The sequence below is a fragment of the Acipenser ruthenus genome, chromosome 7, assembly GCF_902713425.1.
Source record: "Acipenser ruthenus chromosome 7, fAciRut3.2 maternal haplotype, whole genome shotgun sequence".
Taxonomy (NCBI): Eukaryota; Metazoa; Chordata; class Actinopteri; order Acipenseriformes; family Acipenseridae; genus Acipenser; species Acipenser ruthenus.
In genome coordinates, this window is record NC_081195.1 from 69,908,371 (window position 1) to 69,979,158 (window position 70,788).

The 70,788-nt window shown below is 52.1% G+C and overlaps 5 protein-coding genes across 20 annotated transcripts in view; all 5 read right to left on the minus strand.

Annotated features, from left to right (window-relative positions):
* LOC117414715 (mitogen-activated protein kinase 11) overlaps positions 1 to 1,748 on the minus strand; it is a 24,900-nt gene extending 23,152 nt beyond the window's left edge. The window contains exon 1 of the mRNA XM_059027795.1: positions 1,361 to 1,748. Within this exon, the coding sequence (XP_058883778.1) occupies positions 1,361 to 1,473 (113 nt within the window). The 5' untranslated portion in view covers positions 1,474 to 1,748. The remainder of the gene's footprint in view (positions 1 to 1,360) is intronic.
* Positions 1,749 to 6,055: 4,307 nt separating this feature from the next.
* Positions 6,056 to 18,343, minus strand: LOC131737565 (angiopoietin-related protein 5-like). 7 transcript variants are annotated; one of them, XM_059027798.1, is made up of 7 exons: positions 18,324 to 18,343; positions 15,027 to 15,105; positions 14,686 to 14,701; positions 14,459 to 14,550; positions 10,671 to 10,791; positions 9,610 to 9,795; positions 6,056 to 6,644 (listed from the first exon to the last, which is right to left on the minus strand). In XM_059027798.1, exons 2-7 carry the CDS (start codon positions 15,096 to 15,098, stop codon positions 6,343 to 6,345), a joined length of 789 nt encoding a protein of 262 aa, XP_058883781.1. In that variant the 5' UTR covers positions 15,099 to 15,105; positions 18,324 to 18,343; the 3' UTR covers positions 6,056 to 6,342. The 7 variants fall into 7 exon arrangements, with proteins under 7 accessions (XP_058883781.1, XP_058883782.1, XP_058883780.1 ...); XM_059027799.1 differs by lacking the exon at positions 18,324 to 18,343 and adding an exon at positions 17,163 to 17,302 and having other exon boundaries at positions 14,459 to 14,544; XM_059027797.1 differs by lacking the exon at positions 18,324 to 18,343 and adding an exon at positions 17,163 to 17,302.
* Positions 18,344 to 29,599: 11,256 nt separating this feature from the next.
* Positions 29,600 to 41,889, minus strand: LOC131737566 (traB domain-containing protein-like). Of its 9 annotated transcripts, none has more exons than XM_059027807.1 (10): positions 41,761 to 41,889; positions 39,461 to 39,588; positions 38,206 to 38,284; positions 37,375 to 37,541; positions 35,818 to 35,958; positions 34,993 to 35,103; positions 33,980 to 34,119; positions 33,497 to 33,669; positions 31,838 to 31,934; positions 29,600 to 30,302 (listed from the first exon to the last, which is right to left on the minus strand). In XM_059027807.1, exons 2-10 carry the CDS (start codon positions 39,560 to 39,562, stop codon positions 30,131 to 30,133), a joined length of 1,182 nt encoding a protein of 393 aa, XP_058883790.1. In that variant the 5' UTR covers positions 39,563 to 39,588; positions 41,761 to 41,889; the 3' UTR covers positions 29,600 to 30,130. The 9 variants fall into 9 exon arrangements, with proteins under 9 accessions (XP_058883790.1, XP_058883792.1, XP_058883794.1 ...); XM_059027809.1 differs by lacking the exon at positions 41,761 to 41,889 and adding an exon at positions 41,580 to 41,730; XM_059027811.1 differs by lacking the exons at positions 39,461 to 39,588; positions 41,761 to 41,889 and adding an exon at positions 39,305 to 39,454.
* Positions 41,890 to 48,719: 6,830 nt separating this feature from the next.
* On the minus strand, positions 48,720 to 49,950 carry LOC131737654 (tetraspanin-7-like). Its single transcript, XM_059027900.1, has one exon. It carries the CDS (start codon positions 49,940 to 49,942, stop codon positions 48,866 to 48,868), a length of 1,077 nt encoding a protein of 358 aa, XP_058883883.1. The 5' UTR covers positions 49,943 to 49,950; the 3' UTR covers positions 48,720 to 48,865.
* A 5,090-nt stretch (positions 49,951 to 55,040) lies between these two features.
* Positions 55,041 to 70,788, minus strand: part of LOC117415381 (pannexin-2) — a 21,815-nt gene continuing 6,067 nt past the window's right edge. For both annotated transcript variants that reach the window (XM_059027813.1, XM_034025652.3), the window contains 3 exons: positions 66,516 to 67,763; positions 65,401 to 65,574; positions 55,041 to 61,968 (listed from right to left, as the gene is read on the minus strand). In XM_059027813.1, the coding sequence (XP_058883796.1) occupies positions 61,718 to 61,968; positions 65,401 to 65,574; positions 66,516 to 67,763 (1,673 nt within the window). In that variant the 3' untranslated portion in view covers positions 55,041 to 61,717. The remainder of the gene's footprint in view (positions 61,969 to 65,400; positions 65,575 to 66,515; positions 67,764 to 70,788) is intronic.

Here is a 70,788-nt window from a genome sequence, read left to right on the forward strand (position 1 = left end):
TGCATGATTCACAGTGCAGATGAACTGGGAGCTCTGCTCAGGGTTTGGGTCCCTGGTTCAGTTCATCTTTGTGCTGTGCATGATTCACAGTGCAGATGACCTGGGAGCTCTGCTCAGGGTTTGGGTCCCTGGTTCAGTTCATCTTTGTGCTGTGCATGATTCACAGTGCAGATGAACTGGGAGCTCTGCTCAGGGTTTGGGTCCCTGGTTCAGTTCATCTTTGTGCTGTGCATGATTCACAGTGCAGATGAACTGGGAGCTCTGCTCAGGGTTTGGGTCCCTGGTTCAGTTCATCTTTGTGCTGTGCATGATTCACAGTGCAGATGAACTGGGAGCTCTGCTCAGGGTTTGGGTCCCTGGTTCAGTTCATCTTTGTGCTGTGCATGATTCACAGTGCAGATGAACTGGGAGCTCTGTTCAGGGTTTGGGTCCCTGGTTCAGTTCATCTTTGTGCTGTGCATGATTCACAGTGCAGATGAACTGGGAGCTCTGTTCAGGGTTTGGGTCCCTGGTTCAGTTCATCTTTGTGCTGTGCATGATTCACAGTGCAGATGAACTGGGAGCTCTGTTCAGGGTTTGGGTCCCTGGTTCAGTTCATCTTTGTGCTGTGCATGATTCACAGTGCAGATGAACTGGGAGCTCTGTTCAGGGTTTGGGTCCCTGGTTCAGTTCATCTTTGTGCTGTGCATGATTCACAGTGCAGATGAACTGGGAGCTCGGCTCAGGGTTTGGGTCCCTGGTTCAGTTCATCTTTGTGCTGTGCATGATTCACAGTGCAGGCCTGACTCAGTGCTTAGATTGGGGAGGGGAGACCCAACCCTGACAACAACACAGGAGCCTCTTGGGACTTTACCCTCCTTTTAATATCAGCAAGAACATAATAATAATAATAACAATAATAACAATAATAACAATAACAATAATAATAATAATAATAATAATAATAATAATAATAATAATAATAATAAATAATATTACTTGATTAGATTTTTGAACTCTTTTTGTTGCTATGCCCCATTCTATTGTTATCGGTTTGATGAATGCATGGCACCGGTATTCATTCAGATTAGTGCTGCACACACGGTATTATAACACTGCTGTAGCGCTCCCGCAGCAGATCTGATGCAGCATCTCGCTTCCTCGGGACTAATCGCTGTGTAAAGATCTGCGATGTTGAACACATTCACCGGGTCGTCATCAGTATGGTTATATTTTATAAATACGCTTTCTCGTGTTAACGCCGGCAGACAGAGAAGACGTCACTGATCCCCATTATTATGGTATTAAAGCCGTCTTTCTGTGTGCACCCACTCCCTCACTCCCAAACACAGCACACCTGCCTGTCTGTCTTCTCACTCACCAGACCGAGCCATAGGCCCCCGACCCGACCGGGGTGAGGTTCTGGTACCGCTCGGGAACCTCCCACACCGTCTTGTTCAGCTCTTGCCGGTAGAAGCCGGCTCTGGCCGTCATGGTCTCTCAATCCTCGGCGGTCCCACAGCGTGGCTCTACGAGGGCTGCAAACTGCGTGTCCCGGTTCTGAAAGCACCGGCCGGTTCTGCTGTCCGGCGGGATAGCGGTGACGATGCTCCGGTTAGGGGAGGAAGCTCGTTGTTGATTCGGGACTTCCAGACACGGAGCAGAGAGAGAGAGGGGGGCAGGGCTTGTATAGTCAGTGTGAGAGAGATAAAGCTAGAAGGAGTGGTCTCCTGATTAGCATTACGATGAATGAAACCGCTACCGTGCCCCGCTGGTGTACAGCTTTCAGATTGTTGCACCGGATGCAGAATGCGGCGGCGACAGCATTTAAACGTGCTGGTACGAACCTGGTGTTGTCTGAATTAACCCGCGTGTTGTTTTGTGAACAATCTTTGGTTGGAATGCTGTGGTGGACATTGTTTTGTTTTGTCTCACAGAAGCGTACACATACATGCGATATTTAAAAAGCAAAAGCAAAGGGGAGTTCTAATTCAGAAAAAATCAATTCTGTTTTCAGACAAAAAAATAAAATAGTCAGAAACCAAGTTATGATGGGCATGTAAAAGTAAATAAATAAAGAACACAAAAGTGTATTGTCTGAAAGCAGTATTTGAATAATGAGTGTTAAAATGCCCACGCCTATTTCATGCGTCTAGAGGTGGCGTTGTCCCAATTCACTGGGGATACTGAGGGTACTGATCCTGCAGCACCCAGCACACTGTCCCAGCACACTGTCCCATCACTGCACAGCACCCAGCACACTGTCCCATCACTGCACAGCACCCAGCACACTGTCCCAGCACTGCACAGCACCCAGCACACTGTCCCAGCACTGCACAGCACCCAGCACACTGTCCCAGCACTGCACAGCACCCAGCACACTGTCCCAGCACTGCACAGCACCCAGCACACTGTCCCAGCACTGCACAGCACCCAGCACACTGTCCCAGCACTGCACATCACCCAGCACACTGTCCCAGCACTGCACAGCACCCAGCACACTGTCCCAGCACTGCACCCTGTATTGCTCCTATTAATATATGGAGATATTTATACATGTGTATAACCCATACAAATAAGCAAAGAATACAACAGCTCTAAGAAACCCTTGAGATAAATAATGAAAAAAGACTGAATATAGCGCGCCTGGTCTGGAACAACAGGTGTGAATAATGAGGTGAAGGGAACCTGTATCAACAGGTGTGAATAATGAGGTGAAGGGAACCTGTATCAACAGGTGTGAATAATGAGGTGAAGGGAACCTGTATCAACAGGTGTGAATAATGAGGTGAAGGGAACCTGTATCAACAGGTGTGAATAATGAGGTGAAGGGAACCTGTATCAACAGGTCTGAATAATGAGGTGAAGGGAACCTGTATCAACAGGTGTGAATAATGAGGTGAAGGGAACCTGTATCAACAGGTGTGAATAATGAGGTGAAGGGAACCTGTATCAACAGGTGTGAATAATGAGGTGAAGGGAACCTGTATCAACAGGCCTGAATAATGAGGTGAAGGGAACCTGTATCAACAGGTCTGAATAATGAGGTGAAGGGAACCTGTATCAACAGGTGTGAATAATGAGGTGAAGGGAACCTGTATCAACAGGTGTGAATAATGAGGTGAAGGGAACCTGTATCAACAGGTCTGAATAATGAGGTGAAGGGAACCTGTATCAACAGGTCTGAATAATGAGGTGAAGGGAACCTGTATCAACGCTGTGCTGAGGTGTCAGCGTTTTACAATTAGATGTAATAATTGAAACAGTTCTTATTTTTAGACCCATACATCAGAAATCAGAATTGTGTTCAGTTCTGGTCACCTCGTTACAAAAAGGATATTGCTACTCTAGAAAGAGTGCAAAGAAGAGCAACCAGAATTATCCCGGGTTTAAAAGGCATGTCGTATGCAGACAGGCTAAAAGAATTGAATCTATTCAGTCTTGAACAAAGAAGACTACGCGGCGATCTGATTCAAACATTCAAAATCCTAAAAGGTATAGACAATGTCAACCCAGGGGACTTCTTTGACCTGAAAAAAGAAACAAGGACCAGGAGTCACAAATGGAGATTAGATAAAGGGGCATTCAGAACAGAAAATAGGAGGCACTTTTTTACACAGAGAATTGTGAGGGTCTGGAACCAACTCCCCAGTAATGTTATTGAAGCTGACACCCTGGGATCCTTCAAGAAGCTGCTTGATGAGATTCTGGGATCAATAAGCTACTAACAACCAAACAAGCAAGATGGGCTGAATGGCCTCCTCTCGTTTGTAAACTATCTTATGTTCTTCTTAGATAAAATAAGCTAAACATTTCTTTAAAAGATAAAACTCAATCACAACAAGCAAATAAAGGGTACCTGTGGCCACCTTACACAAATCGTATTGCAAACAGATGCACCTTACACAAATCTTATTGCAAACAGATGCACCTTACACAAATCTTATTGCAAACAGATGCACCTTACACAAATCGTATTGCAAACAGATGCACCTTACACAAATCTTATTGCAAACAGATGCACCTTACACAAATCTTATTGCAAACAGATGCACCTTACACAAATCTTATTGCAAACAGAAGCACCTTACACAAATCTTATTGCAAACAGATGCACCTTACACAAATCTTATTGCAAACAGAAGCACCTTACACAAATCTTATTGCAAACAGATGCACCTTACACAAATCTTATTGCAAACAGATGCACCTTACACAAATCTTATTGCAAACAGATGCACCTTACACAAATCTTATTGCAAACAGATGCACCTTACACAAATCTTATTGCAAACAGAAGCACCTTACACAAATCTTATTGCAAACAGATGCACCTTACACAAATCTTATTGCAAACAGATGCACCTTACACAAATCTTATTGCAAACAGATGCACCTTACACAAATCTTATTGCAAACAGATGCACCTTACACAAATCGTATTGCAAACAGAAGCACCTTACACAAATCTTATTGCAAACAGATGCACCTTACACAAATCTTATTGCAAACAGAAGCACCTTACACAAATCGTATTGCAAACAGAAGCACCTTACACAAATCTTATTGCAAACAGATGCACCTTACACAAATCGTATTGCAAACAGATGCACCTTACACAAATCTTATTGCAAACAGAAGCACCTTACACAAATCGTATTGCAAACAGATGCACCTTACACAAATCTTATTGCAAACAGATGCACCTTACACAAATCTTATTGCAAACAGATGCACCTTACACAAATCTTATTGCAAACAGAAGCACCTTACACAAATCTCATTGCAAACAGAAGCACCTTACACAAATCTTATTGCAAACAGATGCACCTTACACAAATCTTATTGCAAACAGAAGCACCTTACACAAATCTTATTGCAAACAGATGCACCTTACACAAATCTTATTGCAAACAGAAGCACCTTACACAAATCTTATTGCAAACAGATGCACCTTACACAAATCTTATTGCAAACAGATGCACCTTACACAAATCTTATTGCAAACAGATGCACTTGTGTTTCAAACCCTCAGTCTCATTCGCTCTTTAGCGGCGGCAGTAGGACAGGAAGACGAGCGGATTCTGGACCAAACCATTCAATACACAAGAAGGGAGGGGAAACTGTTACACATAGGATTCATAATAATGACTGTGTTATAATCATGTGTATCAGTGTATGAAACTGGCTATGAAAATATGTATTTATTTATGTATAATATAAATAGCTGCAAGACGAGTGCCTGTATATACTACTGCTTCACAATAATACCTCAATACCTGATTGTCTGTATTTAATGAACTGGCACACTGGTTAACCCTTTCAAACATGCTAACTACTGTAGAGTGATAAACTGCGGCTCTGTTGAGCGCTGGGGAAACGCGGGAGGCAGGAGGCGTGGTAGGGTGCAGATAACAGCAACCCCTCACTTCTACATACAGCACTACAACACTGGAAATAATACAGCGTTTCTGCAATGGGAACTGACAAGACTAGCAGCACCGCACACACAATGTCACCAGACCCGGTTCACACATTCCCTATCTATCTAGAGCAGGTAGGCGGAGGTCAACCATTCTGCCAATACCATCTCCTGCAGGCTCCCTGTCAGCAGCAGCATGGAGCAGATCCCAGGGGTTCAGAGAGACTCTGGCGATACAGCGAAGCACACGCAAGGAACTTGGAGACTGAACTGTGAATTCAGCTCACGCCACGCCCCCAAAGCATTGATTAGAGGTTTCCAGTTTCAGCTGCCCTGTGTACACAGCCCGGGGAAGGGTGCCCTGTGTACACAGCCCGGGGAAGGGTGCCCTGTGTACACAGCCAGGGGAAGGGTGTGGGCACTGCACCATCTGTTCACTGTTTGTGAAACTTTTTTCACAATAAAATGCTCAACCAAAGCTGCCTGGGTGTGGACCCACATTTCTGTCTTTCAGTCCTGTATTGAGATTCTTGAACTCCTGAGAGGATGCGAGCTCAGCTCTGCTCTGTCTGTGGCCGGGCTGCAAGGCTGTGAGCCCCACAGTCTGCTTGAGGATCAGCTGCTCCTTGAAATCAAAAATCAGGAAACACTCGCCATGGTGTGGAGAAACTTTAATTACAGAGTGGAAGCAAAGCCCTTTTACAAGAGTACAGATTATTTTCAGTATTTAACAAACACAGCAGATTTAACAGTCAAACAAAAAACAGGATGTACCAAACTCCACTTCATGTCCCTAAAAAAAAAAATGAAAGAATCGCAGTAAATCTCTCACTTCTGGAATCTAATGAACTTGAGTGACGTGACTTCTCACTTGTGAGAGACGGATTCCATTAAAGCGACGCAGCTCCGAGGGAGAGGGCTGGTCGGGGGCTGAGCTCGAGTCAGAGCGCCTTCACCTTCATCACGCTGGCCCTGAGGGAGTAGGGGGCGGGCCCCTTCCAGCTCTTCCAGTACACCCCCGAGCTCCAGCCGATGTTGTCTCCTCTGGGGTGCCAGTCTCCATTGAGATTGGCAGAGCCGCAGCGACTGAACCACCACCCTGAGCCGCCCTGGAGTTCACTGCAGCTCATCATGGCGATGTCCCCGAAGACGCAGGGGTTGCAGCCGTCATTGTCCCTGTCCCGGGTGCTGAAGGCACTGCCGTTCTGGTCTATCCCCGGGTACGTGCCTTGGAAAGCATCTCCTAAAACAGGGGAGGGGAGAACAGTCTGAACGCAACACTACACACTGTCTGAACGCAACACTACACACTGTCTGAGCTCAACACTAAACACTGTCTGAGCTCCGAACACAACACTACACACTGTCTGAACGCAACACTACACACTGTCTGAACGCAACACTACACACTGTCTGAACGCAACACTACACACTGTCTGAACGCAACACTACACACTGTCTGAACACAACACTACTGTCTGAGCTCCGAACACAACACTACACACAGTCTGAACGCAACACTACACACTGTCTGAACGCAACACTACACACTGTCTGAACGCAACACTACACACTGTCTGAACGCAACACTACACACTGTCTGAGCGCAACACTACACACTGTCTGAGCTCAACACTACACACTGTCTGAACGCAACACTACACACTGTCTGAACGCAACACTACACACTGTCTGAGCGCAACACTACACACTGTCTGAGCTCAACACTAAACACTGTCTGAGCTCCGAACACAACACTACACACTGTCTGAACGCAACACTACACACTGTCTGAACGCAACACTACACACTGTCTGAACGCAACACTACACACTGTCTGAACGCAACACTACACACTGTCTGAACGCAACACTACACACTGTCTGAACACAACACTACTGTCTGAGCTCCGAACACAACACTACACACAGTCTGAACGCAACACTACACACTGTCTGAACGCAACACTACACACTGTCTGAACGCAACACTACACACTGTCTGAGCGCAACACTACACACTGTCTGAGCTCAACACTACACACTGTCTGAACGCAACACTACACACTGTCTGAACGCAACACTACACACTGTCTGAACGCAACACTACACTGTCTGAACGCAACACTAAACACTGTCTGAGCTCCGAACACAACACTACACACAGTCTGAACGCAACACTACACACAGTCTGAACGCAACACTACACACTGTCTGAACACACTACACACTGTCTGAATGCAACACTACACAGTCTGAGCGCAACACTACACACAGTCTGAGCGCAACACTACACAGTCTGAGCGCAACACTACACACAGTCTGAGCGCAACACTACACACTGTCTGAACGCAACACTACACACTGTCTGAACGCAACACTACACACTGTCTGAACGCAACACTACACACTGTCTGAGCGCAACACTACACACTGTCTGAGCTCCGAACACAACACTACACACAGTCTGAACGCAACACTACACACAGTCTGAACACAACACTACACACAGTCTGAACACAACACTACACACTGTCTGAACGCAACACTACACAGTCTGAACGCAACACTAAACACTGTCTGAGCTCCGAACACAACACTACACACAGTCTGAACGCAACACTACACACAGTCTGAACGCAACACTACACACTGTCTGAACACACTACACACTGTCTGAATGCAACACTACACACTGTCTGAACGCAACACTACACACTGTCTGAACGCAACACTACACACTGTCTGAGCGCAACACTACACACTGTCTGAGCTCAACACTACACACTGTCTGAACGCAACACTACACACTGTCTGAACGCAACACTACACAGTCTGAACGCAACACTAAACACTGTCTGAGCTCCGAACACAACACTACACAGTCTGAGCGCAACACTACACACAGTCTGAACGCAACACTACACACAGTCTGAACGCAACACTACACACTGTCTGAACGCAACACTACACACTGTCTGAGCTCAACACTACACACTGTCTGAACGCAACACTACACACTGTCTGAACGCAACACTACACACTGTCTGAGCTCCGAACACAACACTACACACAGTCTGAACGCAACACTACACACAGTCTGAACACAACACTACACACTGTCTGAACACAACACTACACACTGTCTGAACGCAACACTAAACACTGTCTGAGCTCCGAACACAACACTACACACAGTCTGAACGCAACACTACACACAGTCTGAACGCAACACTACACACTGTCTGAACACACTACACACTGTCTGAATGCAACACTACACAGTCTGAGCGCAACACTACACACAGTCTGAACACAACACTACACAGTCTGAGCGCAACACTACACACAGTCTGAGCGCAACACTACACACAGTCTGAGCGCAACACTACACACAGTCTGAGCTCCGAACACAACATTACACACAGTCTGAACGCAACACTACACACAGTCTGAGCGCAACACTACACACAGTCTGAGCTCCGAACGCAACACTACACACTGTCTGAGCTCCGAACGCACTGACTATAGGGGTCCCCTTCCAGCTCCGAGTCCGCCCCCCACCTCTGCAGTTGAGCTTGCTGGCTTTGGGGGGTCAGAGTCCCTGCAGATTAGCAGCACCACAGTGTCTGATATCACCTGGAGGGTCTGCAGCCAAGAAGAGCAGCTCCTGGATAAGCAGGGATGGGAATAAGACTCCCATTGCAGAGCAGTGTGGTCCTGGTTTCACTAGGAGTTTAATACGACACACCTGAGCTAGTTACCTACACACCGTGGCTAATGAAGCGCATAGTAAAACCTGGACTGGCTGAACCTGCTCTGCAACAGGAGTCAAATCCACAGCACTGTTCACTGTCCTTGTTGTTCTCCTGCTTCTGTTTTGATTGTGGATTTGCATCAACAGTACAGATCAAACGGGAACACTGCAGAGAGGTCAAACGAGACCCCAGATCATATTCGCAACTGCACTGACACAACAGATTGATTTCCTGCAGACGTAACAATTATATAGCTGAAGCTTGTATTACTAGGCTGATAATTTAAGTGTGCAAGGCTTTGGAGGGATGACAAGCACACACACACACACACAGAGTCAGTCACACACACAGAGTCAGTCACACACACACAGTCTCAGTCACACACACACACACACACACACACAGAGTCAGTCTCACAGACTCTCACACACACACAGTCTCAGCGCGGTACCTGCATTGCCAGAGTGAGCCCCGACGTGCAGCCTGTAGGACTCCCTCTCGCTGCCGAGACGGAAGGTGGAGTAGTCAGCGAAGGCAGAGCTCCCCTCGAAGTCCTGCAGCTCCACACGCAGGCGGAACCTGCCCCCCTGGCTTCCAGTCAGAGACCACATCTTCTCCAGACCCAGCCAGTGATCACCTGGGACACAGAGAGAGATCCGAGAGGACAGGACACACAGGCATCAGAGCGCACAGGACTCATGTACACAGTACATAACCCTATATCCATTTTTAAAATTTGACTGATTTTTGTAGAGTTTTATTTAAATGATTTTTCAGGTGTTTTGCCTTAATAAATAAATAAATTTAATTAAGTTAGACATGTAAAACAGACCATCCCCACTGCGAGTGAAAGATCACCGTCACTGCACTGCGAGTGAAAGATCGCCGTCACTGCACTGCAAGTGAAAGATCGCCGTCACTGCACTGCAAGTGAAAGATCGCCGTCACTGCACTGCGAGTGAAAGATCGCCGTCACTGCACTGCGGGTGAAAGATCGCCGTCACTGCACTGCGGGTGAAAGATCGCCGTCACTGCACTGCGGGTGAAAGATCACCGTCACTGCACTGCGGGTGAAAGATCGCCGTCACTGCACTGCGAGTGAAAGATCGCCGTCACTGCACTGCGAGTGAAAGATCGCCGTCACTGCGCTGCGGGTGAAAGATCGCCGTCACTGCGCTGCGGGTGAAAGATCGCCGTCACTGCGCTGCGGGTGAAAGATCGCCGTCACTGCACTGCGGGTGAAACATCGCCGTCACTGCACTGTGGGTGAAACATCGCCGTCACTGCACTGCGGGTGAAACATCGCCGTCACTGCACTGCGGGTGAAACATCGCCGTCACTGCACTGCAAGTGAAAGACCACCGTCACTGGTGAAAGACTCTGTGCTTCTGTGAGGCGCATCATTAGTAATGATACAGTATATAGGACAGGATGGGAGAGGTGCAATTGAGCCCCAGTGCCTGTGTGAGGAGAATCCCTGAGCACTGGAAGCCTGTGGAAGAGAAGCCTCACCGTGGAGTTTCCCAAAGCCGTTCCTGTACTGCGCCCAGCCCCTGCGGAAGGACAGGTTCTCTGTGCCGCTGCGCCTCTGCAGAACCGTCCAGCCCCCCTCCGCAGCCATGTCACAGAACACCTGCCACGCACAGGGAGCATACAGGGACAGTCAGTACAGAACAGGAGCCACACACCACACACACAGGGAGCATACAGGGACAGTCAGTACAGAACAGGAGCCACACACCACACACACACACACAGGGAGCATACAGGGACAGTCAGTACAGAACAGGAGCCACACACACACACACAGGGAGCATACAGGGACAGTCAGTACAGAACAGGAGCCACACACACACACACACAGGGAGCATACAGGGACAGTCAGTACAGAACAGGAGCCACACACACACACACACAGGGAGCATACAGGGACAGTCAGTACAGAACAGGAGCCACACACACACACACACAGGGAGCATACAGGGACAGTCAGTACAGAACAGGAGCCACACACACACACACACAGGGAGCATACAGGGACAGTCAGTACAGAACAGGAGCCACACACCACACACACACAGGGAGCATACAAGAACAGTCAGTACAGAACAGGAGCCACACACACACACACACACAGGGAGCATACAGGGACAGTCAGTACAGAACAGGAGCCACACACACACACACACACAGGGAGCATACAGGGACAGTCAGTACAGAACAGGAGCCACACACACACACACACAGGGAGCATACAGGGACAGTCAGTACAGAACAGGAGCCACACACACACACACACAGGGAGCATACAGGGACAGTCAGTACAGAACAGGAGCCACACACCACACACACAGGGAGCATACAAGAACAGTCAGTACAGAACAGGAGCCACACACACACACAGGGAGCATACAGGGACAGTCAGTACAGAACAGGAGCCACACACCACACACACACAGGGAGCATACAAGAACAGTCAGTACAGAACAGGAGCCACACACACACACACACAGGGAGCATACAGGGACAGTCAGTACAGAACAGGAGCCACACACACACACACACACAGGGAGCATACAGGGACAGTCAGTACAGAACAGGAGCCACACACACACACACACACACAGGGAGCATACAAGAACAGTCAGTACAGAACAGGAGCCACACACACACACACACAGGGAGCATACAGGGACAGTCAGTACAGAACAGGAGCCACACACCACACACACACAGGGAGCATACAAGAACAGTCAGTACAGAACAGGAGCCACACACACACACACACAGGGAGCATACAGGGACAGTCAGTACAGAACAGGAGCCACACACACACACACACACAGGGAGCATACAGGGACAGTCAGTACAGAACAGGAGCCACACACACACACACACAGGGAGCATACAAGAACAGTCAGTACAGAACAGGAGCCACACACACACACACACACACAGGGAGCATACAGGGACAGTCAGTACAGAACAGGAGCCACACACCACACACACAGGGAGCATACAAGAACAGTCAGTACAGAACAGGAGCCACACACACACACACACAGGGAGCATACAGGGACAGTCAGTACAGAAAAGGAGCCACACACACACACACAGGGAGCATACAAGAACAGTCAGTACAGAACAGGAGCCACACACACACACACACAGGGAGCATACAAGAACAGTCAGTACAGAACAGGAGCCACACACACAAGTCAGTACAGAACAAGTGCTCTGTGTTTAATACAGTCCTGCAGTGTCAGTGCTCTGTGTGTAATACAGTCCAGCAGTGTCAGTGCTCTGTGTGTAATACAGTCCAGCAGTGTCAGTGCTCTGTGTTTAATACAGTCCAGCAGTGCTCTGTGTTTAATACAGTCCAGCAGTGTCAGTGCTCTGTGTTTAATACAGTCCTGCAGTGTCAGTGCTCTGTGTGTAATACAGTCCTGCAGTGTCAGTGCTCTGTGTTTAATACAGTCCAGCAGTGTCAGTGCTCTGTGTTTAATACAGTCCAGCAGTGTCAGTGCTCTGTGTGTAATACAGTCCAGCAGTGTCAGTGCTCTGTGTTTAATACAGTCCTGCAGTGTCAGTGCTCTGTGTGTAATACAGTCCAGCAGTGTCAGTGCTCTGTGTGTAATACAGTCCAGCAGTGTCAGTGCTCTGTGTTTAATACAGTCCTGCAGTGTCAGTGCTCTGTGTGTAATACAGTCCAGCAGTGTCAGTGCTCTGTGTGTAATACAGTCCAGCAGTGTCAGTGCTCTGTGTGTAATACAGTCGAATGTTTTTCTGCTCAGGAGACTCCAGACCAGCACTCAGAGAGACACGATCACAGTGTGCCGCAGTCTCCCTCTGGTGGCAACAGCAGTCACTGCCGCACAATGCACAAGATGAAAACAAATAAATACATCCATACATTCAGGCTGCAAACCTAATGAGAGAGAGGAGTCTGTTTTATGCTAAGCAATAAGAAACATAAATAGTTTAAAATCAATGCATTTGGTTAAATATCCATTACAAACTGACTAGAAGTCTCTCAGTGTATTCAATGTAAAAATATACATGTTTTGTTTCTTTTAGCATTTCTAAATGACACGATTGAGTGTTTAATAGTTCTGAATGCTGGTTACAATGTGAGCAGAATCACATGGAGCAGCTCCACTAGAACCCCCGACAGCACTGAGAGAAGATGACCTCAGAGCAGCTCCACTAGAACCCCTGACAGCGCTGAGAGGAGATGACCTCAGAGCAGCTCCACTAGAACCCCTGACAGCGCTGAGAGGAGATGACCTCAGAGCAGCTCCACTAGAACCTCTGACAGCGCTGAGAGGAGATGACCTCAGAGCAGCTCCACTAGAACCCCTGACAGCGCTGAGAGGAGATGACCTCAGAGCAGCTCCACTAGAACCCCCGACAGCGCTGAGAGGAGATGACCTCAGAGCAGCTCCACTAGAACCCCCGACAGCGCTGAGAGGAGATGACCTCAGAGCAGCTCCACTAGAACCCCCGACAGCGCTGAGAGGAGATGACCTCAGAGCAGCTCCACTAGAACCCCCGACAGCGCTGAGAGGAGATGACCTCAGAGCAGCTCCACTAGAACCCCCGACAGCACTGAGAGGAGATGACCTCAGAGCAGCTCCACTAGAACCCCCGACAGTGCTGAGAGGAGATGACCTCAGGAGCAGCTCCACTAGAACCCCTGACAGCGCTGAGAGGAGATGACCTCAGAGCAGCTCCACTAGAACCCCTGACAGCGCTGAGAGGAGATGACCTCAGAGCAGCTCCACTAGAACCCCTGACAGCGCTGAGAGGAGATGACCTCAGAGCAGCTCCACTAGAACCTCTGACAGCGCTGAGAGGAGATGACCTCAGAGCAGCTCCACTAGAACCCCTGACAGTGCTGAGAGGAGATGACCTCAGAGCAGCTCCAGTAGAACCCCTGACAGCGCTGAGAGATGACCTCAGAGCAGCTCCACTAGAACCCCTGACAGCGCGGAGAGGAGATGACCTCAGAGCAGCTCTACTAGAACCCCTGACAGTGCTGAGAGGAGATGACCTCAGAGCAGCTCCACTAGAACCTCTGACAGCGCTGAGAGGAGATTACCTCAGAGAAGCTCCAGTAGAACCCCTGACAGCGCTGAGAGATGACCTCAGAGCAGCTCCACTAGAACCCCTGACAGCGCTGAGAGGAGATTACCTCAGAGAAGCTCCACTAGAACCCCTGACAGTGCTGAGAGATGACCTCAGAGCAGCTCCACTAGAACCTCTGACAGCGCTGAGAGGAGATGACCTCAGAGACTCACCTGGAAGGGGAGGCTGGCTCCAGCTGGCTGGATCAGGTAGACTCCGCTGACGGCCCGTGGGTTCAGTGCTTTGATCCGAGTGCAGTCTGTGCCTGAGGAGACAGACAGCTCTCAGAGGGAGGGAGGAATGAACCAGAGCCTGTCTGAAGGGAGGGGCTCATTCCGGTCTTACAAGGATGAAGACATGCATTGCACGCACAGAAATACATCAATAAATATATAATTACCTTGTGCTGGTTGATTCTGTCAAACAAAAAAAAAAAAGAGAAAAAAATGAATGTTCATTATCTTGTAGTGATCACCACCCTGAGAGCCCCCTGCATGACCCCTCCCCCTCTCTGTGTGTTCTCACCTGGGTGCTGGCAGTGATCGAGAGGCACAGAGCCCCCTGCATGACCCCCCCCCCCCTCTCTGTGTGTTCTCACCTGGGTGCTGGCAGTGATCGAGAGGCACAGAGCCCCCTGCATGACCCCCCCCCCCTCTCTGGGTGTTCTCACCTGGGTGCTGGCAGTGATAGACAGGCACAGAGCCCCCTGCATGACCCCTCCCCCTCTCTGTGTGTTCTCACCTGGGTGCTGGCAGTGATAGACAGGCACAGCAGCAGTGCTACTCTGCAGGTCAGGTGAGAGGCTCCTCCCATCTCGCTCCTGTGTGAGAAGCACAGAGACGTCACAATAACACAGACCCAGCTGCAACATAAACCACAGGGAGCCAAACAGCTTGTACATCAAACACTGGGCTTGCTGCACTGCTCTGGCATCCTGCTGCCAAATCAATCAGTAAGGATTGGAGGGTCGACTGCAGCGCACCAGCGATACAGTCACATCCAGAGGACTGAAATACGGACGAGGAAACCCTGCAGATTAATCCGACTGCAGCGACCAAACACATGATCCCGGGAACTGGGTTAAACTTTAACCGACAGGAGCAAGTTAGACCGAGAATGGGGACTAAACCACCTATATTAGCGCTTTGTAGTTTTCCATAGAAAAAAAATCAATAAAAGAATTTCATCAGGTAAGGCAAGGGAACACGGAGTGGACAATACAATATTAAATGTGTTTGTTTTCCTGTAAACTTAAAACCTTCCCACTATCTGTCCAAACAACTCTCTCTCACGAGCGTCTTCCTCAATATCGCGTTAAACTGAAAATGGTATAAAAATGAGACAGAGACAGAGAAAGAGGGGAGAGAGGGAGAGAACGAGAGAGAGAGACAGAGAGGGGAGGAGAGAGACAGAGAGACACGGAGGGGGAGAGAGAGAGAGAGAGACGGAGGGGGAGAGAGAGAGAGAGACACGGAGGGAGAGAGAGATAGGGAGACACGGAGGGGGAGAGAGAGAGAGAGAGGGGAGAGAGAGAGACACACAGAAGGCGTAGGAGACAGAGAGGACGAGTGTGGACACAGAGAGGACGAGTGTGTGGACACACAGAATACTAGAGTAGGGAGGAGTTAGGGGAATTCCACGCGCTCGTTGGTCTACAGTAGTCGTGGGTATTGCCTGAAGGAAGTATGCACGGTCGCCTTGGGAACAACCACTTCCCATGAAATCAAAACATGACATGTATCGCGGATTACACCTTACTGAACGACTCCACACACGACGTACACAGTTACACCAGAGTAATATCATTATTTAAAGCGAAAACACGAACAAAACAAAAAGAACATGCAGACTGACATGCGTGCTTGTGCTAGAATTATACATTAATGGCGGTTTATCAAATAATTTATAACACGATTAAAAATAAATCATGGAAACCATGGTTATCGTGTTTAAAATAATATATAAAACAACACCAGGTAGGTGATGATGTCACATTTAATACAGCCCTGATTGGCCAGGTACATTTATCGTATAGTTATAGCACGTTCTCGTTGCGGTGTGACCACCTCCATTCATTTGCAGAGGAACGATTTTTAAACACCGCTATCGTTCCGGGTGTGAGCGGGACTTTACCCTTCACAGTACTAAATGAATCCACTTGAACAGGATCACCCCGCATCGGGTTTGCTGCGCCTCTGCATCCAGATCTTCATCATTCAGCAAATGATCCGCCTGGGATGATTCACTTCTGGTACGCTGCAATCAGGATTTGAAGGTGTACTCATCCGAGTCCAGTCAAGAGCACTACAACTGCTTAAATCACTAGCTCGACACATCAATGGCTGGTTTCACAGACCCCTGATCAGTACAAGTCCTGGACTACCCCATGTTCATTTAGTACAGCACACCCAGATCAATGCTAGTCTGGGACTGTGAATCCACACTACCATTGTTATCATGTGTTCAGGTTTAACACGACTCGATATTGAAGCAGTGAGAAGTGCTTGCTGCTGCACGTGTGCTCTGCTGAAGAAAGCTGCACTTTGTAAGGGCACAGCCTGCGTGTTAAATAACACATGCGGTGCAGAACAATACAATCGACCTGCTGCAGGACTGTCTGCCACACAACCCAAAAACAACAAACAAAACAGCATCGGACCCGCTCTACAAATCAACGCACTACACACGACTTTGGTGAAGGTGCCTTTTCAGAAACTTTTCAATGAAGCATGCCTGTAAACGCAGCGAACCAAATAAGATACATGTAGTGAACTGTCTCGTCCAAACAAAAATATCTAGAGAAACAACACTAAAAACCCCCAGTGGGCCCTAAACACAGCTCTACCCCGCACTGCGCCGTTTTCATGAGATACTCACAATGTTCTGTGCTTATAACCGGTTTGATCGCTGATTCAGCTCCCGTGAAGTGCACGTCCTCCCGGACAGCCCTGTTTATATCGGACCTTACCGATCCCTGGCGAGGGGAGGGGCAACGGAGGGAGGGCGGCGGCGGCTCGGCACAGCCCGTCCACGCGTTTCTATTGGACACTCACTGCTTGACGGGAATTCTGAAACAGTGCTGCCATTGTGGGCTCTGCAGCGTCCTAATGTGCCTCCCCCGAGAGCTGGACAGAACAGATAATACGGGTCATATTCAGGGTTACCAGATTCCTACAGTGTTTATAGCCCAAAGTCACTTCAAAACTAGCCTAATTTGTTGTTGTTTTTTTTTACTGAAACCAAGCTTATTGCTATTAACATGTAGCCCTACGCATAAAACAACAATCACAAGTTTCCGTAAGAAGACATCTAGTGTAGATGTGATAAAAATGACAAGCCCCAGCACGGCTCATCCAGACGTCATTAAAAAACAATCGGAAACTCTGAAGGCACAGTCAACATTCATACCAGCAGCCGCATTGCAGCGTGATTCCTTGTGACAGAAATACAATGAGCCTTGGTTGTAAATCTCCCTCCCGACCTGTGAGGGTACGAAGCGAGGACAGAGTTTTTTTCACGGGCTGGCTTGACAGTTCTTTCCACGGTCGGGAAGTCGGTCAGTCTGGAAACAATGGAGCAGCCGCAGATTGTAAAGGCAGCTGCATTCGTTTACCAAAAGGCCATGCGTGACAGCATATCAGGTGGACGGAGAATCGTAATCGGTTCCTTCGCATTGGATTTTAATGTGTTGAAGCCAGAAGGACAGTACAAGTGTGTTGTTGTTAAAAACCGTGAGTGTTGTGTTTTTGTTTGTTGGTAATTGTCTCGTCTTGTCTTTCAGTCAACACAGCGCCGGAGGTGTCGCCACGAGCCAGCACGAAAGCGGACGACACGGCACCTTTGTCACAAATAGAACTGGATTTGCACCACTAGCACGAATTCACGCGCGGACGGATTTGTGTATGTGTTTCGTGTGGGTGTAGAGGATTGTAAAGGGAGTGTAATACACGCCGCTGTATTACTCGCCTCCATTGCCTCCTGCTTGTTTTGCCATCAGGCACTGAACTTAACAAAATAAATAAAGCAAACCCTTTTCACCTGGATTACAATGGCCTGTCTGTTTTGCGATCACCTGCACCTGCATCCTTTAATGCTGCTATAGAAAACAGTTCAATCTTTTAAAGTTATGCCACCAATCTAATTAGATGATCACATCAATTAAATCAATTAAACAGCCACATCAATTAAATTCACCTTAACAAACTGCAAAAACAGTGAATTGAAAGTATGCCCCGTGCATTGAAATATAACACATAAAAACATTCTGAACTTCTTACCTTCAAACTCCTCATGCAAGGGTCAGCTGTTATCATCATGCAGGTGAGAGTCTGCAGAACCCCACTCCACACACAGAGTCTGCAGAACCCCACTCCACACTGAGAGTCTGCAGAACCCCACTCCACACTGAGTCTGCAGAACCCCACTCCACACTGAGAGTCTGCAGAACCCCACTCCACACTGAGAGTCTGCAGAACCCCACTCCACACTGCGAGTCTGCAGAACCCCACTCCACACTGCGAGTCTGCAGAACCCCACTCCACACTGCGAGTCTGCAGAACCCCACTCCACACTGTGAGTCTGCAGAACCCCACTCCACACTGTGAGTCTGCAGAACCCCACTCCACACTGTGAGTCTGCAGAACCCCTCTCCACACTGAGAGTCTGCAGAACCCCACTCCACACTGAGTCTGCAGAACCCCACTCCACACTGCGAGTCTGCAGAACCCCACTCCACACTGCGAGTCTGCAGAACCCCACTCCACACTGCGAGTCTGCAGAACCCCACTCCACACTGTGAGTCTGCAGAACCCCACTCCACACTGAGTCTGCAGAACCCCACTCCACACTGAGAGTCTGCAAAACCCCACTCCAAACTGAGAGTCTGCAGAACCCCACTCCAGACAGAGTCTGCAGAACCCCACTCCACACTGAGAGTCTGCAGAACCCCACTCCACACTGAGAGTCTGCAAAACCCCACTCCAAACTGAGAGTCTGCAGAACCCCACTCCAGACAGAGTCTGCAGAACCCCACTCCACACTGAGAGTCTGCAGAACCCCACTCCACACTGAGAGTCTGCAGAACCCCACTCCACACACAGAGTCTGCAGAACCCCACTCCACACACAGAGTCTGCAGAACCCCACTCCACACACAGAGTCTGCAGAACCCCACTCCACACTGAGAGTCTGCAGAACCCCACTCCACACTGAGTCTGCAGAACCCCACTCCACACTGTGAGTCTGCAGAACCCCACTCCACCCAGTTCTATGGAATGACTCAAAACCCAGAGATGGAATGTGCTTGTTAGGATCCCGCAGCCCATGTGAAGGTTACGCAGTGTAAAGAAAGTGCCACTGGCCAGGCAGCAAGGCTCTGTCACTGTTTTATATCAATAGGACCCTGCCTGCCGTTCTGCTCTGTGCACTGATGTCTCATGAGTGAACTGACCCTTAGTAAAAGCATAGCAAAGCGTAATACAGCACAGTGCCAGTATTGTGAAGCCCAGCGAGGTATGGTGAAGCATATTAAAAAAACAAAAACATGGCAAACCATAGTAAATGCATCGAACAAGCACAGGAAAAGTGCAAAAGTGCTGCGCAGATTGAGCCGTGATAAACTTCTGAGAGGTGAGGGCAGGTAAATGCAGGTACTGTATGTGCACAATGCTGCACTGTTTACAAAGGGAGAGGCAGGGACCCTGGGCTCTGTGGGAGAACTTGGCCAGTGCAGCTGTTTACCTCTGGAGCTGTTTCCAGTAATTGAATGAACTCCCTGCCAGTAAAGCTGGCTGGCTGTTCAGAGAGCTGTGATCAGGAACTGCCTGCATTTACCTGCCTCATCTCATCAACAAGCCCGGTCTGCTGGGAAGCTGCGTACAGGAGGACTGTGTTTCTTTGTGTTTCTATTGAGAAGGCAGCGTTCCTCGCCAGCTCCTGCTGGCTCCCCTGTTCACAATCACATCTCAAAGAGGCTCAAGCAGAAAAACAACTTGATCGGAAGAAGGAAACATTTTCACTTCCACTCAAAAAGAAACAGACCACGCCCCAAGAAATACAAAGATTTCATTTTAGTTTTAAACTTTTTATTTATTTAGTTTGTTTTTAAACTCCTGCTGGGAAAAAAATGTCCTGTTTCATAAATTGTTCTGTACAGCAACAAACACACTGAAAATCTTAAACTGTAGCCAATCCAGTTCATTATAAAAAATACCAAATAAATGTGAGCAACACTGACGGACACTAACATGCAACGACATTTCTAGCTGTGCAAGAACTCCTGTTATGAATATATACAGGATGCAAATGCTTTACTTGTGCGTTTAGTACATCCAGGGATGGAAATAAGCCTCCCATTGCAGAGCAGTTTCACCGATTCCAGGTTTTACTGGGAGTTTGATTAGCCACGGTGTGCAGGTGATGCTCTCGGGTGTGTCTTATCAAACTGCTGTGCAATGGGAGTCTTATTTGTATCCCTGAACATGTTTAGCACACTTCTCAGAGGGACTCTGCTGCTGCTTCATCCTCATCAGGCACAAACCGCTCGGCAGCACTCGAGTTGGTGTCTGCGCCCTCATTTAAAAGCAGGCTCCATCCAGGCAGTCAGAGCTGTGACCCAGTGCTAGCGGCCGTGTCACACTTCACCTCCACAGCACCATTTGGAAGAACTTTTATATAATAAACTACCTTTAACAAAGTTGGGTTTCCAGCTGTGACTGCCCTCGCTGGCCAGCCTGTTTCCTCCAGAGGAGGGGAGCCCCGGCCAGGCGTTTACGATGATCAGGTGACAGCCAGCTCGCTAGCCCAGGCGGGGGGCTTGCTGTCGTAGGGCAAGCAGCTTCGGGGGGCCGACGCAGAGTCCGCACTGCTCTCCTATTCAGAAGAGCCAGCCTGGTGCACTGAGCCTGGGCGATGCAGCCCAGCCTGGATTAGGATCTTTTGGTAGCCTCATTAGCCTGCTATCATTTCATGTGGACTGGCCCCTATTTTGGCCAAAATTATTGAAATGGTTTGAGGCCAATTATTTCCTTTCTGTTTTCCTTGTTTCCTTGCATCAGCATCTTCCCTTGTTCAGGTGTGTTACTGCACTGCTCTCAGGGGTCCTGCACCCAGTCCTTGTTTAGTTCCCTTGTTCAGGTGTGTTACTGCACTGCTCTCAGGGGTCCTGCACCCAGTCCTTGTTTAGTTCCCTTGTTCAGGTGTGTTACTGCACTGCTCTCAGGGGCCCTGCACCCAGTCCTTGTTTAGAAGTTCCCTTGCTCAGATGTGTTACTGAGATGACCAGGTGCCAGGAGTTTGAGCAGTCAAGTCTCTGAGCTGCCCACACGCGTCACAGCATGAATAAGACATATGAGTCTGCAGCGTTACTGTTAGGGTTGTCCATGCATCTGAAAGGGAGGAACAATGAAGATGCTGATGCTAACTGTGGCCTCCTGCCCTTCCTGTTGCAGTGATCGTGCTGTGGGGGGGAGACCCGGCTTCACGCTGTCGCTCAGGGGGACTCGTGGAGAAGGATCCTGGGATTCCTGCAGCAACACCTCCGGCAGGACCAGCCTGTGCACTCTAGAGATTAGTCTGAACCCTGATGCTGCTTCCTGTCTAATCCACTGAGACAGACAGCATCCCACAGCACTGTAACATCTTTTATAAATGTGACTAATAAAGATGAAAAGAACATTCATATCGAAATAGCATCAATCAGTACATTAAGTTTCAGCAAGTAACAGTACTCAGATAGTATCTCAGCTTCTGTGTAAATAGCAATCACACGGACAAGAATGCATTGATCACGTGTCTCTATAGAAAGTAGGAATACTCAAGTCAGTCAGCAAATGATGGGACCGAGGAAGCAGAATTCATGTTTGGGTAAATCTGAGTCTGTAAATATCAAAATACGAATCTCAGTGCAATCTAATTAAAGTGTTACAAAATCATAATTCATGCGTTATCAATCTGTTGTTAAATGATATTAGAATTCACAGCACACAAAGTTAACACCCATTTCATTGGTTCTTATTTATTCCTGCACCTCTTACTTAATTTCTTAGATTGCAAAGTTATTCTCACTCCGTATAACTTGATTCGAGGCAACTACCGAACCCTAACCCAGCACTCCCACCGACCGACCCGGCGCTCCCACCGACCGACCCGGCGCTCCCACCGACCGACCCGGCGCTCCCACCGACCGACCCGGCGCTCCCGCCGACCGACCCGGCGCTCGCAATGACCGACCCGGCGCTCCCGCCGACCGACCCGGCGCTCCCACCGACCGACCCGGCGCTCGCGATGACCGACCCGACTCTCCCACCGACCGACCCGGCGCTCCCACCGACCGACCCAGCACTCCCACCGACCGACCCGGCGCTCCCACCGACCGACCCGGCGCTCGCAATGACCGACCCGGCGCTCCCGCCGACCGACCCGGCGCTCCCGCCGACCGACCCGGCGCTCCCGCCGACCGACCCGGCGCTCCCACCGACCGACCCGGCGCTCGCGATGACCGACCCGGCGCACGCGATGACCGACCCGGCGCACGCGATGACCGACCCGGCGCTCCCACCGACCGACCCGGCGCTCGCGATGACCGACCCGGCTCTCCCGCCGACCGACCCGGCGCTCCCACCGACCGACCCGGCGCTCGCGATGACCGACCCGGCTCTCCCGCCGACCGACCCGGCGCTCCCACCGACCGACCCGGCGCACGCGATGACCGACCCGGCGCTCCCACCGACCGACCCGGCGCTCGCGATGACCGACCCGACGCTCCCACCGACTGACCCGGCGCTCCCACCGACCGACCCGGCGCTCCCACAGACCGACCCGGCGCTCGCGATGACCGACCCGGCGCTCCCACCGACCGACCCGGCGCTCGCGATGACCGACCCGGCGCTCCCGCCGACCGACCCGGCGCTCCCGCCGACCGACCCGGCGCTCCCACCGACCGACCCGGCGCTCGCGATGACCGACCCGACTCTCCCACCGACCGACCCGGCGCTCCCACCGACCGACCCAGCACTCCCACCGACCGACCCGGCGCTCCCACCGACCGACCCGGCGCTCGCAATGACCGACCCGGCGCTCCCGCCGACCGACCCGGCGCTCCCGCCGACCGACCCGGCGCTCGCGATGACCGACCCGGCGCACGCGATGACCGACCCGGCGCACGCGATGACCGACCCGGCGCTCCCACCGACCGACCCGGCGCTCGCGATGACCGACCCGGCTCTCCCGCCGACCGACCCGGCGCTCCCACCGACCGACCCGGCGCACGCGATGACCGACCCGGCTCTCCCGCCGACCGACCCGGCGCTCCCACCGACCGACCCGGCGCTCGCGATGACCGACCCGGCTCTCCCGCCGACCGACCCGGCGCTCCCACCGACCGACCCGGCGCACGCGATGACCGACCCGGCGCTCCCACCGACCGACCCGGCGCACGCGATGACCGACCCGGCGCTCCCACCGACCGACCCGGCGCTCGCGATGACCGACCCGACGCTCCCACCGACCGACCCGGCGCTCCCACCGACCGACCCGGCGCTCCCACAGACCGACCCGGCGCTCGCGATGACCGACCCGGCGCTCCCACCGACCGACCTGGCGCTCCCACCGACCGACCCGGCTCTCGCGATGACCGACCCGGCGCTCGCGATGACCGACCCGGCGCTCCCACCGACCGAACCCTAACCCGGCGCTCCCGTCGACCGACCCGGCGCTCCCGCCGACAGACCCGGCGCTCCCGCCGACCGACCCGGCGCTCGCGATGACCGACCCGGCGCTCCCACGGACCGACCCGGCGCTCGCGATGACCGACCCGGCGCACGCGATGACCGACCCGGCGCTCCCGCCGACCGACCCGGCGCTCGCGATGACCGACCCGGCGCTCGCGATGACCGACCCAGCGCTCCCACCGACTGACCCGGCGCTCGCACCGACCAAACGAGCAAGATGGGCTGAATGGCCTCCTCTCGTTTGTAAACTTTCTTATGTTCTTCTTATGCTCTAACCCAGCGCTGGCACTGCTGTGGAATGGAAGGCACAGACTCGCATGTTGAATTCAGCTCTGCAGTAGTCAGTGACTGGGGGGACAGGGACATTTATTTAGCTGACAAAGTGCAGACAGGCCAGTACCATGTAGAGGGACAAGCCTGTAGACCACATGGTGCTACAAGAGAGCAGAGACAAACACAATAACCACAGGGCTGCTTTTAAAGGATTTAAATACACACCATCTTTTCATTTAAAAGTTGGTTTTGCTTTATTTAATACAGATACAGCTCCCGTGAAAAAGGGCAAAGCAAATGAAACAGAAAGAGAGGACCCCTCCCACAGCGCCCCCTAGTGTACCGGCTCCCACACTGCCAGGTCTCCTGCACACCTACAGTCCAGCACACTGCTCTTCAGCACAAGCACGGCCCTTCTACTGCCAGGTCTCCTGCACACCTACAGTCCAGCACACTGCTCTTCAGCACAAGCACGGCCCTTCTCAGTCAGGTCTGAATTGCAGATAGGGGGCGCTCTGGATTTGCAATGGCTATTATAGTATAAAACGTCCTGCTGACTCATTTGCTTCTATATTGTATGTATGATGTATGCACTATATCAGTCACAGTCCTGTCAAAAGAATCAGCACCAGCCAGAGGCCTCTGGCTGCTCAGACCCGCCTGCAGACTCGCCTGCACAGACCTGCCTGCACAGACCTGCCTGCACAGACCTGCCTGCACAGACCTGCCTGCACAGAGCCGCTGCACAGACCTGCCTGCACAGACCTGCCTGCACAGACCTGCCTGCACAGACCCGCCTGCAGACTCGCCTGCACAGAGCCGCTGCACAGACCCGCCTGCACAGACCCGCCTGCACAGACCCACCTGCACAGAGCCTCCTGCAGACTCGCCTGCACAGACCCGCCTGCACAGAGCCTCCTGCAGACTCGCCTGCACAGACCCGCCTGCAGACTCGCCTGCACAGACCCACCTGCACAGAGCCGCTGCACAGACCCACCTGCACAGAGCCGCTGCACAGACCCGCCTGCACAGAGCCGCTGCACAGAGCCGCCTGCAGACTCGCCTACACAGACCCACCTGCACAGAGCCGCTGCACAGACCCGCCTGCACAGAGCCGCTGCACAGACCTGCCTGCACAGAGCCGCTGCACAGACCCGCCTGCACAGAGCCGCCTGCACAGACCTGCCTGCACAGAGCTGCCTGCACAGAGCCGCTGCACAGACCTGCCTGCACAGAGCCACTGCACAGACCGGCCTGCACAGAGCCGCTGCACAGACCCGCCTGCACAGACCCGCCTGCACAGAGCCGCTGCACAGACCTGCCTGCACAGAGCCACTGCACAGACCTGCCTGCACAGAGCCACTGCACAGACCCGCCTGCACAGAGCCGCTGCACAGACCCGCCTGCACAGAGCCGCTGCACAGACCCGTCTGCACAGAGCCGCTGCACAGACCCGCCTGCACAGAGCCGCTGCACAGACCTGCCTGCACAGAGCCGCTGCACAGACCTGCCTGCACAGAGCCACTGCACAGACCGGCCTGCACAGAGCCGCTGCACAGACCTGCCTGCACAGAGCCGCTGCACAGACCTGCCTGCACAGAGCCGCTGCACAGACCTGCCTGCACAGACCTGCCTGCACAGAGCCGCTGCACAGACCTGCCTGCACAGAGCCGCTGCACAGACCTGCCTGCACAGAGCCGCTGCACAGACCTGCCTGCACAGAGCCGCTGCACAGACCCGTCTGCACAGACCCGCCTGCACAGAGCCGCTGCACAGACCCGTCTGCACAGAGCCGCTGCACAGACCTGCCTGCACAGAGCCGCTGCACAGACCTGCCTGCACAGAGCCGCTGCACAGACCTGCCTGCACAGACCCGCCTGCACAGAGCCGCTGCACAGACCCGTCTGCACAGAGCCGCTGCACAGACCTGCCTGCACAGAGCCGCTGCACAGACCTGCCTGCACAGAGCCGCTGCACAGACCCGTCTGCACAGAGCCGCTGCACAGCAGCTGTACAGACAGGTCTTGCCGCGCCAGTGAGAGACGGAGCCATGCGTTCAGTTTTGGTGAAGGTGAATAGTGATGGGCTCTGCACGGCTTCAGTGCAGGGGCTCCCCTAGTGGACAGGAGGGGCAGTGCATCAACGCACGGGGTGCGTGGTGGGAAGGAATGCACCATAATGGAAAAAGGGAGGCGAGGGAGAGTGGAGGGAGGCTGAACGTGGGGACAGTGATTCACAACACCTGACTGCACTTGAAACAGACTGCAGGTTACCTGGAATGCATAAAAAAGAAAGAGACAGACTCCTTCAGAGGACACCTCTCAACCTCTGAGAGACAGACAGGAACTCCATCTACACAGCTTTCTGATTGGCTTGGGGAGCAGTCTGAAACCAAGAGAAACAAACCTGCTCCAAAACTGAAACCACGATGAGCGACGAACAACAGCAGCGACACCCGCGGCCCTTCGCTGGACCTTCTCTTCTCAATTTCTCATTATTTCACTGTTTCGATTCACAGTAGGGAGTCTGCAGTGCAGAGCTGTGCTGCAGGGCTATTGTGAAGCAGACAGACAGAGACACACACACAGGCTGATGATAGTTTAAAGGCAGCAGTGATACCAGAGTAAGGCTTAAAGAAAACCCAACCCTCCCCTAACCCCCCTCTCCCACCCCACCACTCTGGGACCCCCTAAACCAGAGGTGAAAGTAAGCCGGTACAGACCGGTACGGAGTACCGGAAAACATTTAGCCAGGGCATTTTACAGCTGGACTTGTTTTGGCTGCAGAATTCAGCCTTTGTATTTAAGCCTCAGATCCCGGTCACGTGACAGGATGACAGCGCGTGTGATCGCCATGGTAACCGTCACAGGGCCGATCGTTGACATTTAGCTGTTCGGAGCAGGAAGAAGAATTCCTGAAAAACGAAAAGAAATAAACTATTCCTCGCAGTGGAAACTCTTGTAAACTGAATACCTACATAAGACAAGGGCATACAGCTATTCCTCTGTATTACTTGGTAGAATGACAGACTGTGATACGCGGCTCCGTATAATTGCTTTTAAAAAGGAACAATATAAACAGAAAAACAACCATGAGCTGCTTCGCAAAGAGAATGAACTCTGCAGGGAGCGGCACAGGAAGTGAACATTTCACCCGCAGTGTGGGTCATATTCTGAGGAAACAAGTAGAGCACAAACAGCCTTCGTTTCTCGTCCCGTCAGAAACAGTGAAATTGTTAAATCGTTCCTGTTTTGCGATTGTATCGCCTTTTGTTTAAGTTACAAACTGCATCGGTGTGCTCAGCGAGATAACAGCAGAGTAACTGTTTAGTGTTAGCGCCATTCAAAAATAAAAACAATCTGATGGACAATTTGTTTGATCATTCTGATTTTGTATTTATCACGTTTAAATGCAAATACTAATAGCTGATCTATATTTAAATCAGGATGGGGGGGTGTGACTGAACACTGATACAGTACCGGTAAGAAATTAAAGTTACTTTCACCTCTGCCCTAAACATCCCCCGAAACCAACTGTGTCCTCCCCAAACATCCCCCTATACCAACTGTGTCCTCCCCAAACATCCCCCTATACCAACTGTGTCCTCCCCAAACATCCCCCTATACCAACTGTGTCCTCCCCAAACATCCCTCGAAACCAACTGTGTCCTCCCCAAACATCCCCCAATACCAACTGTGTCCTCCCCAAACATCCCCCTATACCAACTGTGTCCTCCCCAAACATCCCTCGAAACCAACTGTGTCCTCCCCAAACATCCCCCAATACCAACTGTGTCCTCCCCAAACATCCCCCTATACCAACTGTGTCCTCCCCAAACATCCCTCGAAACCAACTGTGTCCTCCCCAAACATCCCCCTATACCAACTGTGTCCTCCCCAAACATCCCCCTATACCAACTGTGTCCTCCCCAAACATCCCCCTATACCAACTGTGTCCTCCCCAAACATCCCCCTATACCAACTGTGTCCTCCCCAAACATCCCCCGAAACCAACTGTGTCCTCCCCAAACATCCCCCTATACCAACTGTGTCCTCCCCAAACATCCCCCTATACCAACTGTGTCCTCCCCAAACATCCCCCTATACCAACTGTGTCCTCCCCAAACATCCCCCTATACCAACTGTGTCCTCCCCAAACATCCCCCTATACCAACTGTGTCCTCCCCAAACATCCCCCTATACCAACTGTGTCCTCCCCAAACATCCCCCTATACCAACTGTGTCCTCCCCAAACATCCCCCTATACCAACTGTGTCCTCCCCAAACATCCCCCTATACCAACTGTGTCCTCCCCAAACATCCCCCTATACCAACTGTGTCCTCCCCAAACATCCCCCTATACCAACTGTGTCCTCCCCAAACATCCCCCTATACCAACTGTGTCCTCCCCAAACATCCCCCGATACCAACTGTGTCCTCCCCAAACATCCCCCGATACCACATCGAGGCTCAGCGATACAGAGTAAGACTTGGACCCACCTCCCCTCCACTCAAGGGCTACAGGTCCTGGGCTGAGACTCGTCCCAGTGTCTCTGAAATTCAATCACCAACGCTGTTTAAAATCTTAGAAAATGTGGAACTTAGAACTCTTAGAAAACATTACAGTCCATGTAAAAAAAAAATCTGATTCAAGATGGAGTTTACAGGGGCCCCTAACCCTGCCCCTCCTAGACACGGCTCAATGACCCCCCTGCCCCCCTTCCTCTCAGACACACGGCTCAATGACCCCCCTGCCCCCCTTCCTCTCAGACACACGGCTCAATGACCCCCCCTGCCCCCCTTCCTCTCAGACACACGGCTCAATGACCCCCCTGCCCCCCTTCCTCTCAGACACAGGGCTCAATGACCCCCCCTGCCCCCCTTCCTCTCAGACACAGGGCTCAATGACCCCCCTGCCCCCCTTCCTCTCAGACACAGGGCTCAATGACCCCCCCTGCCCCCCTTCCTCTCACACACACGGCTCAATGACCCCCCCTGCCCCCCTTCCTCTCAGACACACGGCTCAATGACCCCCCTGCCCCACTTCCTCTCAGACACACGGCTCAATGACCCCCCCTGCCCCCCTTCCTCTCAGACACATGGGGGGGGGGGGGGGGGATTTGAACCACGTATGGTTAGTCTGGAATGTTCTTTCTGAAAAACTGAAATTGTGAAAATAAATGTGTGTCCACAGCGGTAAACTGTGCTTTCCGATGAATACAGTGTTCTTTGACTCTGAGCTGGAAACCCTTGGAGATCTCTCTCCCTGCAGATAACTGAGTGTGCAGAGCGAGGAGAGGGAACGCAGCCCAACACAAGGTCTGCGGAGGACTTTAATGCAACACATGCTTCTGTGTATCAAGACATTTTCCATCGTGTTTCAGTTCAATTCCAGTGATTTGATTATATTTTGAAGTGCATTGCTTCCAGAGGGCGTCCACTGGGGGGGCAGCGAGCGCTCTACAGGGAAGCAGATTGGCTGAGACGGCCCGTGAGGTTTAGAATCTCCAAAGGGTTCAGCTCTGCAGCATTAAGGGAAAGGAAACTTTCTGGATGTACTACTATAGAAAATAAACACATTAAAATATTGTGCAGGTGTTCAAACTGTAACCTACACCCGGACAAATTTTGGCACAAGAGGCAGTTTAGAAAAGGGGCGTGTCCACACAGAGAAGGGGGCGTGTCCTGGTAAACCCCTCCTCTTCCTGAGACAGAGGCGCTCCCTGCAGGTAATTAAGGGACCTACAGCCAGTAGGATTAAGGCAAACAGTTATTATTCATAACCCAGTAAACTACAAGAATAAAAGAGTCTCTGCTCCTGCGCCCGTTAGTGCTGTCCGGTCCGGTCAGGGCCCACTGGGCACGAAGCGTCTCATGAAGGTCTGGACCACCGGCACTGACAGCAGAACTCGACCCACGCCAGAGCCGGCCCGGTAACACGCGTATCCCAGAATCCCCAGAACCGAGCCCTTCAGAACCGTCTTCACCACAGTGCTGGAGAGGGAGGGGGGCGCGACACTGAGATACACAAAGACAGAGAGAGAGAGGAATTAGAACAGCGAGAGAGAGGAGGGAGCCACACTGAGATACACAGAGACACAGAGAGAGGAGGGAGCCACGCTGAGATACACAGAGACACAGAGAGAGGAGGGAGCCACGCTGAGATACACAGAGACACAGAGAGAGAGGAGGGAGCCACGCTGAGATACACAGAGACACAGAGAGAGAGGAGGGAGCCACGCTGAGATACACAGAGACACAGAGAGAGAGGAGGGAGCCACGCTGAGATACACAGAGACACAGAGACACAGAGAGAGGAGGGAGCCACACTGAGATACACAGAGACACAGAGAGAGGAGGGAGCCACGCTGAGATACACAGAGACACAGAGAGAGGAGGGAACCACACTGAGATACACAGAGACACAGAGAGAGGAGGGAGCCACGCTGAGATACACAGAGACACAGAGAGAGGAGGGAGCCACGCTGAGATACACAGAGACACAGAGAGAGGAGGGAGCCACGCTGAGATACACAGAGACACAGAGAGAGAGGAGGGAGCCACGCTGAGATACACAGAGACACAGAGAGAGAGGAGGGAGCCACGCTGAGATACACAGAGACACAGAGAGAGAGGAGGGAGCCACGCTGAGATACAGAGAGACACAGAGAGAGGAGGGAGCCACGCTGAGATACACAGAGACACAGAGAGAGAGGAGGGAGCCACGCTGAGATACACAGAGACACAGAGACACAGAGAGAGGAGGGAGCCACACTGAGATACACAGAGACACAGAGAGAGGAGGGAGCCACGCTGAGATACACAGAGACACAGAGAGAGGAGGGAACCACACTGAGATACACAGAGACACAGAGAGAGGAGGGAACCACACTGAGATACACAGAGACACAGAGAGAGGAGGGAGCCACGCTGAGATACACAGAGACACAGAGAGAGGAGGGAGCCACGCTGAGATACACAGAGACACAGAGAGAGAGGAGGGAGCCACACTGAGATACACAGAGACACAGAGAGAGGAGGGAGCCACGCTGAGATACACAGAGACACAGAGAGAGAGGAGGGAGCCACGCTGAGATACAGAGAGACACAGAGAGAGGAGGGAGCCACGCTGAGATACACAGAGACACAGAGAGAGGAGGGAGCCACACTGAGATACACAGAGACACAGAGAGAGAGGAGGGAGCCACACTGAGATACACAGAGAGAGGAGGGAGCCACACTGAGAGACACAGAGACACAGAGAGAGAGGAGGGAGCCACACTGAGATACACAGAGAGGCCTGAACAAACACACACTGAGAGAGAGAGAGAGACACACACACACACACACACACACACACTGAGAGAAAGAGACACACACATACACTGAGAGACAAAGACACATACACACACACACACGCACAGAGCCAGAGACACACACACACGAGAGACACACACACACGAGAGACACACACACACGAGAGACACACACAGTGCTCAATTTGTTATGAAATGAACGTGTTGTTCTTTTTATTGCTAACAGTGCAGTCTCACCTCATGATCTCCTGGATGTTGAGTGGTGTATCCCAGTTTCTCTCAATCCCAGGAACGTGACCCATCCCGACCACGCCCACCACCACTGCCGGGACCTCTGGGGAGAGCCAGAGACACGGGGGGGGTCAGTCAACACCCCCTGAACCTGACCTGACCTGACCCACCCCCCCCACACACACACACACTGAGACACACACAGGGAGAGGCAGGTACACACACACACACACACACACACTGAGACACACACAGGGAGAGGCAGGTACACACACACACACACACACACACTGAGACACACACAGGGAGAGGCAGGTACACACACACACACACACACACACTGAGACACACACAGGGAGAGGCAGATACACACACACACACACACACTGAGACACACACAGGGAGAGGCAGGTACACACACACACACACACACTGAGACACACACAGGGAGAGGCAGATACACACACACACACACAATGAGACACACACAGGGAGAGGCAGATACACACACACACACACACAATGAGACACACACAGGGAGAGGCAGATACACACACACACACACACACAGACACACACAGGGAGAGGCAGGTACATACATACACACACATACACACTGAGACACACACAGGGAGAGGCAGATACACACACACACACACACACTGAGACACACACAGGGAGAGGCAGGTACACACACACACACACACACTGAGACACACACAGGGAGAGGCAGATACACACACACACACACACAATGAGACACACACAGGGAGAGGCAGATACACACACACACACACACAGGGAGAGGCAGGTACATACATACACACACATACACACACACACACACACAGGGAGAGGCAGGTACATACATACACACACATACACACACAGGGAGAGGCAGGTACATACATACACACACACACAGGGAGAGGCAGGTACATACATACACACACACACACACACACACACTGAGACACACACAGGGAGAGGCAGGTACACACACACACACACACACTGAGACACACACAGGGAGAGGCAGGTACACACACACACACACACACACACTGAGACACACACAGGGAGAGGCAGATACACACACACACACACACTGAGACACACACAGGGAGAGGCAGGTACACACACACACACACACACTGAGACACACACAGGGAGAGGCAGATACACACACACACACACAATGAGACACACACAGGGAGAGGCAGATACACACACACACACACACAATGAGACACACACAGGGAGAGGCAGATACACACACACACACACACAGACACACACAGGGAGAGGCAGGTACATACATACACACACATACACACACACACACACACAGGGAGAGGCAGGTACATACATACACACACATACACACACAGGGAGAGGCAGGTACATACATACACACACACACAGGGAGAGGCAGGTACATACATACACACACACACACACACACACACTGAGACACACACAGGGAGAGGCAGGTACACACACACACACACACACACTGAGACACACAGGGAGAGGCAGGTACACACACACACACACACACACTGAGACACACACAGGGAGAGGCAGGTACACACACACTGAGACACACACAGGGAGAGGCAGGTACACACACACACACACACTGAGACACACACACACACTCACTCTCTTGCAGTGCAGGGAGCTCCACTCTCTGGGCTGCCTGTTTCAGCATGTAGGTGAGGTAGATGTCTCTCTCAGCCACGATGGTGCGGTGCAGGTCAGGGAACTCCCCGATCATCTCTGACATGGTCTGCTCCAGCAAGTCCTTCTGCTTACACTTCTCAACATCCTCCTTACTGAGGGAGACACAGAGAGACCGTCACAATTCCAGAGGACAGACCCGCTGTCCTCCCCTCGCGGTCCCGGCTTTGCAATGTCTTCTTGAACAGTAAACCAGCATGCAAATGAGAAGACGACAATTCGCAGGGTTTCTTTGGGTTGTATGTGGAAATGGAGAGGTGTGTCATGATCTCACTACTGTAAAAGCAGGGATTAAGAGACAGGCAGCAACGTCAGCTCCCCACTGCCTGTCCACACAGGGCTTCAACCTGTCACAGTGCTGGGACTGTCTGTCTGTCTGTCTGTAGAGGAGTGTCTGTCTCTCACCTGATGGGGTCGGAGAGGAAGCACAGCCCCCAGGCCAGCTTCATTTTCTGCCACAGGGACAGCGCTGCGATGGCTCTCTTGAAGGTGACAGGAATGGGCCGGTCCCCCAGGTGGAACTTACAGAAGGGCACCTTGCCAGCCTGCCAGGCAGAGAGGAACAGCACTCACAGTGAGCTAATTACAATGACCCCCCCTCCTCCCTCTCCCCCCACCCTTTCCCTCCCCCCTCCTCTCCCCTCCCCCCACCCTTTCCCTCCCCCTCCCCTCTCCTCTCCCCCCACCCTTTCCCTCCCCTCCCCCTCCCCTCTCCTCTCCCCCCACCCTTTCCCTCCTCCCTCTCCTCTCCCCCCACCCTTTCCCTCCCCCTACCCTCTCCTCTCCCCCCACCCTTTCCCTCCCCCTCCCCTCTCCTCTCCCCCCACCCTTTCCCTCCTCCCTCTCCTCTCCCCCCACCCTTTCCCTCCCCCTCCCCTCTCCTCTCCCCCCACCCTTTCCCTCCCCCTCCCCCCTCCCCCCACCCTTTCCCTCCCCCCCCCCCCACCCTTTCCCTCCCCCTCCCCACTCCTCTCCCCCCACCCTTTCCCTCCCCCTCCCCTCTCCTCTCCCCCACCCTTTCCCTCCCCCTCCCCCTCCCCTCTCCTCCCACCCTTTCCCTCCTCCCTCTCCTCTCCCCCCACCCTTTCCCTCCCCCTCCCCTCTCCTCTCCCCCCACCCTTTCCCTCCCCCTCCCCTCTCCCCCCACCCTTTCCCTCCCCCTCTCCTCTCCCCCACCCTTTCCCTCCCCCTCCCCTCCCCCACCCTTTCCCTCTCCCCTCCTCTCCCCCCACCCTTTCCCTCCCCCTCCCCTCTCCTCTCCCCCCACCCTTTCCCTCCCCCTCCCCCCACCCTTTCCCTCCCCCTCCCCTCTCCCCCCACCCTTTCCCTCTCCCCTCCTCTCCCCCCACCCTTTCCCTCCCCTCTCCCCCACCCTTTCCCTCCTCCCTCCCCCAACCCCCTCCCTCCAGTCCCCTCACCTCTCTGAAGGCCTCCCTGAACTCCCCCCCTGGCGCCATGCCCAGCTGCTCTGTGATGTGAGCCGACACCTTGAGAAGCAGGATCTGCATCAGCCCTGACATCACTCCATTCTGAGAGAGAGAGAGAAAGAAGAGGGAGGAGAGAGGAGATGAGAGACAGAGAGGGGAGATGAGAGACAGAGAGGGAAGAGGGGAGATGAGAGACAGAGAGGGAAGATGAGAGACAGAGAGGGGAAGGGGAGATGAGAGACAGAGAGGGAAGATGAGAGACAGAGACAGAGAGGGAAGATGAGAGACAGAGAGGGGAAGGGGAGATGAGAGACAGAGAGGGAAGATGAGAGAGAGAGACGGAGAGGGGAGATGAGACACAGAGAGGGGAGATGAGAGACAGAGAGGGGAGAGGGGAGATGAGAGACAGAGAGGGGAGATGAGAGACAGAGAGGGGAGATGAGAGACAGAGGGGAGATGAGAGACAGAGAGGGGAGAGGGGAGATGAGAGACAGAGAGGGAAGATGAGAGACAGAGAGGGGAAGGGGAGATGAGAGACAGAGAGGGGAGAGGGGAGATGAGAGACAGAGAGGGGAGAGGGGAGATGAGAGACAGAGAGGGGAGAGGGGAGATGAGAGACAGAGAGGGGAGATGACAGTGATGTGATATTAAACACAGTGATGTGATATTCCACACAGTGATGTGATATTCCACACAGTGATGTGATATTCCACACAGTGATGTGATATTCCACACAGTGATGTGATATTCCACACAGTGATGTGATATTCCACACAGTGATGTGATATTTCACACACTGCTGTTTCAGCCTCGTACCTGCTTGATGGCTTGCTGCACCTTCTCCAGGTTGATTTCTTTGGCCTCCTTCAGCAGCGTTTTCTCATCCATTTTCAGCATAGAGACTCTGTACTGACACAGCTCAACCAGAACCACGTCCGGCTGCACCGCCTGGATCGTCTGTAACATGAACACACTGAGCAAAAACTACATATCCCAGCATTCCCTGCACCGCCTGCAAGAGGAACACAGTGAGCAAAAACTACATATCCCAGCATTCCCTGCAAGAGGAACCCACTTAGCAAAAAGTACATCCCAGCATTCCCTGCACCGCCTGCAACATGAACACACTGAGCAAAAACTACATATCCCAGCATTCCCTGCACTGCCTGCAAGAGGAACACACGGAGCACAAACTACATATCCCAGCATTCCCTGCACTGCCTGCAAGAGGAACACACTGAGCACAAACTACATATCCCAGCATTCCCTGCACTGCCTGCAAGAGGAACACACTGAGCACAAACTACATATCCCAGCATTCCCTGCACCACCTGCAACATCAACACACTGAGCAAAAAGTACATATCCCAGCATTGCCTGCCTCACTATGCCAGTGTGACAATCCCACGTGAACAGCATGTTTAACACACCTCAAGATCAAATCACGAAGGGTGTTGTGACCAACTAAGAGGGTTTGGTGCATTTAAAAAAACTGATGCCACTGACTGGAGCCGTGCCTGGGAGGATAGAGCTTCCAAAATAACAACCTCATTGTCTTGATGGGCCTGGGCGTGTGGAGAAGTGTTTGTGTGTGAGCGTGGAAGAGTATCTGTGTGTGTGTGTGTGTGTGTGTAAGCTTGTGTGTGTACGAGCATGTGTGCGCGTGTAAGAGTACATGCGTGTGTGAGCGAGCGTGTGGGTGTAAGAGTGTGTGCGTGCGTAAGAGTGTGTGCGTGTGTAAGAGTGTGTGCGTGTGTAAGAGTGTGTGCGTGTGTCAGAGTGTGTGCGTGTGTCAGAGTGTGTGCGTGTGTCAGAGTGTGTGCGTGTGTCAGGGTGTGTGCGTGTGTGTGTGTGCGTGTGTAAGGGTGTGTGCGTGTGTAAGAGTGTGTGCATGTGTCAGAGTGTGTGCGTGTGTCAGAGTGTGTGTGTGTGTGTGTGCGTGTGTAAGAGTGTGTGCATGTGTCAGAGTGTGTGCGTGTGTCAGAGTGTGTGCGTGTGTAAAGGAGTGTGCGGTGTGTAAGAGTGTGTGCGTGTGTAAGAGTGTGTGTGTGTCAGAGTGTGTGCGTGTGTCAGAGTGTGTGCGTGTGTAAAGGAGTGTGCGTGTGTAAGAGTGTGTGCGTGTGTAAGAGTGTGTGTGTGTCAGAGTGTGTGCGTGTGTCAGAGTGTGTGCGTGTGTAAAGGAGTGTGCGTGTGTAAGAGTGTGTGCGTGTGTAAGAGTGTGTGTGTGTCAGAGTGTGTGCGTGTGTCAGGGTGTGTGCGTGTGTGTGTGGTGCGTGTGTAAGAGTGTGTGCGTGTGTAAGAGTGTGTGCGTGTGTCAGAGTGTGTGCGTGTGTCAGAGTGTGTGCGTGTGTAAAGGTGTGCTTCGCGTCTCACCCGGACCACGTCTTGCTTGCTGCTCTCGCTGAAGTGTGCCGTCCCGACCAGGTACACCACGCTGCCGTCCTCCCCCTGCAGCCGCGACACTGTCTCGGGGAGATCCGGACACTGCTGCCGGCGCTGCATCTTCACCTCCCACAGCAGCTGCATCGCATCCTGATCCGCTACAGAGGGAGAGAGAGAGAGAGGGAGAGAGAGAGGGAGAGAGAGAGAGAGAGAGAGAGGGGAGAGAGAGAGAGAGGGGGGGGAGAGAGAGAGGAGGGGAGAGAGAGAGGAGGCAGGGAGAGAGAGAGAGAGGGGGAGAGAGAGAGAGAGAGGGGGGAGAGAGAGGGGGGAGAGAGAGAGAGAGAGGGGGGGAGAGAGAGAGAGGAGGGGAGAGAGAGAGGAGGCAGGGAGAGAGAGAGAGAGAGGGGGGAGAGAGAGAGAGGGGGGAGAGAGAGAGAGAGAGGGAGGGGAGAGAGAGAGGAGGCAGGGAGAGAGAGAGAGGGGGGAGAGAGAGAGAGAGAGGGGGGGGAGAGAGAGGGGGGGGAGAGGGTCAGGGTTCACTTTGTGACTGTCTATTTGTATGTTATTTTTCTTTGTTTATTCCTGTCATGCCAATAAAGCTTATTGACTTGAATTGAATTGAGAGGGGGAGAGGGGTCACACTGATGAACACACACATAGACACCTCGACCTCCACTCATACCGTCAGTCACACACACTCACTCATTCACACACCTACATAACCCTCGCTCACAGTAACATACACACACACACACAAACCAGAGCCTCGCTCACACTCAGTAACGCACACACACACACACACACACACTCAGTGTTACTCACAGAGGTTCGGGGGGAGGGCAGGGAGGCTGTGAATCTCCTCCTGTGACGATGCTGGGGAGGTTGGACAACAAGACAGGTCCTGGAGAGAGAGAGAGATCGAGACAGGGAGGACAGGAGACAGTGAGACAGACAGGTTCTGCTACACAAGACTCACACACACAAATGCTGACAAATGTGATGGTGTTCCAGGAGGTTACTTTGTGTGCAGAACCCTCCTTCATGACATTGTGCACCTACAGACCCTGCTCAAGACCATTCACAAGATACGACTACTTACACCTGCATCTGGCTTCAGAATATACTGGATGCACTGAAAATAACGGAGCTAGAAAAGTGTGATTTTGGCAGGAGAATGAGCCCACTTTGCACCCCTGATCAGCACTGCACTCACACTCACCTCTCCACTCTGCTCCTCTTCCATGGTGGGGTCGGTCTCCTGAGCGGCCCCCCTGATCAGCACTGCACTCACACTCACCTCTCCACTCTGCTCCTCTTCCATGGTGGGGTCGGTCTCCTGAGCGACTCCCCTGATCAGCACTGCACTCACACTCACCGCTCCACTCTGCTCCTCTTCCATGGTGGGGTCGGTCTCCTGAGCGACTCCCCTGATCAGCACTGCACTCACACTCACCTCTCCACTCTGCTCCTCTTCCATGGTGGGGTCGGTCTCCTGAGCGGCCCCCCTGATCAGCACTGCACTCACACTCACCTCTCCACTGTGCTCCTCTTCCATGGTGGGGTCGGTCTCCTGAGCGACTCCCCTGATCAGCACTGCACTCACACTCACCGCTCCACTCTGCTGTTCTTCCATGGTGGGGTCGGTCTCCTGAGCGGCCCCCCTGATCAGCACTGCACTCACACTCACCTCTCCACTGTGCTCCTCTTCCATGGTGGGGTCGGTCTCCTGAGCGGCCCCCCTGATCAGCACTGCACTCACACTCACCTCTCCACTGTGCTCCTCTTCCATGGTGGGGTCGGTCTCCTGAGCGGCCCCCCTGATCAGCACTGCACTCACACTCACCGCTCCACTGTGCTCCTCTTCCATGGTGGGGTCGGTCTCCTGAGCGGCCCCCCTGATCAGCACTGCACTCACACTCACCGCTCCACTCTGCTGCTCTTCCATGGTGGGGTCGGTCTCCTGAGCGACTCCCCTGATCAGCACTGCACTCACACTCACCGCTCCACTCTGCTCCTCTTCCATGGTGGGGTCGGTCTCCTGAGCGGCCCCCCTGATCAGCACTGCACTCACACTCACCGCTCCACTCTGCTGTTCTTCCATGGTGGGGTCGGTCTCCTGAGCGGCCCCCCTGATCAGCACTGCACTCACATTCACCTCTCCACTCTGCTGCTCTTCCATGGTGGGGTCGGTCTCCACAAGCGACTCTGAAACACAGAGAGACTCAGCACAGTTGCACACGCCTGGGAGAGAGCTCGGACTGTGGCAGGGGTGCTAATAAGACTCCTAGCAGAGCAGGCTTTACTATGAGCCTCATGTGTGTACAGATAACAGGCTCAGGGGTGGCTTATTAAACTCATAGTAAACGAGGAAACCATCAAACTGCTATGCAATGGGAGTCCTATTTCCACCCCTGTGAATCACAGTAGCTGCACATTCCCATCTCTACCCACAATGCAGTTAAAATGCTAACCGAAACCCTTAAGAATCATCTGACGCCCTGAAGACACTTTCTAGTGGATATTCCTTTGTGCTGCGCAGAGCAATAGAAGCCACCTCACGATATGATATGATTGGATACTATCACGATATGGTGTGACTGGATACCTATCATAATATGGTGTGACTGGATACTATCACGATATGATGTGACTGGATACCTATCATAATATGGTGTGACTGGATACTATCACGATATGGTGTGACTGGATACCTATCATAATATGTTGTGACTGGATACTATCACGATATGATATGATTGGATACTATCACGATATGGTGTGATTGGATACTATCACGATATGGTGTGACTGGATACTATCACGATATGGTGTGATTGGATACTATCACGATATGGTGTGATTGGATACTATCACGATATGGTGTGACTGGATACCTATCATAATATGGTGTGACTGGATACTATCACGATATGATATGATTGGATACTATCACGATATGGTGTGATTGGATACTATCACGATATGGTGTGACTGGATACCTATCATAATATGGTGTGACTGGATACTATCACGATATGATATGATTGGATACTATCACGATATGGTGTGATTGGATACTATCACGATATGGTGTGATTGGATACTATCACGATATGGTGTGATTGGATACTATCACGATATGATGTGATTGGATACTATCACGATATGGTGTGATTGGATACTATCACGATATGGTGTGATTGGATACTATCACGATATGGTGTGATTGGATACTATCACGATATGATGTGATTGGATACTATCACGATATGGTGTGATTGGATACTATCACGATATGGTGTGATTGGATACTATCACGTCATGCAGGCTCCCCTAAATTAAATACAGGGGGCGACCAACTGACACCCCCATTCATACAATCAATTGCTTACTTGTTATCATGCATTATTAATAATAGAGAGCTGTTCAGCTATTTGAGACAGCCCTAATATATTACCCCTATTTATTTACATTGTACAATCCTCTGAAAGAAGAACATACAGTATCGTATCATTATACTCAGACTGATACATCATCGACACAGCAGAGCTGTGTCACAGGCACAGCCGGATCCAGGCAGCGATCAGCGAGCCGCGCAATGCAGCACAGGGCAACTCGGCAGAATAACGTGGCACGGACACATCCGTATTATAGACACACGGTTGTTTTTCTGGTGGTCGGAAGTGTTTTTGTTCTACCAATGGAAATGAATCACAGTCTAACACTTTAAAACTAGCAAACAATACACTCTGTGATCCGCAGCTAGCAGGATATGTAGTGTGAAAAGTTACACCCTTCTCTCCTGTATGCTCACATATAAAACAAACACAGAGCTCTCTCGAAATCCTGACTTTGTTTAACACTGCGTAGCGCGGTACAGCATTACAATCGAACAGCATTCCTCCGCCGTACAGCACATACAGTACAGGAAATGGATGTGTTTGACACGACAGCACAGCAGATCATCATTGTGTAATCATCGATCATCTGATGAAACTGCACAGAACGGAGTGTGCGCTTAGCTAAGTGACCACGTGTGTGATGCTGGGGGTAAATCGTTTAATTCATGTTATTATAAAACATGGGTCTATTTCACACAGACACATGGCACCAGATCGCACTGCAGGATACCGAAAACGCAAACTAGAAAGCTAGTCATTTTAATGCAAACCAGCCCTTCTCCTCCTGTCACTCACATATGGTAAAGCAGGACTCTCTTAACAAACAGTTCCCAGACTTCACTCAGACATCCGACCCACCCGCAGCGAACTGCTCAAAACAATCGCTAGTTTCAGAAGCACGTGTGTCAAACGCTTCAAGTTATTTCAGAACTATTACTGTATATGATTCCACAACAAGCACCAGAAACCAACCTACCTGCTGCACTTTCACGACACAGCCCGTCTGTTTCTTCAAAAGTGGGCTCCAATCGCACTGCCTTCTGGGTAGTGTAGTTTCATGGGACAGCCCCAAAGGGAGAACTGTAGTTCAGCTGTTGGCCAGCAGGTGGGTATTGTAGTTCTTCGATCACCCGGCTGCTGTTTAGAGTAGTTCTGCTTTTTTCATTTGCAGGATGGTCTGTTTATTCCAGATATAATTTGTTGAGTCACAGAGAGATATTTTAGCTGGTCACACACATTTACAGTAAATACTTGTCAGGGGGTTGATGGGGTGCTGGAGGGCAGGCAGGCAGGTTTGTTTGTGAGTGAAGGGGGTTGATGGGGTGCTGGAGGGCAGGCAGGCAGGTTTGTTTGTGAGTGAGGGGGTTGATGAGGTGCTGGAGGGCAGGCAGGTTTGTTTGTGAGTGAGGGGGTTGATGGGGTGCTGGAGGGCAGGCAGGCAGGTTTGTTTGTGAGTGAGGGGGTTTATGGGGTGCTGGAGGGCAGGCAGGCAGGTTTGTTTGTGAGTGAGGGGGTTGATGGGGTGCTGGAGGGCAGGCAGGCAGGTTTGTTTGTGAGTGAGGGGGTTGATGGGGTGCTGGAGGGCAGGCAGGCAGGTTTGTTTGTGAGTGAGGGGGTTGATGGGGTGCTGGAGGGCAGGCAGGTTTGTTTGTGAGTGAGGGGGTTGATGGGGTGCTGGAGGTCAGGCAGGCAGGTTTGTTTGTGAGTGAGGGGGTTGATGGGGTGCTGGAGGGCAGGCAGGCAGGTTTGTGAGTGAGGGGGCTGATGGGGTGCTGGAGGGCAGGCAGGCAGGTTTGTGAGTGAGGGGGCTGATGGGGTGCTGGAGGGCAGGCAGGTTTGTTTGTGAGTGAGGGGGTTGATGGGGTGCTGGAGGGCAGGCAGGTTTGTTTGTGAGTGAGGGGGTTGATGGGGTGCTGGAGGGCAGGCAGGCAGGTTTGTTTGTGAGTGAGGGGGTTGATGGGGTGCTGGAGGCAGGCAGGTTTGTTTGTGAGTGAGGGGGTTGATGAGGTGCTGGAGGGCTGGCAGGCAGGTTTGTGAGTGAGGGGGCTGATGGGGTGCTGGAGGGCAGGCAGGCAGGTTTGTTTGTGAGTGAGGGGGTGATGGGGTGCTGGAGGGCAGGCAGGCAGGTTTGTTTGTGAGTGAGGGGGTGATGGGGTGCTGGAGGGCAGGCAGGCAGGTTTGTTTGTGAGTGAGGGGGTTGATGGGGTGCTGGAGGCAGGCAGGTTTGTTTGTGAGTGAGGGGGTTGATGAGGTGCTGGAGGGCAGGCAGGCAGGTTTGTGAGTGAGGGGGTTGATGAGGTGCTGGAGGGCTGGCAGGCAGGTTTGTGAGTGAGGGGGCTGATGAGGTGCTGGAGGGCAGGCAGGCAGGTTTGTTTGTGAGTGAGGGGGTTGATGGGGTGCTGGAGGGCAGGCAGGCAGGTTTGTGAGTGAGGGGGCTGATGAGGTGCTGGAGGGCTGGCAGGCAGGTTTGTGAGTGAGGGGGCTGATGAGGTGCTGGAGGGCAGGCAGGCAGGTTTGTTTGTGAGTGAGGGGGTTGATGGGGTGCTGGAGGGCAGGCAGGCAGGTTTGTTTGTGAGTGAGGGGGTTGATGAGGTGCTGGAGGGCTGGCAGGCAGGTTTGTTTGTGAGTGAGGGGGTTGATGAGGTGCTGGAGGGCAGGCAGGCAGGTTTGTTTGTGAGTGAGGGGGTTGATGGGGTGCTGGAGGGCAGGCAGGCAGGTTTGTTTGTGAGTGAGGGGGTTGATGGGGTGCTGGAGGGCAGGCAGGTTTGTTTGTGAGTGAGGGGGTTGATGGGGTGCTGGAGGGCAGGCAGGCAGGTTTGTTTGTGAGTGAGGGGGTTGATGGGGTGCTGGAGGGCAGGCATGCAGGTTTGTTTGTGAGTGAGGGGGTTGATGGGGTGCTGGAGGGCAGGCAGGCAGGTTTGTTTGTGAGTGAGGGGGTTGATGGGGTGCTGGAGGGCAGGCAGGCAGGTTTGTTTGTGAGTGAGGGGGTTGATGGGGTGCTGGAGGTCAGGCAGGCAGGTTTGTTTGTGAGTGAGGGGGTTGATGGGGTGCTGGAGGGCAGGCAGGCAGGTTTGTTTGTGAGTGAGGGGGTTGATGGGGTGCTGGAGGGCAGGCAGGTTTGTTTGTGAGTGAGGGGGTTGATGGGGTGCTGGAGGGCAGGCAGGCAGGTTTGTTTGTGAGTGAAGGGGGTTGATGGGGTGCTGAGGGCAGGCAGGCAGGTTTGTTTGTGAGTGAGGGGGTTGATGGGGTGCTGGAGGCAGGCAGGTTTGTTTGTGAGTGAGGGGGTTGATGAGGTGCTGGAGGCAGGCAGGTTTGTTTGTGAGTGAAGGGGGTTGATGGGGTGCTGGAGGGCAGGCAGGCAGGTTTATTTGTGAGTGAGGGGGTTGATGGGGTGCTGGAGGGCAGGCAGGCAGGTTTGTTTGTGAGTGAGGGGGTGATGGGGTGCTGGAGGCAGGCAGGTTTGTTTGTGAGTGAGGGGGTTGATGGGGTGCTGGAGGGCAGGCAGGCAGGTTTGTTGGTGAGTGAGGGGGTTGATGGGGTGCTGGAGGGCAGGCAGGCAGGTTTGTTGGTGAGTGAGGGGGTTGATGGGGTGCTGGAGGGCAGGCAGGCAGGTTTGTTTGTGAGTGAGGGGGTTGATGGGGTGCTGGAGGGCAGGCAGGCAGGTTTGTTTGTGAGTGAGGGGGTTGATGGGGTGCTGGAGGGCAGGCAGGCAGGTTTGTTTGTGAGTGAGGGGGTTGATGGGGTGCTGGAGGCAGGCAGGTTTGTTTGTGAGTGAGGGGGTGATGGGGTGCTGGAGGCAGGCAGGTTTGTTTGTGAGTGAGGGGGTTGATGGGGTGCTGGAGGGCAGGCAGGCAGGTTTGTTTGTGAGTGAGGGGGTTGATGGGGTGCTGGAGGCAGGCAGGTTTGTTTGTGAGTGAGGGGGTGATGGGGTGCTGGAGGCAGGCAGGTTTGTTTGTGAGTGAGGGGGTTGATGGGGTGCTGGAGGGCAGGCAGGTTTGTTTGTGAGTGAGGGGGTTGATGGGGTGCTGGAGGGCAGGCAGGCAGGTTTGTTTGTGAGTGAGGGGGTTGATGGGGTGCTGGAGGGCAGGCAGGCAGGTTTGTTTGTGAGTGAGGGGGTTGATGGGGTGCTGGAGGGCAGGGAGTCTCAGTGTAGTGATGGAAGATATGATGCAGCCCCTGCTGGCAGGTGATCAGCGCAGAGTTAAGGTGGCCAGTGGCAGCGAGAGAGCGCCCTGAGGAAGAGACTCATGGTCTGAGGATGAACGGGAGACTGCAGCCTGACTCACCCCAGCATACCTCCAACCAGGCTGCAGTGTGTCCAATATCACACAGCCCTTCAATGGGAATGCTGAGCCCAGATCTGCTCCAGACTGCACTGCGCTGGTTCAGCTGGTGAGGACTGAACAGAGACAGGCTGAGGTCAGCAATATCCCCAGCACTAAATCTACAGAGAGCTGAAGCGCAGCCAGTGCTATACTGACGCTGCACAGAGCACTTTATACATGTCAGGAATCGTTAGCAGAAAGACATTTAACAAGGACCTGGCCGCTGAACATCTTTCTGTTGAGTCCCAAAGCTTAGAACAAACCTCCTGCAGCCCCCTAGTGGTTTATCACTGTGAATGCTGTTCAGAGGTCCTGCACTCTGGGCCGCTGCAGTCATTTATACACTCCACTGGTTTGGGTGGTTTAGGGATTCCTCTATATGTCACGTGAGATCCAGCACCCCCTGCTGGGCACTGACCTCACTTCATTGTCTTCCACATACTGACCACTGGAGGGAGCCATGATTCCTAATGTCCTCATCGAGTGAACCAAGAGCACTCCATATAAAGGCTAGTAAACTGTTGGCAATGCCTGAGAGGCTGAGATTCGTCTCTAACCGTGTGACCACACTGCCTCCCTCCCAGCCCCTCCGCTCTCACCGCTACACCACACTGCCTCCCTCCCAGCCACTCCGCTCTCACCACTACTCCACACTGCCTCCCTCCCAGCCCCTCCGCTCTCACCACTACACCACACTGCCTCCCTCCCAGCCCCTCCGCTCTCTCCACTACACCACACTGCCTCCCTCCCAGCCCCTCCGCTCTCTCCACTACACCACACTGCCTCCCTCCCAGCCCCTCCGCTCTCTCCACTACACCACACTGCCTCCCTCCCAGCCCCTCCGCTCTCTCCACTACACCACACTGCCTCCCTCCCAGCCCATCCGCTCTCACCACTACACCACACTGCCTCCCTCCCAGCCCCTCCGCTCTCACCACTACACCACACTGCCTCCCTCCCAGCCCCTCCGCTCTCACCACTACACCACACTGCCTCCCTCCCAGCCCCTCCGCTCTCACCACTACTCCACACTGCCTCCCTCCCAGCCCCTCCGCTCTCACCACTACACCACACTGCCTCCCTCCCAGCCCCTCCGCTCTCACCACTACTCCACACTGCCTCCCTCCCAGCCCCTCCGCTCTCACCACTACACCACACTGCCTCCCTCCCAGCCCCTCCGCTCTCACCACTACACCACACTGCCTCCCTCCCAGCCCCTCCGCTCTCACCACTACACCACACTGCCTCCCTCCCAGCCCCTCTCAGCATGTGTGTGCCTGTCCCTGGAGAGATAGTTTGTGCTTGCAGGGCTCAGCTGGGACCGGTGCAGATAATTCTTTTCCGGCAGATTGGCCTGTCAGCCGCAGCACAGTTTATAGCCCTGGCTGACGTGACGGTAGGCGAGGGCTTGATGGGAGCATGAAGTATTCCTCCTCCCCTTTCTGTTCACCCTGCAGACCAGCCTGTTTGTGACACTGTGCTGTGAGTGTGCATGGAAACCACAGGCAAGGAGATTCTGGGGCCTGAATCCAGATTATAGATTACTGTGCAAGCAAGACGATTTCTCAGAAGAGGTCCTGTATTCAGCAGAGTGTGTGTTAAAGATAGCAAGATCCTGAAGCAGGGCCTCAGAACACAGCTCACTGAACACTGTTTCATTGTTTCAGCACATATTTTGAGAGGGAGGGAGGGAAGCGGGCAGAGAGAGAGGGAGACAGGCAGGGAGGGAGACAGGCAGGGAGGGAGGGAGACAGGCAGGGAGGGAGGGAGGGAGGGAGGGAGACAGGCAGGGAGGCAGACAGAGAGATAGACAGACAGACAGTCAGGCAGGCAGACAGAGGTGTTAAATTCACATTAGTTAATTATTTTTAAAGCCACTTTTGTCAAATGAAGTACACACACACTTTCTACAACTGATAACGTTTCATTTTTTTCTTTTTAACCAAACAAATAAATCACAAATTACATAATGCTGGATTATTTACACTGATTGCTCCTCTAACAGGGAGCACAGACTGGAACAAGCAATCCAGCACAACGGGTTTGAGAAACAGCAAAGCACAGCGACAATGACACAGAGATTACAGAGATTACAGAAACAGGGATTACAGAGTGTGCACAGAGATTACAGAGTGTACACAAACAGAGATTACAGAGTGTACACAAACAGAGATTACAGAGTGTGCACAAACAGAGATTACAGAGTGTGCACAAATAGAGATTACATAGTGTGCACAAACAGAGATTACAGAGTGTGCACAAACAGAGATTACAGAGTGTGCACAAACAGAGATTACAGAGTGTGCACAAACAGAGATTACAGAGTGTGCACAAATAGAGATTACATAGTGTGCACAAACAGAGATTACAGAGTGTGCACAAACAGAGATTACAGAGTGTGCACAAACAGAGATTACAGAGTGTGCACAAACAGAGATTACAGAGTGTACACAAACAGATATTACAGAGTGTGCACAGAGATTACAGAGTGTGCACAAACAGAGATTACAGAGTGTGCACAAACAGAGATTACAGAGTGTGCACAAACAGAGATTACAGAGTGTACACAAACAGATATTACAGAGTGTGCACAGAGATTACAGAGTGTGCACAAACAGAGATTACAGAGTGTGCACAAACAGAGATTACAGAGTGTGCACAAACAGGGATTACAGAGTGTGCACAAACAGAGATTACAGAGTGTGCACAAACAGAGATTACAGAGTGTGCACAAACAGAGATTACAGAGTGTACACAAACAGAGATTACAGAGTGTGCACAGAGATTACAGAGTGTGCACAAACAGAGATTACAGAGTGTGCACAAACAGAGATTACAGAGTGTGCACAAACAGAGATTACAGAGTGTGCACAAACAGAGATTACAGAGTGTGCACAAATAGGGATTACAGAGTGTACACAAACAGAGATTACAGAGTGTACACAAACAGGGATTACAGAGTGTACACAAACAGAGATTACAGAGTGTGCACAAACAGGGATTACAGAGTGTGCACAAACAGAGATTACAGAGTGTACACAAACAGAGATTACAGAGTGTGCACAAACAGAAATTACAGAGTGTGCACAAACAGAGATTACAGAGTGTGCACAAACAGAGATTACAGAGTGTGCACAAACAGAGATTACAGAGTGTGCACAAACAGAGATTACAGAGTGTACACAAACAGGCAGTAAAACCTTCCATTCCTGGAGACAGTGTGCTGCAGTCGTGTTTGATTCACTGCCCTGCTGAGCTGGGAGGCTGCAGTATGAGCAGCTCCATTGGGAATGGGCTCGCCGGGAGGCTGCAGTGTGAGCAGCTCATTGAGGTTTGTCTCCTGAGTGAAGGATGCTGTGTCTCTTCACTGGGAGGCTGTGGGCTGCATCTTCTCAGCTCTCCTGCACTCCACACTCTTTGCTTCTGATGACGTGCCGCTGGTAACAGGCTTTCAAGCAGAAAGAGCCCAGGTCACTGAGCCACCCCAGTGCTGAGTTCAGAGCCCAGGTCGCTGAGCCAGCCCAGCCCAAGAGCTGAACTTCACAGATCTTACCCCCCCCCCCCTTCCCCACACACACACACTCCGCACCTCGTGTCTGTAGTCCAGGGACATAGAATTACCAGACTCTGTTATGCAGATAATTTCATAAAATGTCTCTTTTAAAATCATTCTACAAATACGACATTCAAGTGCTAAGCAAAAAAACATGACACAAAAGAAGGCGCAGATTGTGTGAAGCCCCTGGCTCCTGCTCTTCAGTGCGGGGGCCCCCTCAGCCCCTCTGCAGGCTCGGCCCCTGGGATCCTGGCAGCCAGGAGACAGGCCAGCCCGATGCCCACAGCCTGCATGGCAGCCAGGCCCAGCGCGCCCGCGGCGATGTAGAACATGTTGTCATTCACAAAGTCGTGCACCTTCTGGAAGCAGCCGTGAGTGTAGATCCCGGCCGCGCCGCCGCCCTCTGGAGGCAGGGGGCTGTTTCTGCAGCCTCTCCGCAGCACACAGCAGCTGGCCGGCACTGAGCCGTTGGGCTCCAGGGACCAGGACGAGGACAGCCAGTCCCTGTAGCTCTGCACCCCGCAGCACTCCAGCACCCTCTGGAGAGCGTCCAGCGCGTCCGCCTTGACCTCATCCTCCCCGTAGGAGCGCACGGCCTCCCGCAGCCCGTTCTGGAAGCCCTCGGCAATGTCCTTGCGGTAGAAGAGTCCGGAGAGCCCCGCGGAGAGCCCGGCCCCCAGCAGGGCCACCTGGAAGAGCCCGTAGGTGCGCAGCAGGCAGCGGTTCTCTGTGGCTGCGCTGAAGCAGCCCAGGAAGCCCCAGGCGATGACGGCCGCCCCGCTGGCCAGAAGGATGAAGGCTGTGTTGGGGTAGCGGTTGGTGGACAGCACCAGGTAGTCGGACAGGGAGATTTTGGCCCAGATACCGACGGTGAACATGGCCAGCCCCGCCACCCAGAAGAGGAAGCTGAACGCCATGAGGGCGAGTTTGAGCAGAGCCATGGTGCCCCGTCGTGCCCGCACCACGGGCCGGTACCTGCAAGAGGACCAGTCCAGGGCAGGGGGCTCCTCTCTGTGTGAGGGCTGGTCCTCGGGCTCTGCTAGGCACTGGCTAGAGGTGCTGTAAGGGGGCAGTTCACACACACCCAGTCCAGGGGTAGCTGAGCTCCTGCGGGGGTCGTTGGGTGTAGAGTAGGGCTTCCCGAATCCAGCGGCCAGGCCCCTGGGTGAAGACAGCCTCCTCGCCAGCCTCTCTGCACTCCCTGTCAGCTCCAGGCTCTCCTGTCGGCTCACCAGGCTCAGCCGAGGCAGAGTGTCATATGGCAGCTGACTCGTCATTGCAGAACCTCTCCACTCGCTCGCTCGCTCTCTCCTCCCCAGCCCCCCTCTCCCCCTCTCGCTCCCCCTCTCTCGCACTCTGCTCTTTATGGCTGATTGTTAATGCTGTCCAGACATTAAATCATTCCTGTGATAAAGAGGCTCTAGCCACATCGTTAAGATTTTGGTCTTATTATGGGGATTGTTGTGTTTTGCAGAGCGCTCATCTCACTTCCTCTCTCTCTCTCTCTCTCCCTCTCTCTCTCTCTCTCTCTCTCTCCTCAAACCCCTCCTCCCTCCTCCTTGCTCGTCACACTGGAAGCTCCGGACAGGGACCCAGCCCCTGGGATCCCCTGACCGCAGCTCTGTCTCCCGGCCGGTCCCTCAGCGAGAGCAGAGTGGCCCTGCCTGTCCCTCTGCGCCTCAGAGATAAACTACCAGGGAGCTGAGAGAGCTGCCACCCAGCAAGGCAGGCAGAGACACTGCGAGTGTGTGTATGTGTGTGTCTTCCTGTGTGTGTGTGTACGTGTTCCTGTGTGTGTGTATGTGTTCCTGTGTGTGTGTGTGTGTGTTCCTGTCTGAGTGTGAGTGTGTTCCTGTGTGTGTGTGTACGTGTTCCTGTGTGTGTGTGTATGTGTTCCTGTGTGTGTGTCTTCCTGTGTGTGTGTGTACGTGTTCCTGTGTGTGTGTGTATGTGTTCCTGTGTGTGTGTGTATGTGTTCCTGTGTGTGTGTGTGTCTTCCTGTGAGTGTGTGTGTACGTGTTCCTGTGTGTGTGTATGTGTTCCTGTGTGTGTGTGTGTGTGTTCCTGTCTGAGTGTGAGTGTGTTCCTGTGTGTGTGTGTACGTGTTCCTGTGTGTGTGTGTATGTGTTCCTGTGTGTGTGTCTTCCTGTGTGTGTGTGTACGTGTTCCTGTGTGTGTGTGTACGTGTTCCTGTGTGTGTATGTGTTCCTGTGTGTGTGTGTCTTCCTGTGAGTGTGTGTGTACGTGTTCCTGTGTGTGTGTGTGTGTGTACGTGTGCTTGTGTGTGTTCCTGTGTTTGTCTGCTGGTTAGTGGGTGTGGAGGAGCTGGTTCCTGTGCTGGTTAGTGGGTGTGGAGGAGCTGGTTCCTGAGCTGGTTAGTGGGTGTGGAGGAGCTGGTTCCTGAGTTGGTTAGTGGGTGTGGAGGAGCTGGTTCCTGAGCTGGTTAGTGGGTGTGGAGGAGCTGGTTCCTGAGCTGGTTAGTGGGTGTGGAGGAGCTGGTTCCTGTGCTGGTTAGTGGGTGTGGAGGAGCTGGTTCCTGAGCTGGTTAGTGGGTGTGGAGGAGCTGGTTCCTGTGCTGGTTAGTGGGTGTGGAGGAGCTGGTTCCTGAGCTGGTTAGTGGGTGTGGAGGAGCTGGTTAGTGGGTGTGGAGGAGCTGGTTAGTGGGTGTGGAGGAGCTGGTTCCTGAGTTGGTTAGTGGGTGTGGAGGAGCTGGTTCCTGAGTTGGTTAGTGGGTGTGGAGGAGCTGGTTAGTGGGTGTGGAGGAGCTGGTTCCTGAGCTGGTTAGTGGGTGTGGAGGAGCTGGTTCCTGAGCTGGTTAGTGGGTGTGGAGGAGCTGGTTCCTGAGCTGGTTAGTGGGTGTGGAGGAGCTGGTTCCTGAGCTGGTTAGTGGGTGTGGAGGAGCTGGTTCCTGTGCTGGTTAGTGGGTGTGGAGGAGCTGGTTCCTGAGTTGGTTAGTGGGTGTGGAGGAGCTGGTTAGTGGGTGTGGAGGAGCTGGTTCCTGAGCTGGTTAGTGGGTGTGGAGGAGCTGGTTAGTGGGTGTGGAGGAGCTGGTTCCTGAGCTGGTTAGTGGGTGTGGAGGAGCTGGTTCCTGTGCTGGTTAGTGGGTGTGGAGGAGCTGGTTCCTGTGCTGGTTAGTGGGTGTGGAGGAGCTGGTTCCTGTGCTGGTTAGTGGGTGTGGAGGAGCTGGTTCCCGCACTAGTTAGTGGGTGTGGAGGAGTTGGTTAGTGGGTGTGGAGGAGCTGGTTCCTGTGCTGGTTAGTGGGTGTGGAGGAGCTGGTTCCTGAGTTGGTTAGTGGGTGTGGAGGAGCTGGTTCCTGAGCTGGTTAGTGGGTGTGGAGGAGCTGGTTCCTGAGTTGGTTAGTGGGTGTGGAGGAGCTGGTTCCTGAGCTGGTTAGTGGGTGTGGAGGAGCTGGTTAGTGGGTGTGGAGGAGCTGGTTAGTGGGTGTGGAGGAGCTGGTTCCTGAGCTGGTTAGTGGGTGTGGAGGAGCTGGTTCCTGTGCTGGTTAGTGGGTGTGGAGGAGCTGGTTCCTGAGCTGGTTAGTGGGTGTGGAGGAGCTGGTTAGTGGGTGTGGAGGAGCTGGTTAGTGGGTGTGGAGGAGCTGGTTCCTGAGTTGGTTAGTGGGTGTGGAGGAGCTGGTTCCTGAGCTGGTTAGTGGGTGTGGAGGAGCTGGTTAGTGGGTGTGGAGGAGCTGGTTCCTGAGCTGGTTAGTGGGTGTGGAGGAGCTGGTTAGTGGGTGTGGAGGAGCTGGTTCCTGAGCTGGTTAGTGGGTGTGGAGGAGCTGGTTCCTGAGCTGGTTAGTGGGTGTGGAGGAGCTGGTTAGTGGGTGTGGAGGAGCTGGTTCCTGAGCTGGTTAGTGGGTGTGGAGGAGCTGGTTAGTGGGTGTGGAGGAGCTGGTTCCTGAGCTGGTTAGTGGGTGTGGAGGAGCTGGTTAGTGGGTGTGGAGGAGCTGGTTCCTGTGCTGGTTAGTGGGTGTGGAGGAGCTGGTTCCTGAGCTGGTTAGTGGGTGTGGAGGAGCTGGTTAGTGGGTGTGGAGGAGCTGGTTAGTGGGTGTGGAGGAGCTGGTTCCTGAGTTGGTTAGTGGGTGTGGAGGAGCTGGTTAGTGGGTGTGGAGGAGCTGGTTCATCACATCATTTTCATCACTTCTCTTGGAGTGTCCAGTTGACTCTCAGCATATAAAAAGAGACTATCTGCCGTTACAAATGAAAATAGTTCAGGCATGTTATTATAAAACACTTTTGAAAATGTATTGTGTCCAGTGTGAGGCTATTGAAAGATCTATAAATGAGAGCTGGGAAACACAGACAACATGGTTCTCACATCCAGAGCTCATTCTCCTCTTCAAAGAGCAGAGATCACGCCGGCCTCTGTAATACTGTCTGCTCAGCCCAACACTCCCTCAATTCAATACTAATTAAACAGACTCCAGCAGGAGCGGTAGAGACTGAAAAACTCACAGCACAGAGCTGACATTCTCCGGATCCTGCTTCACTGTGTCAGACACTCACTATCAAAGCTCCCGAGCGCTGCTCCCGCAGGGTCTTCCACAGGAAATGTCACTCTTTATGAGTGTGGCAATTACAGTGCCACCACGTGGGGTATGGAGTGAAGAGATGAAGAGCATATCCGTCACTGTCTGACAGCAAAGAGGCAGCTTCTGTCAGAGTCACTCAGCTGCAAAATCATTGTGAAAGGAGTCCCTGCAAATGCACACAGACACTGACACACTGCCCACGCACGCACACACTCACACACACACACTGCATATGCACACACTCACACACACACACACACACTCACACACACACACACTGCATACACACACACACACTGCATACTCACACACACACACTCACACACACACTCACGCACACACTGCATACGCACACACACTCACACACACACACACACTGCATACGCACACACACACACACACTCACACACACACACACTGCATACGCACACACACACACTGCATACGCACACACACACACACACACTCACACACACACACACTGCATAAGCACACACACACACACACACACACACTCACACTGCATACGCACACACACACACACACACACACACTCACACACGCTGCATACGCACACACTCACACACTCACACACACACACACTCACACACACTGCATACGCACACACACTGCATACGCACACACACTCACACACACACACACTCACACACACACACACTCACACACACACATGCTGCATACGCACACACACACACACACACACTGCATACGCACACACACACATTGCATACGCACACACACACTGCCCACACACACACACACTGCATACTCACACACACACTCACACACACACTCACGCACACACTGCATACGCACACACACACACACACTGCCCACACACACACACTGCATACGCACACACTCACATACACACACACACTCACACACACACTCACGCACACACTGCATATGCACACACACACACACACACTGCCCCCCCCACACACACCCTCGCTGCAGTGCACAGCTCAGTACAGTGTGTGTGGATCAGCTTGCACTGCACAGCTCAGTGTCCATCTGTCCTGCCTCTCTGCCTGTGTTAAAGAAAATTTCAAATGTTAATTTAAAAGAAAAGTCCAATCTGAATTGTCTGGTTGTCACTGCCCATAACAGAAGAGATCGGAGTCTCTGCTATTCACTGCCATCTAGTGTCTGTGTCTGTTACTCCCAAACAAGGGAAGTATTCTTTAATAAAATAGTAAATGGCAGACCCAGAAAAACTGTCTGTACTCCTGGGGAGGGACACACAGCCCCCCTGTCTGTACTCCTGGGGGAGGGACACACAGCCCCCCTGTCTGTACTCCTGGAGGAGGGACACACAGCCCCCCTGTCTGTACTCCTGGGGGAGGGACACACAGCCCCCCTGTCTGTACTCCTGGGGGAGGGACACACAGCCCCCCTGTCTGTACTCCTGGGGGAGGGACACACAGCCCCCCTGTCTGTACTCCTGGGGGAGGGACACACAGCCCCCCGTGGCTGTCCAATACGTAGCCACCTGTCACAACCAAAGGGGCGCGCAGTGACTCTGCATGAGGAGCACAACTTGGGAGGAGAGGAAATGCATTACTTGTAGCCACTGTATTATATCTATATATAATTTTAATTATTTTCTTTGATTATTATTTATTTATTTATTTAATCATTAACAGTACTATTTTCACTTTTTTTTTTTTTTTTTTTTTTTACTGTACTGTTTGTTTATATTTATGATGCAGTGTATGTATACATGTCTATTGTATAATTGCTTTGGCAACACCTGCTATTGTAAATCATGCCAATAAAGCACCATTGAATTGAATTGAATTACTGCAGGGAGGCCTGCTCTGTGCTGCCCTCTGCTGGACTCTCCTGTTCAAGGCAGCCTATCACTGTACAGTTCTGTTTTTATGCATGTCAATCTGTTTGAGAGAACAGTCATATTGTTTATATACAAGATGTGTTATAAAAATAAAGAAACGTCTAGAATGTTTATACGGCTGTGACCCCAACCTAGGAGAGGGAGAAAAAAAGCACAATTTAAGCTGAATGGAAAGCAGCCTGTACCAAACAGACCCAGAGCCTAAGAGACAGGAGGTGCCAAGCACAGAGACTGAGACAGAGACAGAGACAGAGACTTTAAACATGCTGTGCACAGAGACAGAGACAGAGACTTTAAACATGCTGTGCACAGAGACAGAGACAGAGACAGAGACATAGACAGAGACTTTAAACATGCTGTGCACAGAGACAGAGACAGAGACTTTAAACATGCTGTGCACAGAGACAGAGACAGAGACAGAGACAGAGACAGAGACAGAGACTGAGACTTTAAACATGCCGTGCACAGAGACAGAGACAGAGACTTTAAACATGCTGTGCACAGAGACAGAGACAGAGACAGAGACTTTAAACATGCTGTGCACAGAGACAGAGACAGAGACAGAGACAGAGACTTTAAACATGCTGTGCACAGAGACAGAGACAGAGACAGAGACTTTAAACATGCTGTGCACAGAGGCAGAGACAGAGACAGAGACAGAGACTTTAAACATGCCGTGCACAGAGACAGAGACAGAGACTTTAAACACACATGGGTACTTGAGGACCAGGCTTGAAAGCTGTTGGTGTAGAATGCATTTAACTGATCCTGCTAAAATGCATGAGAACAGTAGCTCCACCTACACCCAGCAGGGGGCACTGTGAGGCTGGACAGCAGTGGAGAGAGAGCTGTGATTCAGTCCTGTTTGTTACCTTCCCATCGTGGTCTCCTGCTCACAGCTTACCTGCAGTAACCTTTTCAACACAATCCCGCTGCAGCTCCCCAGACTCTTTCCAAAGAGAGTATTCCCAGTCACAGGAGCGCAGCGCAGCCACTGGACAGAACTTCCAACGCAACACTCGCCTTCCAGAGATGCTGCTGCTGGCGTTCCATGTTCAGTGTGCTTGTCAGGGGGGCTTTTATCTGAATCCACACTGGGGAGAGGCTGCAAAGCTGTTTATATTGAAGACTGTCTCTCTGGATCCACACTGGAGCGCAGCTGCAAAGCTGTTTATATTGAAGACTGTCTCTCTGGATCCACACTGGAGCGCAGCTGCAAAGCTGTTTATATTGAAGACTATCTCTCTGGATCCACACTGGAGCGCAGCTGCAAAGCTGTTTATATTGAAGACTGTCTCTCTGGATCCATACTGGAGCGCAGCTGCAAAGCTGTTTATATTGAAGGCTGTCTCTCTGGATCCACACTGGGGAGAGGCTGCAAAGCTGTTTATATTGAAGACTGTCTCTCTGGATCCACACTGGAGCGCAGCTGCAAAGCTGTTTATATTGAAGACTGTCTCTCTGGATCCACACTGGGGAGAGGCTGCAAAGCTGTTTATATTGAAGACTGTCTCTCTGTTTATTATGGGGTGTTCTGATTTAGTAACTGTAATATTTGAATGCTGGCCTTGTTCATACATTGCGTCCTCATGAAGGACAGCAGCAACATTCCCTTCATGTTTTATTAATATTTTACAGAGAGAGACGCAACACCTATACTGTGCTTTTTACCACCAATCAGATGCGAGCAGTGAGAGGAGGGACTCAGGGATTGGCCACAGTGAAGTAGTGGGTTTTTTTTCACTGTTTGGTACAAGAGAATGATCTGGAACACTGTTCTGCATTCAGATTTTATTAAACAAAACATATTGTTAAGATACAGAGACAAGTGAGCTTCCATCCAGCAAGTCACTCAGAGACAAACTTACTTTTACACATTCACTGATTTCATCAACATTTCAAATTGTACATACCAGACTGCCCCCCCAGCTGCTCTTCCACTGTGTTGTACTGTACAGTACAGAGGAGCTGGAGCAGCAGAGAGATGAGATCATTTCAAATTGTACATCCCAGACTGCCCCCCCAGCTGCTCTTCCACTGTGTTGTACTGTACAGTACAGAGGAGCTGGAGCAGCAGAGAGATGAGATCATTTCAAATTGTACATCCCAGACTGCGCCCCCAGCTGCTCTTCCACTGTGTTGTACTGTACAGTACAGAGGAGCTGGAGCAGCAGAGAGATGAGATCATTTCAAATTGTACATCCCAGACTGCGCCCCAGCTGCTCTTCCACTGTGTTGTACTGTACAGTACAGAGGAGCTGGAGCAGCAGAGAGATGAGATCATTTCAAATTGTACATACCAGACTGCCCCCCCAGCTGCTCTTCCACTGTGTTGTACTGTACAGTACAGAGGAGCTGGAGCAGCAGAGAGATGAGATCATTTCAAATTGTACATCCCAGACTGCCCCCCCCAGCTGCTCTTCCACTGTGTTGTACTGTACAGTACAGAGGAGCTGGAGCAGCAGAGAGATGAGATCATTTCAAATTGTATATCCCAGACTGCGCCCCAGCTGCTCTTCCACTGTGTTGTACTGTACAGTACAGAGGAGCTGGAGCAGCAGAGAGATGAGATCATTTCAAATTGTACATCCCAGACTGCGCCCCAGCTGCTCTTCCACTGTGTTGTACTGTACAGTACAGAGGAGCTGGAGCAGCAGAGAGATGAGATCATTTCAAATTGTACATCCCAGACTACCCCCCCAGCTGCTCTTCCACTGTGTTGTACTGTACAGTACAGAGGAGCTGGAGCAGCAGAGAGATGAGATCATTTCAAATTGTATATCCCAGCTTGCTTTAGTCACTGCATTAGAAGGACGAGCGCATTCTATTTCTGGGGTCCCACCTGGATTGGGGTGCAAGTGCTTTTTAAGATCAGTTTATTTCTGGGGTCCCACCTGGATTGGGGTGCAAGTGCTTTTTAAGCTCAGTTTATTTCTGGGGTCCCACCTGGATTGGGGTGCAAGTGCTTTTTAAGCTCAGTTTATTTCTGGGGTCCCACCTGGATTGGGGTGCAAGTGCTTTTCCATGCTGTTTGTTTTTCATAGATTCAGTCTCGCTGATTTCTCCTTCACGGCAGAATCTTTACAAAGCACTGTATAACAAATAACATGTTTAAAAAACACCTTGTTAAAACATAAAAAACAAACACAGTGTGCAAAATAGCCAGAGATATTGCCTAATGGATTTGGATTAGGAGCAGTGATCTGGTTTGGCTCTGTGCTCAGGGGCAGTGATCCGCCCAGTGTGTGGATCACAGTCAGGAGGAGGCTGTCCTGAACCCCAGTGTGTGGATCACAGTCTGGAGGAGGCTCATCTGAACCCCAGTGTGTGAATCACAGTCTGGAGGAGGCTGTCCTGAACCCCAGTGTGTGGATCACAGTCTGGAGGAGGCTCATGTGAACCCCAGTGTGTGGATCACAGTCTGGAGGAGGCTCATGTGAACCCCAGTGTGTGGATCACAGTCCAGAGGAGGCTCATCTGAACCCCAGTGTGTGGATCACAGTCTGGAGGAGGCTGTCCTGAATCCCAGTGTGTGGATCACTGTCTGGAGGATGCTGTCCTGAACCCCAGTGTGTGGATCACAGTCTGGAGGAGGCTGTCCTGAACCCCAGTGTGTGGATCACAGTCTGGAGGAGGCTCATGTGAACCCCAGTGTGTGGATCACAGTCTGGAGGAGGCTCATGTGAACCCCAGTGTGTGAATCACAGTCTGGAGGAGGCTCATGTGAACCCCAGTGTGTGGATCACAGTCTGGAGGAGGCTCATCTGAACCCCAGTGTGTGGATCACAGTCTGGAGGAGGCTCATCTGAACCCCAGTGAGAGTGTGGATCACAGTCTGGAGGAGGCTCATGTGAACCCCAGTGTGTGGATCACAGTCTGGAGGAGGCTCATGTGAACCCCAGTGTGTGAATCACAGTCTGGAGGAGGCTCATGTGAACCCCAGTGTGTGGATCACAGTCTGGAGGAGGCTCATCTGAACCCCAGTGTGTGGATCACAGTCTGGAGGAGGCTCATCTGAACCCCAGTGAGAGTGTGGATCACAGTCTGGAGGAGGCTCATGTGAACCCCAGTGTGTGGATCACAGTCTGGAGGAGGCTGTCCTGAACCCCAGTGTGTGGATCACAGTCTGGAGGAGGCTCATGTGAACCCCACTGTGTGAATCACAGTCTGGAGGAGGCTCATGTGAACCCCAGTGTGTGGATCACAGTCTGGAGGAGGCTGTCCTGAATCCCAGTGTGTGGATCACTGTCTGGAGGATGCTGTCCTGAACCCCAGTGTGTGGATCACAGTCTGGAGGAGGCTGTCCTGAACCCCAGTGTGTGGATCACAGTCTGGAGGAGGCTCATGTGAACCCCAGTGTGTGGATCACAGTCTGGAGGAGGCTCATGTGAACCCCAGTGTGTGAATCACAGTCTGGAGGAGGCTCATGTGAACCCCAGTGTGTGGATCACAGTCCAGAGGAGGCTCATCTGAACCCCAGTGTGTGGATCACAGTCTGGAGGAGGCTGTCCTGAACCCCAGTGTGTGGATCACAGTCTGGAGGACGCTCATGTGAACCCCAGTGTGTGGATCACAGTCTGGAGGAGGCTCATCTGAACCCCAGTGTGTGGATCACAGTCTGGAGGATGCTGTCCTGAACCCCAGTGTGTGGATCACAGTCTGGAGGAGGCTCATCTGAACCCCAGTGTGTGGATCACTGTCTGGAGGATGCTGTCCTGAACCCCAGTGTGTGGATCACAGTCTGGAGGAGGCTCATCTGAACCCCAGTGTGTGGATCACAGTCTGGAGGAGGCTCATCTGAACCCCAGTGTGTGGATCACAGTCTGGAGGAGGCTCATGTGAACCCCAGTGTGTGGATCACAGTCTGGAGGAGGCTCATCTGAACCCCAGTGTGTGGATCAGTCTGGAGGAGGCTGTCCTGAACCCCAGTGTGTGGATCACAGTCTGGAGGAGGCTGTCCTGAACCCCAGTGTTTGGATCACAGTCTGGAGGAGGCTCATGTGAACCCCAGTGTGTGGATCACAGTCTGGAGGAGGCTCATGTGAACCCCAGTGTGTGGATCACAGTCTGGAGGAGGCTCATCTGAACCCCAGTGTGTGGATCACAGTCTGGAGGAGGCTCATCTGAACCCCAGTGTGTGGATCACAGTCTGGAGGAGGCTGTCCTGAACCCCAGTGTTTGGATCACAGTCTGGAGGAGGCTCATGTGAACCCCAGTGTGTGGATCACAGTCTGGAGGAGGCTCATGTGAACCCCAGTGTGTGGATCACAGTCTGGAGGAGGCTGTCCTGAACCCCAGTGTGTGGATCACAGTCTGGAGGAGGCTCATGTGAACCCCAGTGTGTGGATCACAGTCTGGAGGAGGCTGTCCTGAACCCCAGTGTGTGGATCACAGTCTGGAGGAGGCTGTCCTTAACCCCAGTGTGTGGATCACAGTCTGGAGGATGCTTATGTGAACCCCAGTGTGTGGATCACTGTCTGGAGGACGCTCATGTGAACCCCAGAGTGTGGATCACAGTCTGGAGGAGGCTCATGTGAACCCCAGTGTGTGGATCACAGTCTGGAGGAGGCTGTCCTGAACCCCAGTGTGTGGATCACAGTCTGGAGGAGGCTGTCCTGAACCCCAGTGTGTGGATCACAGTCTGGAGGATGCTTATGTGAACCCCAGTGTGTGGATCACTGTCTGGAGGAGGCTCATGTGAACCCCAGAGTGTGGATCACAGTCTGGAGGAGGCTCATGTGAACCCCAGTGTGTGGATCACAGTCTGGAGGAGGCTGTCCTGAACCCCAGTGTGTGGATCACAGTCTGGAGGAGGCTGTCCTGAACCCCAGTGTGTGGATCACAGTCTGGAGGAGGCTGTCCTGAACCCCAGTGTGTGGATCACAGTCTGGAGGATGCTTATGTGAACCCCAGTGTGTGGATCACAGTCTGGAGGAGGCTCATGTGAACCCCAGTGTGTGGATCACAGTCTGGAGGAGGCTGTCCTGACCCCCTCTCCTTAGATGCAAGGTGCTCATCAGGACCAGGCATGTGAATGAATTCTCAGTCTCTGGATCATAGCAAGTATTTATTTTATTATACTGCTGTTTCTGTGTTCAGCTCCTGTTTCATTCCTCTATGTCCCTGATGTATATTGCAATGGAAAGTTAGCTTGTGTTATTTGTGTGGAGAGAGTGGCCTGCAGGCAGCTTTCTATTGGAACCTGCTTTCTGTGTATCTCTTAGTGAGTGTGAATGTTCAGCAGTGTGTGAGATTCCTCAGTACTGCCCTGCAGTCAGGAGCTCTCCAGTCCTCTCCAGTCCTCTCCTCTCCTCTCAGGGGCTGCTCGTGTGCAGGGTGCAGGGTGCAGGGTGTGTGCCTCAGTACTGCCCTGCAGTCAGGAGCTCTCCAGTCCTCTCCAGTCCTCTCCTCTCCTCTCAGGGGCTGCTCGTGTGCAGGGTGCAGGGTGCAGGGTGTGTGCCTCAGTACTGCCCTGCAGTCAGGAGCTCTCCAGTCCTCTCCTCTCCTCTCAGGGGCTGCTCGTGTGCAGGGTGCAGGGTGTGTGCCTCAGTACTGCCCTGCAGTCAGGAGCTCTCCAGTCCTCTCCAGTCCTCTCCTCTCCTCTCAGGGGCTGCTCGTGTGCAGGGTGCAGGGTGTGTGCCTCAGTACTGCCCTGCAGTCAGGAGCTCTCCAGTCCTCTCTGTGCTCAGTGGGGGCTCCTCCTCTTCGTACAGCGGGTGGTTGTTCAGCACGGGGTGGGTGGGGTTCCTGTTGAAGCCCGGGCCCTTGCTCTCGGGCTCCTCAGATGCAGCAGCAGGAAGGCTGCTGGTGCTCCCGTTGATGTAGACAGCGCTGGGCAGGGTCCGGCAGGGCTGGGAGGGGAAGCCAGGCTCGGCTCGGCTCTCCTTGCTGTCTGCAGAGACAAACAGACCTGTCAGGAAGGAGATACACCTCCCCACAAGTAGCAGGTTCAAAATACATAAGACCATAAGAACATAAGAAAGTTTACAAACGAGAGGAGGCCATTCAGCCCATCTTGCTCGTTTGGTTGTTAGTAGCTTATTGATCCCAGAATCTCATCAAGCAGCTTCTTGAAGGATCCCAGGGTGTCAGCTTCAACAACATTACTGGGGAGTTGGTTCCAGACCCTCACAATTCTCTGTGTAAAAAAGTGCCTCCTATTTTCTGTTCTGAATGCCCCTTTATCTAATCTCCATTTGTGACCCTTGGTCCTTGTTTCTTTTTTCAGGTCAAAGTAGTCCCCTGGGTTGACACTGTCTATACCTTTTAGGATTTTGAATGTTTGAATCAGATCACCGCATAGTCTTCTTTGTTCAAGACTGAATAGATTCAATTATTTTAGCCTGTCTGCATACGACATGCCTTTTAAACCTGGGATAATTCTGGTTGCTCTTCTTTGCACTCTTTCTAGGGCAGCAATATCCTTTTTGTAACGAGGTGACCAGAACTGAACACAATATTCTAGGTGAGATCTTACTAATGCATTGTAAAGTTTTAACATTACTTCCCTTGATTTAAATTCAAAACTTCTCACAATATATCCGAGCATCTTGTTAGCCTTTTTTATAGCTTCCCCACATTGTCTAGATGAAGACATTTCTGAGTCAACATAAACTCCTAGGTCTTTTTCATAGTTCCCTTCTTCAATTTCACTATCTCCCATATGATATTTATAATGCACATTTTTATTGCCCGCATGCAATACTTTACACTTTTCTCTATTAAATTTCATTTGCCATGTGTCTGCCCAGTTCTGAATGCTGTCTAGATCATTTTGAATGACCTTTGCTGCTTCAACATTGTTTGCCACTCCTCCTATTTTTGTGTCCTCTGCAAATTTAACGAGTTTGCTTACTATATCAGAGTCTAAATCATTAATGTAGATTAGGAATAGCAGAGGACCTAATACTGATCCCTGTGGTACACCACTGGTTACCTCACTCCATTTCGAGGTTTCTCCTCTAATCAGTACTTTCTGTTTTCTACATGTTAACCACTCCCTAATCCATGTGCATGCATTTCCTTGAATCCCTACTGCGTTCAGTTTGAGAATTAATCTTTTATGCGGGACTTTGTCAAAAGCTTTCTGGAAATCTAAATAAACCATGTCATATGCTTTGCAGTTATCCATTGTCAATGTTGCATCCTCAAAAAAGTCAAGTAAGTTAGTTAGACATGATCTCCCTTTCCTAAAACCATGCTGACTGTCTCCCAGGATATTGTTACCATATAGGTAATTTTCCATTTTGGATCTTATTATAGTTTCCGTAAGTTTACATATAATAGAAGTCAGGCTTATTGGTCTGTAGTTACCTGGTTCGGTTTTGTCTCCCTTTTTGTGGATCGGTATTACATTTTACAGTGTCATGAGATTCTGATTTTCACTATTCAAAGTGTGATGTTTCACCTTGGTTATCATTTATTAATGCTTTGACACCGAGTGTGACTCTGCACAGCAGTTTATACTGAACTCTGAGAATGTGATTCTGCACAGCAGTTTATACTGAACTCTCTGAGAATGTGATTCTGCACAGCAGTTTATACTGAACTCTGAGAATGTGATTCTGCACAGCAGTTTATACTGAACTCTCTGAGAATGTGACTCTGCACAGCAGTTTATACTGAACTCTGAGAATGTGACTCTGCACAGCAGTTTATACTGAACTCTGAGAATGTGACTCTGCACAGCAGTTTATACTGAACTCTGAGAATGTGATTCTGCACAGCAGTTTATACTGAACTCTGAGAATGTGATTCTGCACAGCAGTTTATACTGAACTCTCTGAGAATGTGACTGCACAGCAGTTTATACTGAACTCTGAGAATGTGACTCTGCACAGCAGTTTATACTGAACTCTGAGAATGTGATTCTGCACAGCAGTTTATACTGAACTCTGAGAATGGGATTCTGCACAGCAGTTTATACTGAACTCTGAGAATGTGATTCTGCACAGCAGTTTATACTGAACTCTGAGAATGTGATTCTGCACAGCAGTTTATACTGAACTCTGAGAATGTGATTCTGCACAGCAGTTTATACTGAACTCTCTGAGAATGTGATTCTGCACAGCAGTTTATACTGAACTCTCTGAGAATGTGACTCTGCACAGCAGTTTATACTGAACTCTCTGAGAATGTGATTCTGCACAGCAGTTTATACTGAACTCTCTGAGAATGTGACTCTACACAGCAGTTTATACTGAACTCTCTGAGAATGTGACTCTGCACAGCAGTTTATACTGAACTCTGAGAATGTGATTCTGCACAGCAGTTTATACTGAACTCTGAGAATGTGATTCTGCACAGCAGTTTATACTGAACTCTCTGAGAATGTGACTCTGCACAGCAGTTTATACTGAACTCTGAGAATGTGATTCTGCACAGCAGTTTATACTGAACTCTCTGAGAATGTGACTCTGCACAGCAGTTTATACTGAACTCTGAGAATGTGATTCTGCACAGCAGTTTATACTGAACTCTGAGAATGTGACTCTGCACAGCAGTTTATACTGAACTCTGAGAATGTGATTCTACACAGCAGTTTATGCTGAACTCTCTGAGAATGTGACTCTGCACAGCAGTTTATACTGAACTCTGAGAATGTGATTCTACACAGCAGTTTATACTGAACTCTGAGAATGTGACTCTGCACAGCAGTTTATGCTGAACTCTCTGAGATATTAGAACAACTAAGATATTATTCACTTGTAGCAAACAATAAAACAAGGAATCGAGCACAGCACCAGGACTAGAGGACACAGTGCAGGGGTAGACAGGACTAGAGGATACAGTGCAGGGGTAGACAGGACTAGAGGACACAGTGCAGGGGTAGACAGGACTAGAGGACACAGTGCAGGGGTAGACAGGACTAGAGGACACAGTGCAGGGGTAGACAGGACTAGAGGATACAGTGCAGGGGTAGACAGGACTAGAGGACACAGTGCAGGGGTAGACAGGACTAGAGGACACAGTGCAGGGGTAGACAGGACTAGAGGACACAGTGCAGGGGTAGACAGGACTAGAGGACACAGTGCAGGGGTAGACAGGACTAGAGGACACAGTGCAGGGGTAGACAGGACTAGAGGACACAGTGCAGGGGGTAGGAGACACTTGTTTAGAGTGGGGAGTTTATGGAGAGGTTACCAAGCCAGGTCAGGGTTCTCTAAACTGGGATTGGAACTGAACTGCCTCCTCCTTGTGTAAGTCTCTTGTGTTGTTCTGTTCTAACCTGCTCTCAGATTCTCGCTGGGTGCTGTGTGCTGTCCCAGCTGGCTGTGCTAATTGCAGGGAGTTTAAAGGGATTCAAACCCAGCCTGTGCTGTACCTGTGATGGAGACGACGGTGTGCCCGCGGCCTGCCTCCTGGGTGTGGGGGCTGGGGATGGGCACCTCCGGTTTGGGCTTGCGGGTGCCCAGCATGTAGGGGTGCACGTCCAGGGAGAAGTGCCTCGAGTGCTTCTTCTCAATCACTCTGTCGACACCGACGGAGCTGAGAATCCCTGCAGCAAAGACAGCTCAACACATTGCAGTGTGGAAACAGACTCCTGTTGCACAGCAGTGTCACCTATTCCAGGGTTTAATATGTGCTTGACTAGCCCCAGTGTACAGGTAACAAGCTCAGGTGTGTCTTATTAAACCCACAGCAAAACAAGGAAACAATCCAACTGCTCTGCAACGGGAGTCTTATTTCCATCCCTGAATTCAGAATGTACTTGCCTGCCGTTAACCCCTTTAATAGCCGTCCCTGATCAAACTCCCCCAGACCCAACTTCATGCCATAAACCACAAGACTCTGCTGCACATGGATCCACGAGTCCCAGTCTCTCTTTATAACTCCAGCTCCTCCCAGTCTGTTAGCTATAACCATGCCTCTCTGTCAGCCCCCATCGCTCTTGTTAATTTAGCACTAACATCAGACTGAACAGCTTTTTCTCAATTGTAGTTCAGTTCTTTAACTGGAAATTTGACCTTATCCTCTAACCCTAATCGCTCACTCACTCGGCCTCTCCCCCTCCCCCTGTCCCTTCACCCTTCCCCCTATCCCCTCTCACCTCATACATCACCCTGTCCCTTCACCCTCCCCCTCACAACCCCCCTCCTCACCTCCCCCTGTCCCTGTCCCTTCACCCTGTCCCTTCACCACCCCCCTCCTCACCTCCCCCTCGCCCTCCCCCTCCCCCTCCCCCTGTCCCTTCACCCTTCCCCCTATCCCCTCTCACCTCATACATCACCCTGTCCCTTCACCCTCCCCCTCACCATCCCCCTCCTCACCTCCCCCTCGTCCCCTCTCACCTCATACATCACCCTGTCCCTTCACCCTCCCCCTCCCCCACCCCCACCTCCCCCTCCCCCTCCCCCTGTCCTCTCACACTCCCCGCTCCCCCCTCACCATCCCCCTCCTCCCCTCCCCCTCCCCAACCCCGCTCCACTCTCCAGGTACCTTTAGTGCTGGGCGGGTGCTGTGTGCTCTTGGCGCTGGACTCCAGCAGGGGTGCTATGAGGGTGTCCGCGGTGGTTTTGCGACGGACGGGTTTGGGTTTGTCAGGCTTGCTGCTGTTCTCCACTCTCATGAGGGCGAGCGGCTCTTTGAAGGACTGGGGCAGAGGGTTGGAGCTCGGGATCCACTTCATCTTCTTGCGGGGTCTCTTGATGACTCCCAGCTCCCCCTCTGTGAAAGCTGCGGGGTCCATGCTGGGGTCCACAGTCTGGATCCCCGAGTCCCGCATGGTGGGCGTGGTGTCGTGGTTGGACTGGGCCAGTGCTGCCAGGAGCTGGCGGACCACGTTGTCGTACATGAGGTCACTCTCGTTGGTGATGAAGTCCAGCCGGTTCAGGGACTTGATGTGGTCGCGGTTCTCATTGCAGAACATGGCCAGGATGTTGATGTCGCAGAACTGGGACTTCTGCCACTGCCGCTTGGTCTTGATGCCCACCTTGTGCAGCTTGTCGAAGATGAAGTTGGACTTGCGCACGATGAACAGGTGCAGCAGGTTCACCAGGATGATGAGGTTGATGAAGCTCAGCAGGGAGATGTCCACCGCGGACAGGATCCTCTGCAGCTGCACGGCCGGGAGCTTGCAGTTCACATGGATCACCAGCGGGGCGGCGCTGCTCACGTCGGGGGGCTCTCCCAGCGCGCAGGTGAACTCGTTCTGCCTCTGCGTGGCGTAGTAAGTGGAGAGGTAGGAGATGGGGATGGAGCTCAGGAAGACGATCACTAGGTGGCGCGCCAGGTACAGCTTGGCCAAGAAGTTGCTCTGGCCGCGGCGCTCCAGGTACTTCTCAAACAGGTTCTGCTCGGGACTCTTCTCCTTCTCCGCATCCTCGATGATCTCCCTGCGCTCCCGCTCCGTGATTCCGGGCCCCTTCGACTGGATCTGCTTCTCGATCTTCGGGGCCCTGCCCTCGGCCGCCCGGTGGTAGCAGTTGTCGATCTCGTGCAGCAGGAAGTTGAGCTCGGAGGTGAGGCGTGTGGAGGTCATGAACTCCCAGCCCAGCGCCGGGATGTACATGATGCCAGCGAAGGCCAGTAGGGCGTACGGGAGGAACTTGTGTTGGAATAGAGAGCGCCTGAGCGCGGGCTCCACCCCCGGGACAGCGTCCCGCAGCTCCGTCCAGCAGTACCCCCGGGCGTACAGGGCCTGGTCTCGCGTGAAGTTGTGTGGAGTGTAGCAGTAGATCGACTCTTCTGCAGAACAGAGACAAACAGGAATAGCTTAGAGCAAACAAGCCGCAGCTCTGTGGAATGAAACATTTAAAACGAGAAGCAGCTCTGTGGAATGAAACATTTCAAACGAGACGCAGCTCTGTGGAATGAAACATTTCAAACGAGACGCAGCTCTGTGGAATGAAACATTTCAAACGAGACGCAGCTCTGTGGAATGAAACATTTCAAACGAGACGCAGCTCTGTGGAATGAAACATTTCAAACGAGACGCAGCTCTGTGGAATGAAACATTTCAAACGAGAAGCAGCTCTGTGGAATGAAACATTTCAAACGAGACGCAGCTCTGTGGAATGAAACATTTCAAACGAGCCGCAGCTCTGTGGAATGAAACATTTCAAACGAGAAGCAGCTCTGTGGAATGAAACATTTCAAACGAGACGCAGCTCTGTGGAAGGAAACATTTCAAACGAGAAGCAGCTCTGTGGAATGAAACATTTCAAACGAGACGCAGCTCTGTGGAATGAAACATTTCAAACGAGACGCAGCTCTGTGGAATGAAACATTTCAAACGAGAAGCAGCTCTGTGGAATGAAACATTTCAAACGAGACGCAGCTCTGTGGAATGAAACATTTCAAACGAGACGCAGCTCTGTGGAATGAAACATTTCAAACGAGACGCAGCTCTGTGGAATGAAACATTTCAAACGAGACGCAGCTCACAATGTTTTAGAAAGGGCAGTTCGTTCAGAGGCTTACCCAATGATTAACATTGTGTCTCGTAATTGATCAGACAGACTGTTTGTGTCAGATTGTACTGTGGATAAATCATCACTAATATACACCATTCCTCTAAATACCAGCACTAACACAGGGAGAGTGACCAGGGTCAACTCCCACAACACAAAGGAGGTCTTTCCTGTGCTGAGCGTCTCAGTGAAACATCTGTGCAAGCCTTCAGACCCTGTCCTGTACTAACCCCTGTGCAGGGTAGTGTCTCCTGTACTAACCCCTGTGCAGGGTAGTGTCTCCTGTACTAACCCCTGTGCAGGGTAGTGTCTCCAGGGCAGGGTAGTGTCTCCTGTACTAACCCCTGTGCAGGGTAGTGTCTCCAGGGCAGGGTAGTGTCTCCTGTACTAACCCCTGTGCAGGGTAGTGTCTCCAGGGCAGGGTAGTGTCTCCTGTATAATCCCCTGTGCAGGGTAGTGTCTCCAGGGCAGGGTAGTGTCTCCTGTACTAACCCCTGTGCAGGGTAGTGTCTCCAGGGCAGGGTAGTGTCTCCTGTACTATCCCCTGTGCAGGGTAGTGTCTCCAGGGCAGGGTAGTGTCTCCTGTATAATCCCCTGTGCAGGGTAGTGTCTCCAGGGCAGGGTAGTGTCTCCTGTACTAACCCCTGTGCAGGGTAGTCTCTCCTGTACTAACCCCTGTGCAGGGTAGTGTCTCCTGTGCTGGGTAGTGTCTCCTGTGCAGGGTAGTCTCTCCTGTACTATTATTATTATTATTATTATTATTATTTATTTCTTAGCTGACGCCCTTATCCAGGGCGACTTACAATTGTTACAAGATATCACATTATTTTTACATACAATTACCCATTTATACAGTTGGGTTTTTTTTCCTGGAGCAATCTAGGTAAAGTACCTTGCTCAAGGGTACAGCAGCAGTGTCCCCACCGGGGACTGAACCCACGACCCTCCGGTCAAGAGTCCAGAGCCCTAACCACTACTCCACACTGCTGCCCTAACTCCTGCACTAACCCCTGTGCAGGGTAGTCTGGACTGCACAGTGAATCTCATACTCTGGAAGCAGACTTCATTTCTCCTGCACTGTCTGTGGAGTAATTGCATCATAGAAGGTTTGTAAAGTGCATCTCAGTGTTACTATTAAAAGCAAATGCCATCGCCTACAGCAGCCCTTGACAGTTAGAGCCCTCCCCTCCCTTCACAGCTGTAATGCAGGCTGCATACTGACTCAGCATCGCAGTGCCCCCTACAGGCAGCAGCAGGGATCCCTCCTCAATCACTGCTGCTGGGTTACACACCACTGGGCAGTCTGCTTCAAACTGGCTTCCTGTAAGCTGCTTGAGCAACCCCATTCTCATACATTCACACTCTTATACAGAGCACTGGAATATTCAAATGGTGCTATTTAAGCCAGGATGTATTCACTTGTATTTATAAAGCAGAATGTGTTCTCCACGTGGGGAGGGGAGACTGTGAAAGGGATCATTGATCAGTCTTACAGAACAGACGCCCGTCTGGTAACGCCTCAAGTTATTCTGCATTCAGAAGACAGAAACACTCCAGCAAGACCCTCAAGGACACACAGTCATCCTGGCGTGACTTCCCTGAACTGCAGAACCCGCCTCCCCCAGCACTGCTCAATCTATTTCTAACTCCTGTCACTATCATGATATTGTACAGACACACAGCCTGTCCTGTCACTATCATGATATTGTACAGACACACAGCCTGTCCTGTCACTATCATGATATTGTACAGACACACAGCCTGTCCTGTCACTATCATGATATTGTACAGACACACAGCCTGTCCTGTCACTATCATGATATTGTACAGACACACAGCCTGTCCTGTCACTGGATGGGGGTGAGCGATCGGGCAGGCAAGCGTGTGGGAGGGAGGAAGGGAGGGAGGGAGCGTACGGGAGGGAGGAAGGGAGGGAGAGTGCGGGAGGGAGGGAGTGTGCGGGAGGGAGGAAGGGAGGGAGCGTGCGGGACGGAGGGAGGGAGGGGGGGAGGAAGGGAGGAAGCGTGCGGGAGGGAGGGAGTGTGCGGGAGGGAGGAAGGGAGGGAGCGTGCAGGAGGGAGGGAGGAAGGGAGGGAGGGAGCGTACGGGAGGGAGGAAGGGAGGGAGCGTGCAGGAGGGAGGGAGGAAGGGAGGGAGGGAGCGTATGGGAGGGAGGAAGGGAGGGAGCGTGCGGGAGGGAGGAAGGGAGGGAGGGAGCGTGCGGGAGGGAGGAAAGGAGGGAGGAAGGAAGGGAGGGAGGAAGCGTGCGGGAGGGAGGGAGGAAGCGTGTGGGACGGAGG

What these genes read in the sequence shown, in the direction of transcription:
- LOC131737654 (XM_059027900.1), bottom strand. Translation starts at nt 49,942, where the DNA reads ATGACGAGTCAGCTGCCATATGACACTCTGCCTCGGCTGAGCCTGGTG.
- LOC131737565 (XM_059027798.1), bottom strand. Translation starts at nt 15,098, where the DNA reads ATGGGAGGAGCCTCTCACCTGACCTGCAGAGTAGCACTGCTGCTGTGC. An exon ending in GAGCCAGCCTCCCCTTCCAG is followed by an intron (nt 10,792 to 14,458) that starts GTGAGTCTCTGA and finishes TGTGCGTGGCAG; the next exon opens with GTGTTCTGTGACATGGCTGC. An exon ending in CGGCTTTGGGAAACTCCACG is followed by an intron (nt 9,796 to 10,670) that starts GTGAGGCTTCTC and finishes TCTGTGTCCCAG; the next exon opens with GTGATCACTGGCTGGGTCTG.
- LOC131737566 (XM_059027806.1), bottom strand. Translation starts at nt 39,406, where the DNA reads ATGGAAGAGGAGCAGAGTGGAGCGGTGAGTGTGAGTGCAGTGCTGATC. An exon ending in TGCAGCAAGCCATCAAGCAG is followed by an intron (nt 35,104 to 35,817) that starts GTACGAGGCTGA and finishes TCTCTCTCTCAG; the next exon opens with AATGGAGTGATGTCAGGGCT. An exon ending in GCTCCCTGCACTGCAAGAGA is followed by an intron (nt 31,935 to 33,496) that starts GTGAGTGTGTGT and finishes GGCTCTCCCCAG; the next exon opens with AGGTCCCGGCAGTGGTGGTG.